This window comes from Papaver somniferum, chromosome 2 (genome assembly GCF_003573695.1).
Source record: "Papaver somniferum cultivar HN1 chromosome 2, ASM357369v1, whole genome shotgun sequence".
NCBI lineage: Eukaryota > Viridiplantae > Streptophyta > Magnoliopsida > Ranunculales > Papaveraceae > Papaver > Papaver somniferum.
The window spans coordinates 84,582,593-84,654,681 of NC_039359.1; the positions used below are offsets into that span (position 1 = coordinate 84,582,593).

Here is a 72,089-nt window from a genome sequence, read left to right on the forward strand (position 1 = left end):
GTTAAAGCCCATAATTACTTTCTTTTGAAGCCCGAAATTACTATTGCCTCCGTTTCAGGAATATTTTTCCTGAAAGCAAAGGGATAGTAAACAAAAGGATTTTCGGACTGGAGTTCGTTTACTGGGTTTACCTCTTCTTTTTAGTTTTTTACACAAGCTTGAAGAGGGTCTTACAATTACTAGTATTATTTTTTTTTACTTTAGAGCTATTTTACAATTAAATAAAAGGTGTTGGTGAATGGCAGTGCAAGTTGTTATTGAGTAATAAAACTTGGACAATGCAAGTTGGCATGGCAGAACTTAGTGCGTTGTTACCTAGAAAATTTATCTATAATTACCAACTTCCCACTAAAAAATTTAAATGGAATGACGAACTTCCCATTAAGTTAAACTCCCTAATGTGGCAAGCAGTTCTAAGACTAACCCCTATGGTCTCCTAATCTAGCAGCTAGATTGGCAATCCACGTCAGCTAGGGCAACCTCCTAAGTCCTATGGGATGGCTAATTTAGCAGCTAGATTAGCAGTCCACGTCATCATGTACCATTGTCTAGCGTTGTTTGGTTCAACGCTTTAAATTTCAGCCGTCAGATCGACTTTTGTAATCCGTGTGATTTTCGTGAGCGCTGAACCGTTCAGCGCTAAGGTCACTTTTTGAGCGCTGAACCATTCAACGTTTTAAATTTCAGCCGTCAGATCAACTTTTGTGATTTTTGTGATCCGTGTGATTTTTGTGAGTGCTCATCCATTCAGCGCTAAGGTCACTTTTTGAGCGCTGACCAATCTCGCTGCTAGTTGAACTGCGAGCAAATTCTAGGAGAGAACTAGCAAGTGCAAGTGTTAACTTTTAAATCACACTTTTTGTTTGATTTGCAACACTTTTTTGGCCAATCTAGCAGCTCAATCTAGTCCATAGAGTTTAGCCTAAATAGAATTGCTGCCGAAGATACCTAGTGAAGCGGAGATACAGGCGAGTGACTTTTGTGGCCTCTGCTTAATGGGGAAGGAAAGTGCGGGATATGGTTTAGTCTAGACTGTTGATACCGTAGAATAATTGGCCCTACATTTTCGATTCAAGGGTCTAGTTTTCCTACGGGATATCCCTTGGAAATTTCCACCTTTAATGTAGAATTATTGTTCTTTTCGTTGAAAAATCAGTAAAAGATAATCAAAAATGTGAAACAACCAACATGAATAGTATCTGTTAAAATCTGGCCAAATATTCATGTCAGCACTTTTGTCTACAGGCTGGACCAGTGATGGTACAACAACCAGCATTAGTGCTCAGAGATTATGCACGGCAATCCACTTATGGTACAAAGAGGCAGCATTAGTGCTCAAAGATTACAAACCATGGACAAGTAATGGTTCAAACAGACAACATCAGTGCCTAAAGACTATGCACCGCCCATTACTGACCAAAGATTATGCACTGCGGACATGCCGTGGTACAAACAACTACCATTAGTGCTCAAAAATAAAGTACCGCGCGCAACTGTCACATTTCTGTCCCACTCGGAAGGAAACTGAAGGATATACACTTGAAGAAAAATATTATTCTCTGATTGTGATATCCACCACTCACATTACTTGCTTATCTTAGGTCACCCCATTATAATTTAGGACGTCATGGAGTAAATTTTTTTTTTCTTTTTGGACACATTTTTAGTTTTTTCCAAGAAAGGGAAGTTATGAAAAGTATTTGGAATCAACCAATAGTGAACAAGTACATTTATGACATTACCACAGATATACAGCATGTCAGCATTAATTGGCAATTCAATGGTGAATATATATGGAGGTGAAAATATGCTTTCATCCACTACATTGAATATATAAGGAGACGAAAGAAGGAAGAGGAAGCAAACCGATTACAAATGGAGAAAGTTTATTCAAGCCAGGAAGGACTGGATGAACCCATGACAAGATCATCGCAGCAGCATGGCGGTCTTAAAACCATGCCCTTCATTATTGGTATGTGCTATGTGATGTTTTTGATTATGATTGTGTATTTTGCCGGTGTTTCCTTCGAGCTAATTCTCGAGCGTCTAATGGTTTTTTTTTTTTTCAATAGCGAATGAAGCATTTGAAAAGGTTGCAACTTATGGGTCGACGGCGAATATGATTTTATACTTGACCGGAGCTTTTAACATGGAAGTTGTGATGGGTGCTCAAGCTTTGTTCTTATGGACTGCCATATCATATTTTTTGCCGATTGTTGGAGCTTTGGTTTCTGATTCATACTTGGGTAAATTTAGGGTCATCGTTCTCGCATCACTATTTAGCCTCACTGTAAGTTAAAAATTTATCACCTGTTTCACAAATTTAATTTCGACTAGATTCTCCAAGTCCAATTGAAAACCATATATGAAAAGTTTTACAGATCGATTATCCATGGATTAGGGGCACATCCAGGTATTGACAAATGGGGGCAAATGCCCCCATTTGCCAATTGGCTCTCAAAACGTAATTATGCATTATGGTACTATAGCATAATCTCGTACATTCTTCCCACTTACAGGGGATGGTTTTACTTTGGTTAACAACAATGATTCCATCAGCATCACCTAAGGAAGGCGAAAAAGCCACACCAGCCCAACTTGCTTTACTGTTTTCATCATTTGCGTTCATGGCAATTGGGGCTGGTGGTATTAGACCATGTTCAATAGCATTTGGAGCTGATCAATTTAACAAACCAGAAAGCCCTGGAAATGAAGGAGTTCTGCAAACTTTCTTCAACTGGTATTATGCATCTGTTGGAGTTTCAATCATGGTTGCCGTCACTATTATCGTTTATATACAAGATCATAAAGGATGGAGATTTGGTTTCGGTATTGTTGTTCTGCTAATGCTGTTATCCACTATCTTGTTCGTCTTGGGCAATCCGTATTATGTCAAGGTGAAACCAACTAAGAGTTTGTTTATCGGATTTGCAAAAGTTCTTGTGGCAGCTTGGAAGAACAAGGATCTTGTTCTTTCTCCAACGAATTCTATTCATGCATGCAGCTACGTATATCATCACCATAGAGGTTCAAAATTGGTCGCACCAACTAACAATCTAAGGTACATAAAAAAAACATTCTGAATTCCTGGTTTATTATCATTTTATACCAAGCTTGTGTAATTTGCCTTGGCCGGTAATATGTGTGTAGCTTTCTAAACAAAGCTTGTATAATCAGAAATCCTAGCGAAGAAAACTTGAAGCTAGACGGTTCAGCTAGAAAACCGTGGAGTTTATGCACAGTGGATCAGGTTGAAGATCTTAAATCATTAATGAGAGTAATTCCTATATGGTCAACCGGGATCATGGTTAGTGTAGTAGTCGGCCAGAATTCGTTTTTCGTACTTCAAGCAAAAAACATGAACAGACATATAACCTCTAGCTTCCAATTTCCAGCAGGCTCATTTGTGGTCTTCACAATCCTAACTTACACGATATGGTTAGTGGTATGCGATAAAATCATTGTTATGTTAGTATCAAAAGTTAAAAAACAAAAAGGTTCACTCACAGATAAACAACGGATGGGTATAGGAATACTACTTGTATGTGCATCAATGATAGTTTGGGCCTTGGTGGAAAATATTCGACGCAAAAGAGCGATTGAACATGGGATGTCGAAAATTGCTCATTCCGTGGTCGATATGTCAGCTTTTTGGTTAGTGCCGCAACATTGCTTGATCGGAGTATCCGAGGCTTTTAATTTTATAGCACAAATCAAGTTTTATTATACTCAATTTCCTAAAAATATGGCTAGTATTGCCGTTGCTCTTTTCTCAGTTGGAGTGGCTGTTGGGAACTTGGTTGGAACTTTGATAGTAAAGGTTGTGGATAAAGCAAGTAAAGGAAGCGGAAATCAAAGTTGGCTTTCGAGTAACTTAAATCAGGGGCATTATGATTATTATTACTGGGTTCTTGCTGTTCTGAGTTTTGTTAATTTCTTGTACTTTCTTGTTTGTAGTTGGGCTTATGGTAGTGAAAACAATGAAGAAGGAATTAGAGTTTTAGGTGATGATGGGGAAGAGGTGAAGGAGAAAAACATGCATGTCTAGCTATGTTTCTTTTTGGGTTGTTTAGTTTGTGTGAAGCATTGAAGCACCCTCTCTGGTCCTCTCTTCTAGAGTTGTTGCAGTAGATTCACGTTCATATCCAAATTTATAAGATCTGACGAGTGAAGACTATTTGTTTTCTGGAGTATGTGCAAACTCATTCTTTATGCGAATTCATAATTCTTTACTGAAGCATGAAACAATGAGAAAAAAATCTATGCCTGTAAGATAAACTTTAATCTGTCATAGGTTGCAAAACTGAAATTCACTACGGAAACGATAGAATCATAGCAAAAACTACAAAGAGAGATCCAATCCGCCTCCAAAACCCCATTTACAAAACTGCATTTGTTTGCCGAGTTCAGTATTTTGAGGCCACATGAGTGTTGATTTTCTAATTTCTGTCTTCAGTTTCCTGTTACCCCTTAGAATCTTCATTTCCATGGCGGTAGTGATGGAAAATAGAATGAATCCTTGTCTATTCCGCAGTATTGGTCGATCTCCGATCCACATTTTTGTGCATATACTGTGTTGTTCTATAAGTTTTCTTATGTTTGAGCATGACCAATTGAATTGATCATTCTCTTGTGGTCAGTTTAGTTGTTGCTCCGTAAGTTCTCTTATGACGAGCATGACCAATTGAATTGATCACTTTTGTGGTTGATTTAGTTGTGTAATTCCAATTGAATTAATCATGGGTTTTCTTGTGGTTAATTTAGTTGTGCATTTCGATTGGATTAATCATGAATTTTTTTGTGGATAATTCAATTGAATACTTTGGATTCAAATTCATGTTTTCATGTGATTTGGTTATGTCCAAAGAAATCCTTCTTTTCTTGTGAAAGTAAGGTCGCCTTTGTTATTCTTTCGGGAATGACATTTTATGGAGGAGAGTTCTTTTTGAACTTGTGCTTAATTGCCAAATCTTTGTGGGGAGTGCGGCTGTGGAATATTATAGGGGTTATCTTGTATCTTTATAAACTCCTTGAATTTTAATTGATTAAATGTCGGAGATTACATGCTTAGCATCCTCTTGTAACTGAGATAAAATGTGATCAGAGATGGACATAATCCATACACTACTTAAGCAAGAAACTCTAGCTAATTTAGCTAATATGTCTGCAACCTTGTTTTTCTCTTTTGGCACATAACTACAATGCCAAGAGACCTTCTTTTCAAAAAACTTCTTAATATATAAGATCAAAAAACGAATTCTCCAGTCTGAATTGAAGTGCTCTTTGTTTACTGCATCAGCTACTAGTTGAGAGTCCATTTCAAAAACCACCTTATCCAGCCTCATATCCTCGTCCCATTGAATAGCTTCTCGTAATCCTTTGCACTCCACTTGTTCCGGATTCAGCGCTGATTCTAAGAAGATGCATTTGGAGCCCTTGTGGGTATCTGCAAAATCACGCAATATTAGACCAATTCCACCTGTTTTTGTAGAGTAATTAAAAGATCCATCCATATTAATTTTATAAGTTCCTACAGGAGGGGGACTCCAATGCAAGTTAGTTCTATTTTGCTTAGGAACTTTGGGTATAATGGTATTCTGTTTTGTTTGCAAGAGCTCAATTTCTTTTTTGCTTCGATGAATGATTGCATATGGAGTGATATTCCACCCTTTGAAGACATTATCACCTCTTGCAGACCATAACGACAAGTTGTAATGGCTATTTTGCATAGTTGCTCCTCCTGAATCTGATGCGAAAACAACACATCAAACCAATTACATAACCGCTCTACTAAATGTGCATCAGCATGAATATGGATACCCAGAACTGCAAACCAAACTTCCTTAGCAAGATTGCAGTGTAGGATAGAGTGTGAAGAAGTCTCCAGAGTTTGAGCACAGAGTATGGATACCCAGAACTGCAAACCAATCCTCCTTCTTCTTTTGGTATGCTTACATTTTTCCAAGAGATATGTGGCTTACCCTTATTTGTCTTCTTTTTCCTCCAGAATTTTTGATGTAAAGAATTCATCATATTTATAGTAACATATGGTAGCTTGAAACTGAAACTAATCATGTGATGAATTGGTATAGCATTTGTGACCATGACAGATCTGCCAGCTTCATACATGTTAGTAGAACAACATCTAGACATTCTATTTTCCATTTTTCCAATTAGATTAGCGAAAGGAACATTTTTATTTCTTCCCACAAAGAAAGGCAGACCCAGATATTTTTCCTCAGTAATACTTAGCTCTCTAAGTTGAAGGGTGCCACTGATGAGTTGACAACATGAAGGACTTGTATTTTACTGAAGTAAACTGCAGACTTATGAAAATTTATGAGCTGACCAGAACATGCACTGAAAACTTCAATAACTTGTAACAATTTATTTGTTCGAGTTTGATTTGCCTTACAAAATAAAAGACAATCATCTGCCAACAATAAACGGTTAAGTTTAGGTGCAGAGCTAGAAATTTTCATACTTGTGATTTGTCTTTTACTTTCATGGAGAAATAATTGTCTAGAGAAAACTTCCATAGCAATAGTAAATAGAAAAGGAGAGAGAGGATCTCCCTGTCTGATTCCCCTAGATGGCTTGAAAGAAGAAGAAGGAGAACCATTGATCATTATCTCCACTGTAGTAGTACTGATGCATTGTGAGATAAGATGACAGAATTTCTCAGAAAAACCAAATTTCCTCATGACTTCAATCATAAAAACCCATTCAAGCCTATAAAAGGCCTTAGACATATCCATATTCAAAGTTAAATGTCATGTTCTCCCTCTTTTTTTCTTCACGACCTTCACCAATTCTTGAACCAAACAAATGTTTTCAGAAATCAGTCTTACAGGCACATAAGCAGACTGCATAGGAGATATGATATTAACCATGTGTTTTATGAGTCTATGAGTAATAATCTTAAAGATTATTTTATATGTTGTATTACAAAGGTCAATAGGTTTGTAATCTTCTGGTTTATGAGCTCCATTAGTTTTTGGAAACAAGGAAATTCTTGTGTTATTAATCTTCTTGAGTAGATAACCAGAGTTGAAGAATGCTTTGACCAAATTGCATACATCAGTTCCTACAAGGTTCCATTGATTTTGATAAAATCCAGGAGGGAATCCATCAGGCCCTGGAGAAGTCCAAGGCTGCATAGACATCAAAGCTCTGTAAATTTCTTCATTATCTGGAATGAACTGAAGGAATTGGGAAGGATCAGTTGGATGAGAAGTGGTTCCAATATTTTTGAGTGAGAAACCAAAAGAGACCCAATAGAATACCTAGCTTGACACAAAGAACCATCTGGAGCTTGAAGGGAGTATATTCTGTTCCTCATCCTTCTGTAATTAGCTCTAATATGAAAATACTTGGAATTTCTGTCCATATCATTGTAGAAGTGATCTCTGGACTTTTGCATATTGAAACTGGCTTGAATATCATTCAACGAATCAATTTATTTTTCCAACTGTATTACTGCATCTGTGTTATTACCCTGTGTATCTCGAGCTTGTAATTGAGTGAGGTTATCTTGGAGCTGATTTAATCTTGATTGAATATGTCCAAAAATAGACTTAATCCACTTAGAAAGAATGTGTCTGGTATTTGAGAGCACATCAGATAGAAGATAAGCTGCTGATCCTGAAAGATTAGTTTTCCATGCATTCATAATTTCAATTTTACAAGTATCATTGTTCAACCAATGTTGGAAAAACTTCCAATTTTTACCTGAGTTACTAGGAATGTTATACATGGTAAGAAAAATGGGAGCATCATCTGAACCTTTTTGTGGTAAATGGATGAGTTTTGAATCATGGAAGCTAAGTAACCATTCACTATTTACTAGAGCTCTATCAAGTCTAGACTTGGTTTTTCCAGTGCCATGACTATTGCTTGTCCAAGTAAATGGATTTCCACTATAACCCAAATCATTTAAGTCAGAATCTCTGTTATGTTCTAGAACTTCAGAGGTTGTTGGTTCAGTATGAGTATTTCTTTCAGAAGCATACATAGTAATGTTCAAATCTCCAATGAGAACCCAAGGAATATGAACTGAGTAACTTAAATTTTTGATACAGTTCCATTGACTAGGTTGGTCATTTTTATAGGGGGTACCGTAAACACAAGAAAGGAACCATTCTCCTTTACTAGGGTCATTGGTGACTAAAGCATGAATCATGTTGCTGGAAGTATTTAGAATGTCTAAAGAAAATCCATCTTTCCATAGTAAAATAATATCTCCAGCTTGACCAAGAGAAGGAACAAAGCATTTGTTAGGTATTTTAAGACAACTAGTGAGTTTTATAATCTTATCATCATTTATCTTGGTTTCACAAAGAAATATAATATCAGGAGAATAGATATTATTTAAATGTAACAAATGATCCCTAGTATCTTTACCTAGAAAACCATGACAGTTCCAACTTATAATTTTCATGGTGTAGAAGGAATAACAGAACTTTAGCTTGATACTCAAGTAAAATTTATGACTGTGAACAAAACTGAAACGTGCAGAATGCGATGAGATAGAGAAAACTGAATTATAGGTAGAACTGTCTCTTAAGAATAAAAATAAGCAACAATTTAAAGGTTTAAGGTTAAAAAGAATTACCAGATTACTTGGAGCCTCATTCATCTCATGGGAGTTCTCTCCTACTCCTGCATCTCCATCTTCTATGAGATCATGCTCCATTTCATCATTTCCATTTGAAGATTGATGTTTTCCAGTATTAATTTCCACAATATCTTCAGAGTTCTCTGTTCTAGATCTTTTTTTGTTCCTTGTTTCCTCTTCCTCGGGCTGCTCTTCATCTTTAGCTTCTTCTTCCATTTTCTTACGGCTAGCTTCACATATTTTCTCTATCAGAAGATCTAAATCATCACAAATCTCAACTTCATAAGCAGCAACGAGTTCATGAAAATAGTTGATGTATTGTTCATTGGTGAACCTTCTTAACATCATGTCATGGGCAATATTAGAACACTCTTCTTCCTTATGATCGATTATATAGCATTTTGGACAGAGATTATGAGGTTGTCTTTCCCAATGAAATCTAATCCAGGTAACTCCACCAGCAGTTGTGTTCCACCATCCACCTCTATGAAAGGGCTTTGAGATATCAATTTTGATTCTAGCATTGATTTGAGTTCCATAAGTTGGTTTGCGGTCTTCAGGATCTATAGATATTTTTTCACCTAATTCCTCTATGGCTTCACTTACAATTTCAAGAGAGTGATGCTCTAGCAAAAGATTCTTGAACTGAATATCCCATTCTTGATATTTTAAAACCCAGTCTTTAACCGGATCGCATCATATTTTTGTAAGTCCAAATGACTTTTGTTTGCATTCCGTGGACCTTTGTTTAGGATATGGTTCATGGTATCTTCAGTGAAAACCTTGAATAGAAATAAGTTCCTATCTAAAGGACGTACATCCTTAACTCTGAATCTGTTCCAAATAATGATGACTCCGTTCCTTACTGTATCTGTCTCCACAGGATCTTTGGAAAATAGTTTTCCAATTAAAGTAGTGTTTCATTCATCTTTAGATTTAGTGATAGCTAATTTTGAACCTACTACTTTCCTTAAGTTTCTAGCACCGATATCACGAATTTGAGTGTTTTGTATTTTCCCAGTGATTGCAGTGATTTGTTTATTGGATGAAGATGCCATTTTCTTTTGGATTTGGAAGATGATAGTTAGATGGGATCTAAAAAGAGTTTTGTTATCAGAATAAATATTGTTGTTATAACCAAAAACAGTTATTATCGGATAATTTTCCTTTCTAAATAGACTGAGAGAATTATATTTTTGAGAAGATATATTTGGTTGAATAGACCAGAATTGAATTTGATTGGAGTGAGTTTCGTCTTGAGACAAGTAACCCATCTGTTTCACGACATCGAAGGGGGAAAGTTTGGAAATTTGAATTATGAAAAACCTGGATCATCAACTAGGTTTTGAATCGGTAGTTGAATCAGAATGTCCTTGAAGTTATCGTGTAAATCATAAACATGATACATAAGGTAATACTGGTACATACTGTAATAATCCATCCTTGTTGAGATGTTTGGCAACACTGTGTCATACCTTTATAAACTCCTTGATGAATGCATTTAGTTTCGGATTTATGATGACATCTAAATAAGTTGATATGATATTATCTTTTGGTCATGAAGTATCTCTATGAAAATTTAATGAGGATCCCACTAGTTTTCGTATCTTTGCCAATTTATATTAACAAAAAAGGGAGAATTAATGTATAGTGTGATACTACAAATACATATTGTTTACGGATCATTATGTAAGAGGGAGTGGTTTTCATGTCGAGATGAAGTATTGACTACGGGAGAGTGATACATATCACCATAGTATTGTTGTCAAAGTTGTGATACAATTGAACTTTGATGTTGTGTAATAATACTATGACACTGTATAACAATGATTGAGAGCACTTTGTTTTCTCATTTTTATTGTTACAGATCTTCAACAACTATGATGCTGAACTTACAACCTTTAGGATCATGGAGTACTTGGAAGTGACGAAGATTTCGAGTCGCGTTGAAGATGCCAAGGAGATCAAGCATTTGGATGAGAAGGTACAATTTTTATTTATTTTGTATCCATATGTATTGATAGTTTTGTCACTAAAATTGACAAAGGGGGAGATTGTTAGAGCACTGCTCGGTCAAACTCGCATGCGTTGCTATCTCAAGCATGTTTGTCAATGTTAGTGATCAAAACTATAAGTCTTGATTTCTAGCCTATTTATAGATGTCTCGGACTAGGACATAGTTTGTGTAGTTGAGCTTAGACTTCACGGCGCTTATCACTTGAAGACGAAGAACTACTAAGGAGAGCTTGTGGAACTTCATCGACAAAACGTATGTGGAGACTTAAACTCATATATCACTTGGAAAGTCTATTTCTACTCTATCTCCTATATTGAGACATAAGTCGTCTTACGATATAGTTTTCTCTATACACATTTGAGATTTCGAGCTGAGTATATCTCGCTTACATATTTCTCGAGATATGTGTTGGTAAGCTTTCGCTTCGACCAAATTCATCTTATATCATGAGAAAATTGTCGAGTAACATCTTACATGGTTTATGTGATACAATCATTTGGTGTAAGACTTGGAATGTTTCAATAATGATTATTTCAATATCTTGAAAATTGCTTTGATGCTAATAGTGTGTGAAAACGGATATTATCATTATTGAAGAATGTTTCAATGATTGAAATGAAGAGTTGAGATTATGTAACCATCTTTGGATATAAGCATATATAGTGTGTTCACACATTAGTGTATAAATCCATAAACCGAGAACCAAGAGTATGCATATGTGTGTATACGAAATTGGTGAAGGAGACAGGTTAAGTATGCGTACCCGTACGCATACTGGCGGAAGTTTTCCAACCGAAAAATTCTGCTGAGTTTGGGAATTAACAAGCTCTTAACTATTCACCTTAAGTATGCATACCCGTATGCATACTGGCGGAAGTTTTCGAACCAAAAATTTCTGCTGAGTTTGGAAACTAAACCAACTCAAATCTGGTTGCTTAAGTACGCATATGCGTACGCATACTTAAGATGGTTACTTTATCAAATCGGTCAGTTCATGAACTTAAACATTTAAATTATAAGGAATGCAACATTTGCAAACCGTGGCTATAATGTTCATGATTGATTCAAGTGAATCAAACCGATTTTCCTTCAATTGTGTTCTCGTATAAATCCATGAGAATATTGCAATTGAATAACTCTTTAACTAGTTACATTTGAGTCATTTGAACTAGTTATGGTTAAGATGAATAAGGTTGATATGAGAGTAATCATATGGCTAACCTCGGTTAACTATTTGTGAATCAACATGGTGTACGCGTATAGGTACGGTTACATAAACCTAAATGAGGGTACATTTCATTTGTGTGTGACAAGCTAAGTTCGATCTAACGGTTGAAATATATTAGCTTGGTTGAATCAGGTTTTTCATCTAACGGTGATTATTGAATGCTTTGTTACCAAGGTAACTTGGATTGCAAAACCTGATTTGAAAACTATATAAAGGATAACTCTAGCAACTGGGAAACCTAATTCCCACACCTCCTGTGTGTTACTAGTTGCATAACTAGAGTCGATTCTCCTTTAACATTAGGTTTCTTCTCGAGACCCTGTAGGTTAACGACTTGAAGACTTCATTGGGATTGTGAAGCCAGGCCTAACTATTCTCTTTGTAGTTGTGTGATCTGATCTTGCTGTTTCTATTGTGATTGATTGCAATTGTAAAATTGGCTTGAGATTTATATATCCGATATGCAAGATAGAAAAGTAATCACAAACACCTTCGTCTCATCGTTTGTGATTCCACAGTAACTTGTTTCGCTAGTCGATTAAATTAATTGTGAGGTAACTGATAATACTAGGATGTTGTCCAGGAATATAAGTCCGGTTTATCAATTGGTTCATGTTCACCTTGATTTATCAAAATAAGGAACAAAAACTCTTGGGTATTTCTGTGGGAGACATATTTATTCAATCCTATCGAATTTTCTGTGTGAGACAGATTTGTTTATCAAGTCTTCGACTTTGGGTCGTAGCAACTCTTGGTTGTGGGTGAAATCACCTAAGGTAATCAAGTGCGTAGTATCCTGCGGGGATCAGAGAAGTAAGGAGCGCAACTGTACCTTGAATCAGTGTGAGATTGATTAGGGTTCAACTACAGTCCAATCCGAAGTTAATTGGTAGTAGGTTAGAGTCTGTAGCGGCTTAATACAGTGTGGTGTTCAATCTGGACTAGGTCCCGGGGGTTTTCTGCATTTGCGGTTTCCTTGTTAACAAAATTCTGTTGTCTGTGTTATTTCTTTTACGCATTATAATTTGTTATATAATTGAAATATCACAGGTTATGTATTAAGATCAATCAGTTAGAATATCCAACCTTTGGTTGTTACATTGATAGACACTTGAACATTGGTCTTTGGTACCGTTCAAGTAATTCCTCTTATATTCAATCGGGCTCGTAGATTTCTTTTTGTTGATTGAGTATTGAACTAAGAGTTGGAAATATTAAACTCTTTGATATACTTTATTCTAGATTGAGTCTAACTGTCTAGTTGATTCTCTAGAAAGTGTATTGGAGTAAGTCCTCTCAGATGTCAAACGAATTGTTGGGTGTGGTTGTTAGTCCCCCGCATTTTCACATGGTATTAGAGCAGGAAAGCACATTAAAGACCTTACAAGTCCGTGTTTGTAGCGACCTGATATGAACAGAGGTGTTATCTCTATAAACGTACCACCTGTCTTCGATGGCTCAAATTACTTGTGGTGGAAAATTGCTATGTGTGCCTTTCTTCAAGCACGATCGTGGGTTTATGTAGTTAATGGCTATGATGCTTCCGTTTTGGCAGTAGGGAATTCGACCGTTACTAAGGATATTGGTACATATGACGCTGCTGAGATACTTGTTTCAAAGAAAAACTCCGACAGTTTGAATGCCATCATACATGCCATTACCCCAGATCTTCAGCACCATGTGACTATGTGTACTCGGTCTAAAGATGCTTGGGATATCTTAGAAACCGTATTCGAAGGAAATACCAGTGAAAAGGAAGCTAGGCTTCAAAATCTTAATTCTGATTGGGAAAAGCTTCGTATGACAGATGAAGATTCATTTGATGAGTTTAATCACAAAGTGCCTAAAATTGTTAATGCATCTTTTGCATTGGGTAAGACTATTCCTGAAAAGGACATTGTAATAAAAATTCTCAGATCGCTGCCATCTAGATACGATTCTAAGAAACATGCCATAGTTGAAGGAAATAACCTTGATGCTCTCTCCAGAAATACGTTGGTTGGGAAGCCAAAGATATTTGATCATGAGCATACATCCAGACTGGAAAGGATGTATCCTTCAAAGCACAAAGGAACACTAAATTATTTGACAAAAGTAAAAGTGCTTATGTCTCTGAGGATGATCTTTCTAAGACTGATTCATCAGATGAAGATCTTGACAAATCAGTCTCTATGATCACATGACAGTTTAGGGATCTTCTATTGAAGAGAAGTAAACGGTTTTCCAGAGACAAACCTAGGTCATCAGTTAAACCTCACAATCGTATGCCTCCTAAAAACATGGATGATGATTAGGCAGTTGACGAGGATATGACACAGTGCTTTAAGTGTAAAGGTTTTGGTCATTTTTCAAATGAGTGTCTGAACCGTAGAAAATACACTGGAAATAAAGGTCTTGCTGCAACCCTTGATGAAATGTCCGATCACTATGATTCCAATGAAGAACAAAAAATCAAGTGTTGCACTTCTTTGTGAAGATATTGATTTTGATAATTGTAGCAATACATACATAAATCTTGATATCCTTGCAGAAGAAGACTCAACCAATCTGGAAGAAGAAATTAACCTTTATGTTGGAAACTCTATTTCTGATTTTTCAGGTTCCGCTCTGTGCCTAGCAACTTGCACATCTCAGGCGTCTGAATCATCTTATCCAGTGACATGTTCTTATTGTTCACTCAAGGGTCGTGAACTTTCAAAGTGTTTCAAGTACAAACACAATATGAGACATGTCAAGAGACTTCAAAGAAGATAAAATCGCCTAACAAACAAGCTCAAACTTGTTCAAAAAACCGTTGAGGTATGTAAGATTTTATCCTCTTCAAAGAAGTTGGTTTCCAAAGATAGGTCAAGACCACTAGAGAAAAGAGTATGGTCTAAAAAATTTGATAGACAGGGTTCTATGAATTCCTTTCAAAATGGTTATAGTGGACAAATTGTTGTTCACCGCAGCACAACTTGATCGTGTTGTTTTTGTGTATCTTGTCTCATGTGCCTGATCAAAAGAGACAAGATTGTGCACACCTCAGACTTTAAGAAAAGAAAAGTAGTTTTTCTTTTTAGTTTTTTTTGATTTGGTTTGCAAATTTTGGAATTCTTTCATATCTAATTGATATTGGAAGGGACTTCTCTGTCTTATGAAAGAGGGTTATTCTCGACAATTCTACTCTCTCCAGGGTTGTGAATTGTGCGTGAACCTCTGTTGTTTAAGGTTCCATGACCCTACATTCCTTTTTCCTTCTCTGAAACTCTTTTCATCTTAAGACTGCCTGTTGATTTTAAATTGTGATTTCCTCTCACAAACTCATACACGTATGGGGACTCCAAGCATCATGTGTTCTGATGGAAATGATGTTAATATGATTATTAAGCCATCAATCATGAAGGAAAAAGAGAAATTTACGTTACCTCCAACTTTGAAGAGAAATAGAAGGAATGTGAGGAAGCCAAGAGTTGTTCCTTCAAATTCTCAGAAGTTTTCTGATGTTCTTGAAGAGTTTAAGGAAGCAAAGAAGGAGATTCAACAAATAAAGGCTATTGTTATGAGAACTCTCGAAATTCAGAAGGCCCTGATTCGACATCATCAGCCTAGAAGGTTTGTTGGAATTGACTCCTTTCTCCATGAACCTTATGTTCCCATGGTTGTTGACGACAAGGAGTTCGGGGACGATAAAGAATTCTTCAAAGGTCTCAATGTCTAGTAAATCTTTTCTTTATGTTTTTGGAAGAATAACTAGGGTTTGGAATAGCCATTATTGTGAGTACACATAGCTATGTCCAACAATTTTCATCTTCAATGTTTTTAGATTTATTTATTTATTCTAAGTTTTTGGAAGATGATTTTTGCAATTTTAATCTTTATGATTTTATATATTGCAAATTGTTATGGGATATGTTTACGTACGTGAACTTGTGACTGTCCCATACTTGTTCAACAATTATCTCTATTATGTCGATATGAAAGTATTGATAGAAGATAGAATGAACTTTTGACATTACAAAAGTTAAAGCCTTTTATGTCATTGTTTTGATGAAAGAAAGGATAAAACTTTTGTTTACAAGGATTAAGTCTATTGTATGTGATTGTGAAAATAGTGATGGAAAATAGAATGAATCCGATCCACATTTTTGTGCATATACTGTGCTGCTCCATAAGTTTTCTTATGTTTGAGCATGACCAATTGAATTGATCATTCTCTTGTGGTAAGTTTAGTTGTTGCTCCGTAAGTTCTCTTATGACGAGCATGACCAATTGAATTGATATCTTTTGTGGTTTATTTAGTCGTGTAATTCCAATTGAATTAATCATGGATTTTCTTGTGGTTAATTTAGTTGTGCATTTTAATTGGATTAATCATGAATTCTTTAGTGGATAATTCAATTGAATAATTTGGATTCAAATTCATGTTTTCATGTGATTTGATTATGTCCAAAGAAATCCTTCTTTTCTTGTGAAAGTAAGGTCTCCTTTGTTGTTCTTTCGGGAATGACATTTTATGGGGGAGAGTTCTTTTTGAACTTGTGCTTAATTTCCAAATCTTTGTGGGGAGTGCGGATGTGGAATATTATAGGGGTTAGTATATTTATAAACTCCTTGATGAATGCATTTATCTTCGGCTTTATGATGGCATCTAAATAAGTTGATATGATATTCTATTTTGGTCATGAAGTATCTCTATGAAAATTTCATGAGGATCCCACTAGTTTTCGTACCTTTGCCAATGTATATATTGACAAAAAGGGGGAGAATTAATGTGTAATGTGATACTACAAATACATATGGTTTACAGATCATTGTGTAAGGGGGAGTGGTTTTCATGTCGAGATGATGAAGTATTGACTGGAGTGATACATATCACCATAGTATTGTTGTCAAAGTTGTGATACAAGTTTTGATTCTGTGTAATAATATTATGACATTGTATAACAACGATTGAGGGAACTTTCTTTTCTCATTGTTATCGCTACGGATCTTCAACAACTATGATGTTGAACTTACAACCTTAAGGATCATGGAGTACTTGGAAGTGACGAAGATCTCGAGTCGCGTTGAAGATGCCAAGGAGATCAAGCATTTGGATGAGAAGCTACAATTTTTATTTATTTTGTAATCCATATGTATTGGTAGTTTTGTCACTAAAATTGACAAAGGGGGAGATTGTTAGAGCACTGCTCGGTCGAACTCGCATGCGTTGTTATCTCAAGCATGTTTGTCAATGTTAGTGATCAAAACTATAAGTCTTGATTCCTGGCCTATTTATAGATGTCTCGGATTAGGACATAGTTTGTATAGTTGAGCTTAGACTTCACGGCGCTTATCAGTTGAAGACGAAGAACTACTAAGGAGACCTTGTGGAACTTCATCGACAAAAGGTATGTGGAGACTTAAACTCATCTATCAATTGGAAAGTATATTTCTACTCTATCTCCTATATTGAGACATAAGTCGTGTTACAATATAGTTTTCTATATACACATTTGAGATTTCGAGCTGAATATATCTCGCTTACATATTTCTCGAAATATGTGTTGGTAAGCTTTCGCTTCGACCAAGCTCATCTTATATCATGAGAAAATTTCCGAGTAACATCTTGCATGGTTTGTGTGATACAATCATTTGGTGTAAGAATTGGAATATTTCGATAATGATTATTTCAATATCTTGAAAATTGCTTTGATGCTAATAGTGTGTGAAAACGGCTATTATCGTTATGGAAGAATGTTTCAATGATTGAAATGAAGAGTTGAGATTATGTAACCATCTTTAGATATAAGCATATATAGTGTGCTCACACATTAGTGTATAAATCCATAAACCGGGAACCAAGAGTATGTATTTTGTGTGTATACGAAATTGGTGAAGGAGACAGGTTAAGTATGCGTACCCGTACGCATACTGGCGGAAGTTTTCGAACCGAAAATTTCTGCTGAGTTTGGAAACTAAACCAACTCAAATCCGGTTTCTTAATTACGCATACCCGTACGCATACTTAAGCTGGTTACTTCATCAAATCGGTCAGTTCATGAACTTAAACATTTAAATAATAAGGAATGCAATCTTTGCAAACCGTGGCTATAATATTCATGATTGATTCAAGTGAATCAAACCGATTTTGCTTCAATTGTGTTCTTGTATAAATCCATGAGAATATAACAACTGAACAACTCTTTAATTAGATTCATTTGAGTCATTTGAACTAGTTATGGTTAAGATGAATAAGGTTGATATGAGAGTAATCATATGGCTAACCTCGGTTAACTATTTGTGAACCAACATGGTGTACACGTTTAGGTACGGTTACATAAACCTAAATGAGGGTACATTTCAGTTGTGTGTGACAAGCTAAGTTCGATCTAATAGTTGAAAGATATTAGCTTGGTTGAATTAGGTTTTTCATCTAACAGTGATTATTGAATTCTTTGTTACCAAGGTAACTTGTATTGCAAACACTGATTTGAAAACTATATAAAGGAGAACTCTAGCAATTGGGAAACCTAATCCCAACATCTCTTGTGTTTTACTAGTTATATAACTAGAGTCTATTCTCCTTTAACTTTAGGTTTCTTCTCAAGACCCTGTAGGTTAACGACTTGAAGACTTCATTTGGATTGTGAAGCCAGACCCAACTATTCTCTTTGTAGTTGCGTGATCTGATCTTGCTGTTTCTATCGTGATTGAGTGCAATTGTAAAATTTTCTTGAGATTTATATGTCCGATAGGCAAGATAGAAAAGTAATCACAAACACCTTCGTCTCATCGTTTGTGATTCCACAATAACTTTTTTCGCTAGTCGATTAAGTTTATTGTGGGATCATTGATAATACTAGGCTGTTCTTCGGGAATATAAGTCTGGTCTATCAATTGGTTCCTGTTCACCTTGATTTATCAAAAGACGGAACAAAAACTCTTGGGTATTTCTGTGGGAGACAGATTTATTCAATCCTATATACTTTTCTGTGTGAGACATATTTTTTATCAGGTCTTCGACTTTGGGTCGTAGAAACTCTTGGTTGTTGGTGAGATTAGCTAAGGGAATCAAGTGCGTAGTATCCTGCTGGGATCAGAGACGTAAGGATCGCAACTATACCTTGAATCAGGTGCGATTGATTAGGGTTCAACTACAGTCCAGTCCGAAGTTAATTGGTAGTAGGTTAGAGTCTGTAGCGGCTTAATACAGTGTGTGTTCAATCTGGACTAGGTCCCGGGGTTTTTCTGTATTTGCGGTTTCCTCGTTAACAAAATTATGGTGTCTATGTTATTTCTTTTCTGCATTATATTTTGTTATATAATTGAAATATCATAGGTTGTGCGTTAAGATCAATCAATTAGAATATCCAAAATTTGGTTGTTGATTTACATTGACTGACACTTGAACATTGGTTTTTGGTACCGTTCATGTAATTCCTCTTATATTCAATCGGGCTCGCAGATTTCTATTTGCTGATTGCGGATTGAATTAATAGTTGGAGATATTAAACTCTTTGATATACTTTATTTTAGATTGATTCTAACTGTCTAGTTGATTCTTTAGAAAGTGTATTGGAGTAAGTCCTCTCAGATTTCCAAACGAATTGTTGGGTATGGTTGTTAGACCCTCGCATTTTCAACTATATCTCTAGTCAATAAAATCAATAATTGAAAACTAAAGCAACAATACGATTTAGTTTCCCACCGACGGTAATACTAAAATCTTCTTGATCCCAAAGAATAATTCAAACAAAGGCAACGCAAGAGATTTAACCTAATTAGATTATTTTCGACGAGTTGATGGTTGGGCAGTGTGTCAAAGGATTATTTTGTATGAATACAAGCTCCATTATCTTTAATGTTATGTCCAATGCTTGTTTGGAAGACAAGGAATTATCAAATATGAAGATCCTTAAGATATACAATAAATGTATATCGGTTCTGAAAAATTCCAATTGTATTTCAAAAAATATACCGAAATCCCTCTTAGTTGACAAAATAATATTATCTAGCATATAATACATATACATTATTCATATAACAACTAGAAATATGCAAACCTCTGGGATCTGGTAAACATATATTTTCAAATATATATCTAAAAGATATTTGAATATCGATTTTAGGATCTAGCCTTGAGTATCAAGGAAAATCCTTGCACATTATTTTATAAGAGTTTGGCAAATGTTTTTAGATCACTCTGTCGGCATCATGAAAACATTCCAAGTTCAATATGTGTACATCTCGATGTTTTTACAAACTCGAAGATTTCCAAACATATCGAAAATGTAAACTAGGATCAAATTCCAAAAGAGATCGACCAGGGACCAGTCCTGTTCTTGAGATTGGTTCTAGGATCGGTCCTTTCCACAAGAGATCAAGCCTTATCAAGGATCGGTCCTAAGATTAGTCATTGGATCGGTTCTTAATTCTATTTTGATTATGAAATAGAATTTCGCAAGTCTATTTCCTTAGATTATGTTTATGATATTCCTTCATATATAATTCCAAGGGCTGAATTCATTCCGGAAGTTTAACACACTAAATAATAATAAGTTACCAATTACTGTTATGTCGATCCACGAAGTCCATAGATAAACTATACTTCGTAACTCCATATACTCAAATTATAATAAAAAACTATTTTTTTTCTTTGATACTTCGTATATTATGTTTTCAATAGATTCTGACTTGAAAGAACAAAAATATAAAATATTAGTCAATTGTTTTTACTAACATCGAATTGAAGGATGATGTGTTTGTTGATGCCGATATACCTTCAGGTTCTTCATGAGTAACAAGAGTGAGGTTTAATATTTTTATTTTCTTAGTCCAACCTAATAAAGTTAACTCTAGTAATCAAATCAAGTAGGTTCGAGTTTGGAACTAAAATATGACAACAAACAGATCTCTTGGATGATCTCAAAAATCAGTATCCAAGAACAACCTAGTATGTACCGGAACAGTACACGAACCGAATTCCAACAAGAACAAGTCTTGTAATCTGTATTTCAAGAGACGAGTAACATGTTTTGTAAGTTCTATACAGTTTTAGTTAAAAACTTTCTAGGTTGAGTATCGAATCACTTGCTTTTACTTTAATTATATTAATATAAGTATAATGCATAAGTAAAAATAAAGCAAGATACAGAAAAGAAAAAATTAACGAGAAAACCGCAATAACAGAAAAACCCCGAGACCTCGTCTAGATTTGTACACAAGTTGTTACACCAAACTCCTAGCAGAACATCAATTCTCTTTATAAGATACTCTCGAAATTATTCTAGCAGAACACCAATTCTCTTGAAAAGATATTCTCGAAAAACTTCTAGCAAAACATCAATTCTCTTTCGAAGATACTCTTGAAAATCCTCTAGCAGAACGTTATTTCTCTTTAGAAGATGCAAAAGATACCGTTAAAACTTTTTGATATTTTTCTTTCAAAGAACACCGGTTTGTTTCCCTTTAAATGTGAATCAGGATTTTTGAAATCTTGTGTTTGTTTTGAACAATTACTAGGTAAAAGTAATATCAAAACAAACTTGTAGATTATGGTTTATTATGCTCTTTAAAACTGGAAGAGAAACCTAATTATTCTACAACAAGATTTAACAATTAGAATAAATCTAGAGATATCTTGTTAAAACTTCTTAAGGAATTATGAGACACCTTAATTGAAGTTTTCTTTCTAATCCAGATTTCGACCAACTAATGTTGGTATATAATATTGAATTAAAATCTATCAAATCTAGGGTTTATGATCAACAATCCTTGGATGTCCCTATATCAAAAGAGAAGGACCTTAAAATGGACTAGAATTATTGATAGTGAACGGTTTCTTGAAATATAAGAAAGTTCGTGAGCTTTTTCATTTTACAAATACTCTCCTTATTTTGAGAGTCTTTCCTAAGTTAAAACTCTTGCATAAATAATTATTTTAGCATAATTTGTATTTTTGTAAAATAAATTACAATATATCTTAAGAAGGGGTTTAAAATATCATACACACTTTAATATGGTAATCAATTGTGTGCGGAAGAATAGCCATCTTGCCTAGATAAGGAAATATAAAAAACTTGACCAAAAAAAATACATCTAATCATGTTTTCACGCTCAAATCCGTGAACAGTTACAAATAGTTCGTGGATTGTTTCCTATTCACGAACTGCAATACTTAATAAGTGTTGCTTTAATAAATCACTCATAACTTCTTCGTTATAACTTGGAATTGAGTGATTCTTGGATCGTTGTAATTGTATGGTCAAGCACTACAACATGAGGACCTTTCCAAAGACAAAGGTCATTATCACTAAAGTTACATCTCAAATATCCTCAAGTTCATACATAAATGTATTTTTACCGTCATAGGAATTGTTCTATAGAGTGAACACTTGTTTCGATGATTAGAAAGGTAGAATTGAACAAGAGTCCAAATGAAATCAGTCACAAAATACCTTTGTTGATGAAGTACTCGTTGATGTCTTCGTATGATCTTCACTCTTCAGTCTTCAAGGGTTATTCAATGATGATTTGATACTCAACTACACACTTCTAATCCTAATCCGAGACTTGACTTTAGTAGACTAGAAATCAAGAAATAATTGTGTTCATCTAACATTGACAACAAGCTTGAGATAAAAATATTTTTCGGTTCAACTGAGCATTGCTCTAACAATATCCAAATAGATATTGGATGCAAATTTGAATATATCTAGGCTTGCATCTTTCAAGTTTTTTTTTTTTTTTTTAATCTTTTGATTGGCAGATTTCAAAGGTTATGCAAGTTGAGTCAAAAGTTACAATTCTATGAACACAAGCTTATAAATCTCATATATTACTCATAGTCATTCTTTTCTCACTCAAGACTATCATTTATACACAACTTACATTATCCATCTTGGATAATATAGAAAGTCTCAGAACATTCCCACTTACACACGTGATGATGTTCAAATCACGTTGACATCTTGATTATATCTTAATTATGTCAAGTATGTAAGTTAGTAAAGTTAGTGACAACATATGAAATTTATGGTTGTCATCAAGCTATATTATTTGAGATTGATTTTCATTGTTATACTTAACATCGATGTATATTTTTTCTCTCAGGGAATTCCAACTATCTTATGTCCATATCTAGTGAAATATAAGCTTTGTATATAAATCTACGGTAGCAAATATAGTTTGATATCTCAAGTATTAATGTGAATATATTTTTCCTAAATGTAAATTATTTATTTGTGTTAATGGAATCCAAGAATATCAAGAATAAATCCAATTTTGAAATAACATTTATGCACAACTTATACTTTCGAAAATGATTATTGGTTCTTGTTGCCATAAGAAGTCTTAGTCTAAACACTATAAGAAAAAAGTTCAACTAAAAGTTGATATATAAAAAAGTCAAAGCCCATTTCTTTCCTCTGTGACAAGACAACATATTGGTTCTTCAAACTCTTTTTTACACGGAAATCGAAACTTTTTGTTCCCTTCGACCAAAAACATTATCAAATTATTTTTTACACAGCAGCAGAGAAACTCTTTTTTCCCTTCAACCATAAAGCAACTCAAGGTTATTTTTCTCTTTAACATGAAAGGTAAGTACATGCAGTCTTACTTAAGTATATTACATGAATCTCTATTTGTTTAGTATTATGATTTCATATTCCCTATATGTTTAATATTACGATTTCATATGAACAATTTGTTTAATCGAATGATGATTATGATTCTACTTGCATGAATATCTTCTTATTCTTATTCATATTTCATTAGCTCTAAAGTATGTGTGATATGTTTGTTTCGTTGTATTTGTTTAAGAAGCTTTTGGACTTATTTATCTATTCATTAACTCTAAAATATGTGTGAGATGTTTTTTTTTTCTTTGATTTGTTGTATTTGTTTAAGAAGCTTTTGGCAGTCTTTTTTTTTTAGATTCTTTTGGCTCATCGACGAATCGATCTATAAACTAATGTCTTGTTTTCTTCCAAAAAAAAAGAGAAGTGGATCTATTTATAAACTTGAAACCAGATGGATCGATCTATAAACTAAGACCTAAAATCCTTAATGAGAGTAATTCCTATATGGTCAACAGGGATCATGGTTAGTATAGTAGTCGGCCAGAATTCGTTTTTCGTACTTCAAGAAAAAAACATGAATAGACATATAACCTCAAGTTTCCAATTCCCAGCAGGCTTATTTATGGTATTCACAATCCTAACTTACACAATATGGTTAGTGGTATGCGATAAAATCATTGTTCTGTTAGTATCAAAAGTTAGAAAACAAAAAGGTTCACTTACGGATAGAAAACGAATGGGTATAAGGATACTACTTGTATGTGCAGCAATGATAGTTTCGTCCTTGGTGGAAAGTATACGACGCAAAAGAGCAATCGAACATGGGCTGTCGAATATTGTCCATGCCGTGGTTGATATGTCAGCTTTTTGGTTAGTACCGCAACATTGCTTGATTGGAGTAGCTGAGGCTTTTAATTTTAAAGCGCAAATCAAGTTTTATTATACTCAGTTTCCTAAAAGTGTGGCTAGTATTATCGTGTCTCTTTTCTCAGTTGGGATGGTTGTTGGGAACTTGGTTGGAACTTTGATAGTTAATGTTGTGGATAAAGCAAGCAAAGGAAGCGGAAATAAAAGTTGGCTTTCAAGTAACTTAAATCAGGGGCATTATGATTATTACTATTGGGTTCTTGCTGTTTTGAGTTTTGTTAATTTCTTGTACTTTTTGGTCTGCAGTTAGGCTTATGGTAGTGACAACAACGAAGAAGGAATTGGAGTTTTGGGTGATGAAAGGGTAGAGGTGAAAGAGAGAAAAAATTCACTTCTAACTATTTTTTCTTTTGGAGTTTGTATGAAATACCCTCACATCCTCTCTTATAGAGTTGTTGCATTAGATAAATGTTCATATCCAAATTTAGAAGACCTGACGAGTGAAGACTATTTGATTTCTGGAGTATGTGCAAACTCATTCTTTATGAAAATTCATAATTCTTTACTAAAGCATGAAACGATGAGAAAAATATTAGGACTCGTTTGTTATAAACGTGTAATAATTATGTTAAGAATATGTAGGGTGAATCTCGTTTATTATTGGGATTCTCTTGGGTCTAACCCTGTAAATAGAGGCTCTAATGTTTGTTTATGATACACATGTTAATAGAAATCTCTCCCTCTTATTCTTTCCCTTCTCCATTTCATAATATGTTATCAGTATGCTTTACATTGAGCTTTTAAATCGCTTTCAAGAACGCGGCAAAAGAGAGTTGGCGTTGAAAAAAAAAGAAATTGGTGTTTTCTGCCCTTATTCTCCTTTAATTGTTATATATTAGCGTTTGATTCACAAATCATATAAATCATTATAACCATAGTTTTGATCATTGAACAGGATCCTAACTTTTGTATTTATATGTGTATGTATTCATGGCTACCGGAAACAATTGAGACAATGGCGTTTTTGGATGGAAAATTAAGCATCCACGTGCTTACGGGAGAGCGACTACTACAATGGACGGCGGAGGCTCAAGGGTTCATCCCACCTTGAAACTTTAATATTTCTTTTTATATATAAATTATGTGAATGGTTATTATTTTTGTCTTTTGTCTTTTTTATTTTTTTAATGGAAAGGACTATTTCATTTAAGCCATACCATTACATAACTTCTTGGTAATTGCCTTTCATCCCTTATCATATTTTCATATTCTTCGGGGATGTTATATCAAAAATCAAAGGAGGCTTTGTTAGTTCTAGCTTTGTTACCTATTACATGGGCTATATTATTAACATCTTTTTACATGACTGACACCAAAATACGAAAAGGAAGATACGAAATGTCATATTTCATCCACATATCATTGGTTCATCCAGTGAACCACCGGACTGGCGTTTTTGATGAAATTAATTACATTCTGACAGTTTGATTCATAGATAACATTTTTTAATTGCATTTCTTTGGCCCATAGTATAGCATGTTTCATGTCCAAGCACTCCGCCTGCTCCAGGTCTAATCCTCCATTGAGGTGTCTGCTCCTAATACCCCTGGATGTACCTGCAGTATCTCTGTGAATTAGGCCAGTTCCTATACTCTTAGTAAAATGATCAAAAGAAGCATCAATGTTCATTGTTTAGGTAATTATCTGGAGGTGTAGTCCAAGACTGAGCATTATTTGCTGAGCTTCTATTATGCTGGCGCACTATAGGTCGTCCAACAGTTGATTGTTTTGTTTTTAAAAACTTTCATGCACCTATTTTTCCAAATGTACCAAGCTGTAAAGATTAAAGTTTCTATCCAAAAGGCCCGATCTTGATCTTTTTGGTGACCATGAGATAACCAGCTGGAAATCCAAGATGAAGTATCTATGTGTTGCATCTGAATTTTGGCAACATTGAAATTCATAGATAACCAGATAGAATTAGCATAACCACATTCAATAATTAGATGTTTCAAGGTTTCCTCATGTGTATTACAATGAGGTAATTTACTATCTATATTTTTTTTGTAATAGCTGAGCTTTTTCCTAGTAGGAACAATACCTCTCAAACATTTCCAAATAAAGAGTTTCACCTTGTGAGGAACTTTAGAAAGATTTTTCCACACTATTTTTGGAATGTTTTAAGTTTGTTTGATTCCTTAGGTGAGCCTCTTGAGTTAAATCCTTGTAGGCTGACTTAACTGTGAACTCACATGTTTTATTTGGATCCCAAATCATCCTATCCTGCTCATGTTGTACTAGATTCATATGCAGAATTAGATTTGCTATAAGACTTGGAAAAAGATCTCTGACTAATGTTGTGTTCCATCTTCTGGGATTTTGAAGCATCAGGTCGGATACATACACAATTCTAGCTGGTTCTCTATAGCTTTCATTGAGGAATAGTAGGAGTTTCCATACCCTTGACCCATTTGTCATACCAAACTAAGATTTTAGTTCCACTTCTTACACCCCATCTGTGATATTTCCTAACATCATCAAGACCTATTTCAATTCCTTTCCAAATGAATGAACAACATTGATGTTTTTGCTGCAAATGAAGGCACTCACATAATGGAGAATATTTCGCTTTCATGTTTTTAACCCGTGGTTTATCAGTTTCAGCACATAACCTCCATGCTAATTTAGTAATTAATGTCATGTTATACTGTTCTAAATTACGAAAAGCAAGTCCTCCATCTTATTTTGAAACACAAAGTGAATCCCAAGAAACAAAATTAGTGTCATTCTTTTCTCTATGACCCCACTAGAATTTTCTTTGAAGAGTATCTAACTGTTTTAAAGTATTCTTTGGTAATCTGAAGTTACTCATAAAATGGGAAGGAATTGAGTTTAAGACTGACTTCACCATAGTTGTTCTTGTAGCTTGATTAAGCGTATTTGCACTCCAGCCTTGAAACCTATTCTCAAAAGAATCTTTGATTGAACTTAAGGAATTAACTTTAGACTTCCCAAGAAGAATTGGCAAACCCAAATATTTATCAGTTGTACATAACTGTTTAACTCCTAGATGTTCAATTATGGATAATTTCTTTTTATGAGAAATGTCTCCACAGATGAAGGCTGCAGATTTAGCAAAGTTAATTACTTGTCCAGAAAAGCTCTAAAAGTGTTGGAGAATATTAGTAATCTGGGAAAGACCTGAAGAAGTTGCTTGGAAAAACAACAAACAATCATCTGCAAAAAGCAAATGATTTATTGGGATTGAATTCTGAGAAACTCAAATACCCTGTATTTTTTTATGTTTCTCAGCGTGTTCTAAAGATATTGAAAGATATTCCATTGACATGATGAACAGATAGGGAGACAATGGGTCTCCCTACCTTAAACCTCTTGTCAGGATGTAGGAGTTACAGATGCTACCATTCAATCTGATGGAAATCGACGTAGTCGAAATGCACTGATGAATGATAGTTCTCCACCCTTCAAAGAAACCCAGATGAAGAAGCATTTTGTCGATAAAAGCCCATTTTATCCTGTCAAGTGCTTTTGACATGTCTAATTTGAGAGCTACTAGTCCTGTTTTCTTCTTTGATTTCTTCATTGTATGAATCAACTCATGAGCCATTATGACATTGTCATTAATGAGTCTTTTTGGGACATAATCCACTTGAGAGGGAGAAATAATCTTTCCATCAACGGTTTCATCCTTAAAAAAATGAGCTTTGAAATGATTTTGTAAGAACAATTACATAGACCAATTAACATGTAATCATTTGGTGTAACTGGATGTGAAGATTTAGGAATTAAACATGCGATAGTTTGATTTATATGATCAGGAATTTTCTTTGTTTTGAAGAAACTCTGGACCATAGAAGTTATCTCATATCCTACTAGACCCCATTGCGACTGATAAAATACAACAGGGAAACTGTACGGTCCTGGAGCACTCCTGGACATAGTTTTTAGAATATTATAAATTTCCTCTTTTGTTGGAATCATCATTAACATCTCATTATTTGTTGGAGAAACTATTGGCTGAATAAGATGAAAAGAAGAATCCTGGACTTGTGGATTAGTTGTTGTATCTATAGAAGAAAAATGATTATTAAGAAATATAGCTAGGTCTTCTCTTTTATGGTACCATCTACCACATGAGTCTCTAAGAGTTGTATATTACTTCTTGACCTTCTTCTATTAGCCATGGAATGAAAATATGATGTGTTATTGTCTGCATCTCTAATCCAGTTATCTCCAGATTTTTTTTGCCAGAATTTTGTTTCAATTATTTACCAATGACTTAAAGTATCAACAGTATATTGGATTTGGGTGCTCATGTTGTAACTGTATGGAAGAGATTGAAGATGAGATAGAAGAGTTTTATAAAACTTAATGTGATCATTAATGTTTCCAACTACCCTCTATTCCATCTAGCTAATTCTTTCCTTGTTTTTCTCAGTCTATCAGCAAAGTTTTGATTATGTATAATAGAGTTCCAAGAATTATTGATTAGTTCAACTGAAAAAACGGGGGTCTACACCCAATATTTCGCGTAACAATCTGTATGGACAAGCTCCAATATACTTTTAATAGAATCAACTAGACAGTCAGACTCAATCTTAATGAAAGTATATCAAAGAGTTATATCTCACTTTCTCGATTCAGTACTTACTCTACCAAATGCCAATGTTCAAGGATCAATCAATTTCAATCAACAACCAAAGGTTGGATTTCCCAATTGATCGATTCAACACATAACCTATGATATTTCAATTATATAACCAAATATAATGCGGAAAAGAAATAACACAGACACCAGAAGTTTTGTTAACGAGGAAACCGCAAATGCAGAAAAACCCCGGTACCTAGTCCAGATTGAACACACATTGTATTAAGCCGCTACAGACACTAGCCTACTAAAAAATAACTTCGGTCTGGACCGTAGTTGAACCCAAATCAATATCACACTAATCCAAGGTACAGTTGCGCTCTTTACGTCTCTGATCCCAGAAGGATACTATGCACTTGATTCCCTTCGCTGATCTCACCCACAACTAAGAGTTGCTACGACCCAAAGTCGAAGACTTGAATAAATAAGTCTGTATCACATAGAAAAGTCTACGGTAATAGATAAATTTGTCTCCCACAGAAATACCTACAAGTTTTTGTTCCGTCTTTTGATAAATCAAGGTGAACAGGAACCAATTGATAACCCAGACTTATATTCCCGAAGAACAGCCTAGAATTATCAATCACCTCACAATAATCTTAATCGAGTAGCGAAAGAAGATATTGCGGAATCACAAATGATGAGACAAAGATATTTGTGACTTCTTTTATATCTTGCCTATCGGAGAAATCAATCTCAAGCAAATCTTACGACTGTACTTAATACGATAGAAACAACAAGATCAGATCACGCAACTACAGAGAAAATAGTTGAGTATGGCTTCACAATCCCAATGAAGTCTTCAAGTCGTTAACCTATAAGGTCTCGATAGAAACCTAAGGTTAAAGGAGAATCGACTCTAGCTAATACAACTAGTATCACACAGAAGGTGTGGGGATTAGGTTTCCCAGTTGCTAAAGTTCTCCTTTATATAGTCTTTCAAATCAGGGTTTGCAATCTAAGTTATCTTGGTAACAAAGCATTCAATATTCACTGTTAGATGAAAACTTGATTAGATTCAAGCTAATATCTTTCAACCGTTAGATCGAACTTAGCTTGTTACACACAAATGAAATGCAGGTTTATTTAGGTTTTTGTAACCGTACCTAAATATGTACACTTAGTTGGTTCAACAGTAGTTAACCAAATGGTTAGCCATATGAACACTTTCATATCAACCATATTCATCTTCACTATAACTAGTTCAAATGACTCAAGATAACTAGTTAGAGAGTTGTTCAATTGCTTAGATCTCATACAAGTATACAAGACACAATTGATGAAAAAACTATTTGATTCACTCGAATCAATTCATGAACTGTATAGCCACGGTTTGCAAGTATGCATTCCTTAGTTTATATAAGTTTAAGTTCACGAATAATCATTTTTAGAATCTAACCCACTTAAGTACGCATATTGGTACGCGGACTTAAGTACCTGGAATAAGTTTTTTTTTCAATTCACAAACTCCAACAGAAATTCACGGGATGTGAACTTCCGACAGTACGCATACTTCAGTTCCGGTTTTCCTGAGCAGCAAAGTGCGCATACTTTGGTTCAAGGAATAAGGATTTACACATGTATGAGTTATCACAAAATGTTTATACTCATTCAAGGTTATATTCTAAACTCTCATTTCAATCATTGAAACATTCTTAGAGGACGTTATATAGGTTTTGTTCACAAGCTATTTTTCGTCATAACGATTTTCAAGTAATTGAAACTAATATGACTTTTGTCACTAGTAAAGATGAACTTGGCCAAAGCGAAATCTTACCAACACATATTTCGAGAAATAGATAAGCGAGATAAACTCGGCTCCAAATAGCAAATGTGTATAATCATAGTCTATATAACAATACGACTTTTGTCTCAAGATAGGAGATAAAGTAGATAGACTTTTGAGTGATATATAAGTTCAAGTATCCACATACCTTTTAGTCGATGAAGTTCCACCAGTTCCTTGAGTAGTTCTTCGTCTTTGTATGATGATCGCCATGGAATCTATAGATCAACTACACTTTCTATCCTAGTCAGAGACTTAGATATGAGTAGACTAGAAATCAAGACTTATAGTTTTGGAAACTAAACTTGACAACAAGCTTGAGATATCAACTCTTGAGAGTTCGACCGAGCAGTGCTCTAAAATAAACACATGACGAATCTCTCAGCCAACATTTATAGAATTTCCATGATTTGGTAGGTCTGTAACATTGTGCTTCAGTGAATAATAGAAGTGGACAATGATCTGATACCCTAAATGGAAGGTGATATAACTTAGAATCAGGATATTTCATCTGCCATAAAGCATTATGAAGAGCAAAGTCAATTCTTCCTCTTTTATATCCCTTTCCATTTATCCTATTAGACCAAGTATAGTTTGAATCAATGTAACCCAAATCCATTAGTCCTACAGAATCTATTACATTTCTAACCCAATTGTCTATAGAGTTATTACTTGAGTTTTGGCCTTTATTTTTAAGATGAACATTGAGATCACCAAAAACCATCCAAGGTTGATAAACATTATCACTGAGATCTTTTAAAAAATACCATTGTAATTTTTTCATATCTACATAAGTGGACCCATAAACACAAGATAATAACCATTCCTGTTTTTAAGGATTAGATTGAATTAAGACATGAATCATATTATTTTTTCTACAGACTACTTCACAGGAAAAACCTTTCTTCCAAAGTAAAATTAATCCTACAGATGGACCCATAGAACTAACAAACCAATAATTAGGATAAGAAAATCGTTGACTAAGAAATTCTGCTCTATCAGCATTAATCTTAGTTTCTGACAGGAAAATTAAATCTGGATTGTGTTCTTTAATAATTTCACCAAAATAATCCCTAGTTTCCGTTGCTGCAAATCCCTGAACATTCCATACAAGTAATTTCATTGTGATGCAGACTTGACTCTTAATGAGATAGAATGGGTGATGAACAATAATAGAACTAATGTTACAGGAATTAAAGACAAATAAAATATGTGTATGATATATGTTGGTTGTATAACTAAAATAGAGGAGACAGAAGAATACCTGGTGAGCAACACTTGGATTTTTGCCTCGGAAAGCTCTTGAGTGGTTTTGTTCTGACACTGTTCCATGATAAGATTGGTAAGAGTTAGGAGTCTGAGAATGATCCTCCAATACAAATTGACTATTTTCTGATGAATCTTCATTAGGGATAGTAAAATAATAACTTGATTGATTCATCTCAAAATGACGAATTAGGGATTGAACTGGTTCTTTGAAAGCTCTTGTGTTATGATGACTGTCTGGTTCTATATTTTGAGCATTAAAATCATCCATTGAAACATCAAATTCTCTCATGTCTAAATATTATTTAAGAAGATTCATTTGACTGCCAGCTCCTTGATTCAAAGTATCATATATTGAAGGACCCTGATGATTTTCCGAATCATTAAACATAATACCATAATTATTATGAGGACCTGAATCATCTAAATTTTGGGAGTTTTGATATGGATTCAGAAAACGACTAGGCTCTCCCTCTTCCAATATAATTATCTTTCCTTATCTCTCAATTTTATCTTCTCTCTCTCTCTTCCTGTATTAACAATTACTTGCAACATACCTTGTGGATTGCATTCAACAGTAGTGACTGGGATAACATGAATCACCCAGTTGTACACCTGCTATGAACCTGATTCGGTTGAACTTGTCTTTGAGTACATGTCATCAACAATTCATAATACTGGGCAGCAGCTTCACCTTTGTCTGCATTTAACATATTTATGTCATTTAATGCATCTTCACCCACTGCATGTTGGTTATCCTCCTCTTCATGAACATTTTCACCCATTGCATGTTGATTATCCAACCCAACTTGAACTTGTGAATGATTTTTCGATACTTTTATGCCTCTTGTATCAGGGTTACTCAAAGAGGGTGGCTCGATGATTGAGTTATAAGAAAGATAACCTCTTTTTTGTTGAAGAAGAAAATTAGCAATCGTCTCACATTCATGATCTTTATGGTCTATTATATAACAAAAACCACGAAGATTAAAAGTTTGCTTCTCATAAAAAAGACGTAGACAAACATATTCATTTACTGCATTCTTCATCCAAAAACCGCTTTTCAATGGATCTCTTACGTCTATCAACACTAACACTTTTTGTACTTTACATTTATGCACAATACAGTCAGGGGGATCCAGCTCTTTTATCTCTCCCATAGCAGAAGTAATTCCTTTGACAATAGTAGGGTTTGCAAATTCTGGTTGCATGTTGTACAACTTTAGCCAAATAAGTTTCTTAGTAAGGTCCACTTTGCTTTTCGGAGTAGAAGGATTCCAAGGTTCAAGTATAAACAAATCTCCTTCAATGAACCATGGTCTGAACTTGAGTACAACTTCATATTCTTCTTGAGTGTAGAACTTAATCATGAAAGTTTCGTATTCTTCTTTTTTAATAAAGATATTCTTACTTTTAACCCATAATTTTTTCAGCTCTTTATCAAGTTCAGTAACAGTAAAACTTTTGACTATATAAGGTTTGCCCAGAAAGCAGAATTTCCATTGAGAAGCACCTTGTAGAAGAATCTCATATGAAATATCAGGAATCTTCAAATCTTTAAGTTTGGTAGAAAGGGATGAGCTTTCCATTGTTCTTTGGATTTGTTTCATATTTTGGTCCATAACCACAAAGTGATTAGACAAGCTTGAGCAAGTAATGTCGGAGAAGAAAGCAAGGTAGGGTATTAAAATATAGAGGAAGATACCTTTCATACGATGATTGAATGTTGAAAACTTGTAAGAAAAGTTGCCAAGTTTATGACCCCTAATCATAGGTATAGGGTTAATACTGCAAATTGTGTCGATTTAATGCCATAGAAGCGTGTGAGAGAGATAGACAGAAGGAAAGAAAAGGAGAATTAAAAAAGAGTGAAAAATCTTCAAAAAGTAGATCTTTGGATCTTCTCGTATCTAACAGAATCAGGGTATAATCTTATCTAAACAAAAGGCAGAATAATCAGGATAGTCAGGCAAAACCACTTCCTAAGCTTTCATCCAAGTGCAGCACCGACCTACAGAATCAAGATAGATAACATGGTTAGGGTTTTATTTCAAACGACATTAGTTTTACTCCATCATTTTATAAGATGTGAGAAAATAAATCGGCATATTCTCTAAATTTTTTGCCATTTTCAACCAATATTGGATGTTTTTCCCCCCAAAATCGATAACGACAATGATATCTTTTTTTTATAAAATAATCATATATGCCAATTGAAATTGGTTTGTCTATAGATCCTAGACGGATGAGATGTCGTTATCATGTTATTTACGATTGAAAACACCAATTGTTGCATTCCTAATGGATATTGAGCAAATTTTTCTTCTTCTTAATATTAATCTCCTAAATTAAGACCATTCAACTTGATGTTGAAATACGATATGACACAAAAGATCAATGGGTGTGCACCCGACTTGTTAGCCTAAATCATTAATTAGTTCTTATAGTGACTATATTTATCTTGATATTAATTTCTTTGAATGAACTAAAGTGTCAGCAATTTCATTCTTAGGTGAATGAATATTTCGTCGACGTCGGCCCTACAGGTCATTGGAGACTTATGTTTTTCTTGCTCTAACCAACGAATTCATGGTTGATTTTAAATTTGTGCGTCAAGTAGACTACAATTTTATTTATTTATTTGGAAATTTCTGTTAGAGCACTGCTCGGTCGAAATGGAAAGCGTTGCTATTCAAGCTTGTTTGTCAAGTTTAGTTGCCAAAACTATAAGTCTTGATTTGTAGTCTACTTATAGCTAAGTTTCGGATTAGGATAAAAAGTTTAGTTGCTACAGGTGTATCCGTACTCCTTTAGGGAACTTAGTTAACCTCAAGATAAGTTGAGGGAATAATCCTATTCTAGGAAGGAATCCTTGTTTAGGCAGAATTCCTAGTTAGGGAAGAGTTTTGTTTTAGGAAATACTCTTAGTTTAGGAAATAGATTCCTAATAAAACTCTTTGGTCGGCTGAGTACGATGAAGGCTATAAATAGAGGGCTTTGGCTAATATCTAAGGATAGATACTAGGCACAGAAAACCTAGAGAAATCTTGGGAAAATACTTGTGCAATATTAGCAAACAGTTTAAGGTTAATCCACTGTTTAGAGAAGATTGTGAGTGTAACAAAGAGAGAATTGTAATCACTTTCTTGTTCATAATATAGAGAAGATATTTTCTTCGAATTACTACTTGTGTTCTGTTTTCTAAGTAACTCGTCTATTATTATTTTGAATTCCGCCTTTACAGTAATAGCTACCAAGGTATAGAGATCAATACGTATCAAGTTGGCATCACGAGCAAAGTTAGTTTCTAGGGTAAATCCCAGTGGTTTATGGTTTTCACTAGATCTCTTTACATAAATCTTGGTGAGGTACTCGAGAAGCTAGAATACGTTAAGAAAACAAGGGGATCAAGGATGACGAAGTCAGATGACAAACATAAGGAAAGGGAACCACAAACTATGGAAGAAAAGGTAGCTACACTTCAAAAAAACATGAAGTCAATTTAAGTTACCCTTAAGGAAATGAGTGAATGTATTCGTTCTCATACACCCAAGTAGAAGACGAAGAAAAAGATTACACCTTCACCTGAAGCTTCGGAAAAAGATGATTCAGAAGAAGACGATTCGGAAGAAGAAGAAGAGGAATAAGAAGATGAGGATAAAGAAAAGAAGAAAAGTGAGTTTCTTAAAATTTCTACATCAACTAAACCTCATGGTAAGAATCTGAAAATTGATTTTCATGTTGATATTCCACTTTACGATGGGAGTGTCGACGTAGAAAAATTGGATGATTGGATTTAACATCTGGAGACGTATTTTTCTTTCTTTGAATATGGTTCAAAGGAAAATATTGCTTTCGCGGTATTGAAGCTACAAAAGCATGCTCTAACCTGGTGGAAAGCTTTTCAAAGACAAAACCTAGGTAAGAGAGTATTGCCATGGAAAAGATTCAAGGAAGTTGTAAGGAAATATTTTTATCCGGTTGGCTGCCTTGAGGATAGATGGTTCAAGTGGTACAAATTGAAGCATACATACAACCAAACCGTGCAAGAATATACTTCGTAAGTTCAGAATCAAACTATAATTTTGGATTTAGATTTGGGAGATTATGTTATCTATATGAAATATATTTATGGGTTCTATGAGTATATACGGAAGGATTTGAAGATGTTTTCGGTGGATACTATCTCCGAAGAAAGTATAAAAGCTAATGTCATTGAAAGCAGGCTTATGAAATCTGATTCAAAGGGAAATACTAAGGTGAAATCTGGAGGTACCACTGTGAAAAGAGGTGAAAGGAACAAAGAAGAAGGGAAGTCTGGTGACAATGAAGGTTTGAATTGCACCCATTGCAAGCAAACAGGTCACATTATCGAAAAATATTGGTTAAGAATCCTCATCTAAAGCCTAAAGGGCTGTAGAGGAAAGAAGCCAAGAAGGAAAAACTAGTCGTTCTAACTCTGAATGAAGTCCACGGACTAAAGGAACCCAATTCAAATCTCTCTCTTATGACAGGGTCAAATAAATACTTTCAAAAGACGGTCTTAGGGAGATACCCTTCACAGTGAAGATGCAAGTTAAAACATCACTTGTTAGAGCATAGCTCGGTTGAACCCACCAAGCGTTGGTATGTCAAGTTTGGTTGTCATATTTTAGTGAGACAAAACTCATTTAAGAGTCGCTTGATTATGTAATAGAGTCAACTCCGTATAGGTTAGCTTGAAAATATTAGGATATGAGACATTACAAGTATTGCGAAGACTTGAAGAAGTGAAGAAGTAAGAAGCTGCAACGACAACATCATTCTTCCACTTGAGGTTAGTGATATTTGACTTGAACTGTTTAATTCCCTAACGTATCTTTCAAGTCGTGCATATTGAAAACAAAATTGTGAATCATGAATGATTATACTCTAGTTAGACATAGTATTAAGGAATACAATACGAGGTGTATTGCTTAACCATTAAACTTTGTAGATAAGACATCGACATAATCGTTTGAATGATATTGTGATTATGTATGGGTATAAGGTGAAGATTTCATCCTAGAGACCAATTTTTTACATTTGTTTTAAGGAAATAAATTCATGAACTTGTTTTGTGAATCGAAAGATAAATCGCCAGGCATTATTGGTATTGTTATTCATTGTATATATTTTGAACTACCAATATGTGTCATTTGTATAACCGCTCATGAATTGTTTATGTTCTTGGTAAAACTATTCACAAATGTCTCACTTTTGTATTGGTATGACTTTTATTAGTGAAACTGAACTTAAGTAATCACCTGAGATGGTATGATCGATTTTGTGTTATTGGTATGACCGACTCTGAGTAAAGGGGAATCGATCCTAGTAAGAGGTGCAACCTATCACAAAGGGGAATCGATCCTTGTATGAGGTGTATCAAGTTTTTAGCAGAAAGGGGAACCGATCCTATGGATATGTGCAACACGTTTTTAGGCAAAGGGGAACCGATTCTATGGACATGTGCAGCAAGTACAAGTTAGATACCATATATATGTGGAGAACCGATCCAATATGGATTGTTTTTTTCTTCTCCATTTAAGCATTCCAAGATAAGATTGTAATCCCGGCACTAATTTTTCGACCCCAACAAGCTTGCTACATATTTTTCCAACTTCATTTTCCAGGATATATATGTGCAATTTGGAGACAACCACTATGTTGGGTCATCCCTTGGGTTTTTCCAATTTTTGTTAAGTAAGCACTCCAAAGCATTTTGGATTGACTAGGATTGACTAAATCCCCATATCCATATTCTGGATCTAATAGGAATGGATTAAGAATCGCAGTAGCAATATAATACTCTGATCGTACTAATTTATTTATTTTTGGAACATATTACAAAAAAGGAAATTGTACGACTCTTTCCCTCTATATATATATACGAGTATGTTTTGAACGAACTTTTTTTTTTTGAATAAGGAATGATATATTAAGCGAAAAAAGAATTTACAGGATATTTATAAAAGGGAAGTTAGAGACTTCAAACCAAAAGCTAAAACAAAAGATTTAATCTCACATCACGACATCTTCCCACTGAAAGAGAACTTGATTCATTGAATAGCCTCTAAATATCTCCATATTTGAGCTCCAAAGACGTATATTCAGCTTCATAGCAAACAATAGTTCATCTTTAGTTTTATGTCTTCTTCCATGAACTCTTCCATTTCTTTCTAACCACAATTCCCAGCAAATACCAAGAGGGATTAAATGACATATCAACTTAGCTTTCTTAGACAACACGTGAATACTCCAGCTCTGTAACAATAGTTTGAAGTTATTATGTGAAACCCACTTCACCTGCAACGAGTTGATGAAGTAATCCCAGAATAACTTAACCCATTCGCACTGTAAAAATAAATGATCCTGCGTCTCCACATGATTATTACACAATAAACAAAGATTCGAAACAATCTCCATTCCTCTATTCTGTAACATTTCTCTTGTTGGAATTGAGTCATGCATTGCAGCCCAAACTATAAACATAGTTTTTGGTGATGCAAACTTATTTGTAACTGTCTTATGATGCTCCCATTCTTCTCCATCCTCCGTAATATTTGAATATAAAGCTTTAGAAGTGCGAACCCCTTCTAGTGTATCTTCTTCACCTGGAAACAAGCGAATATCTCTTACCTCGAACTTGATTTCTAACAAATCAATGCGTTTTGCTGGATCAAGCTCTCTTGAGAATTCAAAGTTCCATGCATTTCCTTTCATCATATCCACCGTGTCATATTTTTGCTTACTAACTCTGTACATCCTTGGATATTTATCTTTGAGGGAAAAATTCCCCTTCCACCAGTCATGCCAAAACCTGACAGACCTTCCATTCTTTACTTAAATATTAACTGCATTATAGAAGTATGTGTTAGCTCTCAAAATGTCAAACCACATACTTCTTCCCACTGCATCTTTAGTTTGCAAATGAACTAAACAAGACTCATCCGCTTTAGATTTTTCACAAATAATTTTTCTCCACCACGCATTTTTCTCCTTACAGTACCTCCCATGCCACTTTGCTAAGAGTGATCTATTAATATGTCCTAGATTTATGATTCCTAGCCCTCCCTGCTTTCTAGACTTACAAATCTTCTTCCATGAAACCCATCTCAATTTTCGTTTCTCCTCATCCTCCCTCCATAAGAATTTCCTCATTATACTGTTTAGTTGTTTCTCCATAGACACATGTAGATAACACACAGACATAAAATAAGTTGCAATGCTCTCAAGAGAAGTTCTAATAAGTTACTCTACCTGCCTTGTTGAGGAATTTTCTCTTCCAAGGAGCTAATTTCTTCTTCATTCTTTCAATTATGACATCCCAGATTGCCACACTTATTTTAGTAGCACCAATTGGCATGCCCAAATAAGTAATTGGCAAGGAATCAACTTTACACCCCAATTTTATGGCTAGTTCTTGAATATAATCATCTTCCCCTATACTTTTCATTGGGCTCTTATCTAAATTCAGCTTCAAACCAGTCATCATCTCAAACAACATAAAAATGATCAATGATCCCCTTACCTCCACAGTTGAAGCATTAAGCATTATAATTGTATCATCAACAAATTGTAGGTGAGAAACCATAATACCTCCTTCAGCTACTTGAAATCCACCAATTCTATTGTCTGCTACAACTTCATCTAGTAACATAGACAGAACTTCAACAACAAAAAAGGTGACAAAGGATCACCTTGTCTAATACCTTTTGAAGGTTTTATGATATTTGTAGCCTCCCCATTCACCAAAATAGAAAACTGAGCTCCTTTAACACACCATTCTATCCACTTTATCCACTTCTCTCCAAATCCATTTTCCTTAAAATAGAAAATAGAGAGAGCCAATTGACATTGTCAAAAGCCTTTTCCATATCTATCTTACATAAGATTCCTGGTTTTTTCTATCTTAGTCTACTATCAATACACTCATTAGCAATAAGAATTCCATCTAGAATCTGCTTATGCTTAATAAATGAACCTTGAGCATTTGATATTAGACTTGGAATCACCACCTTAATTCTTTCAGCAAGAACTTTAGAGATGATTTTATAGAAGCTGCTAATGAGGCTCAAAGGCCTGAATACCTTTACTGTTTCAGAATCTTCTTTTTTAGGAATCAGTTTCGCGAAGATCATGTTCAACCTCCAGTCCAATTTCTCTTTAGAGTGAAACTCATTAATAGCAGCCATTACCTCCACCTTCAAGAAACTCCAGCAAGCTTTGTAGAACTCCAGATTATATCCATCTGGCCAGGAGATTTGTTTGCACCACAATTCTTGATAGCTGCAACTACTTCCTCCTCATCAAATGGTCTCTCAAGCCAATTTTGTTGAACTGCATCAATCCTTCCGAATCCCATATTATCAAAAGAAGGAGTTACTGCTGAATTTGTTGTGAAAAGAGAAGTATAATATTGTTGTATTTCTTGTTTAATCACATCCTGATTGAAAACATCAACACCTGCAACCTCCAGTTTGGTAATACAATTTCTTCTTCTTTTTGCATTTTCCATTTTGTGAAAGAACCTTGTGTTTTTGTCTCCTTCTCTGAAGCCCAACACTTTAGCCCTTTGATGAGCCATTCTTGCTCTTGTTTTCTTCACTGTATTAAGATCAACTAACATATTAGCTCTCTCTTCAATCTGTGCATTAGAAAGATTAGTTGTTTCCTCAGCTAAATTTAAAGTGTTAATCTTCATAGTTAAATCTTCCTCCTCCTTCCTGAACGAACTTGTTGATAGAAAAAAGAATCCTTCTCTCGATAGAGTTCATATACTCCCCTCTTCTCGTACTGACTCACCAAATCCTCTTTTTTTGTAGCTTCCATGGGAAAAAAGTTGTCCGGATGCCGAAGATCACTAATAGCCAAGAAAAGTGCATAATGTCGTCCACCAGTTCCGAAACCCGCACCTTGGTTCTTTTTTCAGTATGGAAATGGTACGAAATATCATGTTTTCTATAACCCATGTGAACCTAATAACAAAACATGCACAAAATTTATACGAGAACTAAGTGGAAATATTTAGTGGCAAAAGCCTTGTCATCTAGGATGGTTAGTTATTCTGGACGTTGATCAAGCTAATTGCTTTTTATGGAATCCTTGGAGTCAGTTAAACTACCTAATTTGTTGCAATGGGCTATGGACTGTTGTTTCATCGATTGTGTTCTAACTTCACCTATGAGCAACAATATTAGCGGATCCACAGTTTACTTCCTCCTCGAGCATCGGACTACTTCTGAGATCTTACTTCTATATAGTCAACCTGGAGCTAACCAATGGCGGAATAAGTGTTTGGATGAATATTATGAAGACCTTAATAATGTTCGATACCTCCATTACTTGAAAGGCAAGTTATACGTTTTTTGTCTTTCACTTTGGCAATTAGAGATTGAAGTAAAACAACAACAACAACTAGAATATGGTCACCATTATAATGACCAAATCCTATCTGTAAGACGATTCCAAGTAAAAAGTTGTCCAGTTCTTCAACATGCCGCAGGATCTACGCTTACACTAAAATCCTGTCAGGTGGAATCTTTTGATGATATCTACCAAGTTCAAATTTTCTACAGTCTAAGAAATTTGAATAAATCTAGTGCATACGCCTCAGTAGTACAAGTCCAGAGGTTGGATTTATCTTTAATGGCTTGGGTTTGAGGTGAAGAGCTTAGATGATAATATACTCTTCATTGGAGGAGAAATCAACGCATCTTGCTCAGCGGCAGATATGGCTCTTAAAAGGGGTTGCGTGTTTTACACAGCACCAGAGGATAAGTCCCAACTAGAAGATGATGGTATTACAGTAATCTTGCCGTTTTCAAAGCTACCAACCCCATGGTTCTCTGGGGATTGGATAAGGGAATTTTAATAAAGTGCCACACTTTCAATATCAAGAATTTTAATAAGCTATCAACCGCATATTTCACCTTTTCCATCCTGTGTTCTTTTTTTTTAAAAAAAATAACATTCATTAGTGTACAGGTGGCAGTAACTCAGCTTAGTAAAAAAAAATTTACGCCCTCGAATCATCTCACTATACTGAGTTAAATCACGTTATCATTGCGATTCTTTAACGAGCCAAATCGTGAGTCAGAGCTAAATCAAAATCAAGAATTGAAAGATAACCAACCAAAAGAAAAATGATAAAAATCACTTACAAAAATTAATCAAGATGAGAACACAATTATGCTTTTAATTAATCCTTCTTCTCTTGTTTGGGGCATTTTGTCGAACAGATAGCAAGCAGGCATAAGCTCACAATAAAAACATACATAACCAAATGATATTAATACTAATCCAATTCAAACCGAGAATCCCATACAAAATCACATTGATTGAATCAACTTCAGCCAACTCTTGGACCTAGCTTTTGCTGTTGCATTCACTGTAAAAACCATTCGCCAACACCTTGTCAATCTCACGAGAACAACCAACACCCATTTTGGTCCGTCTGCAACACCCACTTCTCCGGCTGTGGAGTCTAACCAACTATTACTCCTAGACCACAGCGTTTTCACTTCATTGTTGTAACTGCTCTTCTTTGCATCTCCACCAATTCTTACTGACTCCATTGATGCCGATGCTTCAAACTAGACTGTAGTATACCATCGACCAACACCAACATCTCGTTTGCTGCCAATTCACTCTCTATCTCTGTCTCGGTAACAATTTCCACCAGCAATTTGTAGCACAACCAAATTCCATGGCAGAGATCGGTAGCCATTATCTTCATCTATTTCCTCTCAAAACAGACCCAATTTCGATTCAACCAATTTTATCCCTAAATTCCACTATTCAACTCTTAATTAATCATCTACCTAGCTAAACTCTCTTTTTAAGAAGAAAAAGAGAAGAAGAAGAAGAAAAAAAATAGAAGAAGAGAGAAAGTTGGGTTGATTCTGTTGAAGACATAAACCTAATTTAGAATTTTGGCTCATCGTTAAAACCTAAGTGAATAGTGGTATCTAATGGACATGAATGAGATCTGATTATTTTTTTTATGTTTTTCTATGGATGCAAGTCATTAAGGATTATGAAGGGCAAATAGATAAAGATGAAAATTTTCTTGACTTGTTGAACGATTATAAACCTGTTTGGTGGGCCTTGACGAAACATATAAGGGTTATGCCATTTTATTAATGGGAAACTTAGGGTGACCCAAAATAAATAATATTCTCATTGTCAGACCCACAATTAATTTTGGGTACCGTGACACCCATAATTATCTGAAATTATTAAAACCGTCTGCATGACGGATTATGCACCGCATGACGGGTTATGCATCATGGGTATAATTGGCAATGGAACTAGGATATAACATATCCACATCTTAAAATTTTATAAATTTTATATCGTTGGAAATCTTTTTAAGAGAGCTATGCAATGAGTACAAATAAGAATATCAAATTTTTGTTTTTCACGAAAAAATCGGAGATGATCATCATTTTAGGCAAAATTTTCGAAAACTTGATACATAACCATTATGCAGCCACCAAAAAAGATGCATAACATATTCTGCATACGCATAACGAATTATGCAACCATTTTCTCCATTGCATAAAAAAGTTATGCATCTATAACAAGTTATGTAACCATTGTTTTGGTTGATTTTTGTGCGTACATAAAAAAATTGATGCATAATGCAGTATGCATCCATATTTACGGATGCATATCAAGTTATGCATCTATTTTCTCGATGCATCAAAGATTGTGCAACAATTTTCTCGATGCATAATGCATTATGCAGCAATACTTTGGATGCATATCAGGTTATGCATCCATTTTCTTGACTGCGTAACTATTTATGCATCTACGACAAGTTATGTAGCCACTGTTTTGGTTGATTTTAGTGGATACAGAAAAAATTGATGCATAATGCATTATGCAGCCATATTTTTGGATGCATATCAGGTTATGCAGCTATCAGGTTATGCAGCTATTTTCTTGATGCATGAAAGATTATGCAGACATTTTCTCGACTGCATGACATGCTATGCATAACTAGCCACCAACTTCACAGCTCCCCATTTATATCTCGGCAAAAATCAGACTCTTCAATCTCGGACAACAAGCACACCCTCATATCCATTGCTGCAGATGTAAAATCAACATCGAAATGCCAGAATTCCATGTTGCTGCTTCTCAGTTTCCTGAGCTTGCCTTAACCCATCTGATTCTCGACCGACGACCTATTCAATCACCACCACTGACTGCATAAATTCTGGTCACATCACAACTTATCCCTCTAAACATCAACCAATTCCAGACAACATCCCAAACACTAAACACCAATTATCTTTGTATCTCAAGACAATTCAGCTACAACCAATTTCATTTAACACCCATCTCAGACCTTTTTAGTTGTCAACTATATAAACTCAATCAACAAGAATAAATAACTTAATTAATCAATTGAGAAGAACATTTACCTCAAAATGATTCGACTCAAGAAACTAAAGTTAGACTCTTCTTCTTATTCTAACTTGATTCGGTAATTAAAACCAACCCTCCTTCACTTTGAATCAATTCAACTAATTATCTCAGCAAACCTCAACATCACCACCAGTAATTCAACTTGTTTTTTTGCTTCTTTAGAACATCTTTTCTTCCGAAAACTCATTTCTTGTTCATCGCCGGCAAATTACCACATCTGCAGTTCCAATTCCACCATTTGAGGTTCATAAGAAATCTCTAAACAAACCCCAAATTACTGATTTCTCTATTCCTCACCTGAAACCTAATTTCATCTAAAATTCTTCTTGAATTTGTCTTTCAGAAACCCTAACTAACTGACTATCCAAATCGCTGATTCTTCCTTCAGTTTCATAACCAATCCTCACAAACCCTTATATTCATCTCTAGTTACTTCAAATCAAACCTTCATCAACTCACAGAAACCCCACTTCTGGTTGATTCTTCGATTCATTTTCAGAAACAACTTCATAACACCAACACATCATCAACCCATTCGATCTTCGTCCATTACCAACTAGAAATCATCATTATCAGTTCCATGTGAATCTAACTTCAAATAGAAAAACCTAACTCTTAAATTCATCATCAGAACAACTTCAATACAACAGTTCATCCACAACCCTCGTTTCCTTCATCTATCCACGTCTCACTTAACCCATCAATTCACTTATAAACTCGCATTCATTCTCAAACTCTAATTCAAATCTCTGTTTTACCTTTCCTGTTGGGTTTAATTTCACCAGATCGACCAACACCACCCCCATCAGTTAACCTTCGATCTCGACAAGCTTTATATCAACTCAAAATGATGAACTAATTCTCGGAATCATGAACATAAGAAGAACACGAGAGGGACGGAAGAAGAAGAAAGAGAATAAAAGAGAATCAAACAGAAATCTGATAAAACCTAATTTCCTAAATTATGGGCTTCTGTGAAATTTTCACCCAACAATTGGATGCGCGCCTGAGATTTCATGAAGTTTTCACTTTAATTAATTGAGGGTGCGAAAAAACTGAAAAATGGGTGTGGTGGTGGTTTTCACTTTAATTAATTCTGGAAAATACAGTGACACTTTCTTAAATCGGAAATTGGAAGTGTGGCATTTTCTTAAAATTCTCATTGGATAATGATTCCCACACTTACCATGTACACCCGAAAATAGCCCATGCCCTTTTTACATATTCCTTTTTATTTTATTCAACACAGTAAGTATTTGTATTCTTATGATATATGCATGGTTTTATATCTGCAGGAGGACGGGTGGAAGAAGGGGAATAGAAAATGTGTTAGCTAGAGATGGCAAAGAAGAAGATTATGAAATTACAGAGCTAGCAGAGAAAGCAAACAAAACCTGCCTAGGTGACTCTTGCGGCGAGGCTGATCAGGATGAAATTCATGTTGGAGGGGAATTAGAAGAAGTAGAACGACCGCCTTGGACCATTCTTAGTAATGACATTGTGGAGTTGATAGCTAGTTACCTAAATCCAAAGGATTACGCACAATTTCGTTCCGTGTGTAGAAGAAATCGCTCAATATTTCCTGAAGTTTACCCGCCAAGGGCAATTTTGTTCCCTTTGTTGGTTTTCCACTCGTTTGAAGATAATACTGGCACCATCTACAATTTTGTTGATCCAATGCGTAATGAGAAATACTCCATGAAGAAGAATCTCTCGGAATTGCTAGCTGGTGCTACAATCCGTTATTCGAAGTATGGTTGGCTGTTACTAGTGTCGCAAGACATGAAAACTCCATTCTTCTACAATCCCTTTACAAAAGTGATGATCCGACTTCCTGATTTTCCTGATACCAAATGCAGGTTATACTTGAGTGGTATGTCATTCTCATCTAAACCTACTTCTCCAGACTGTGTGGTTTTTGCTATCGAGCAGCCTCATCTCGGTATTCCATTCTCAATCTACGCCCTTAAAAGAGGAAGTTGTGATCGGAGGTCTCATGTGTTTCATGGTTTTATTCTGCCATGTTTCAACAATCCAGTGTTCTTCCAGGGTGATTTCGTGTGCCTAGATTACACTGGAACTTTAGGACGTTGTGTTTTAAATGATGAAGACAACAACGATGGACTGGATTGGGGAGTTGACAGTAAACCCTCAAAACAGTTCAATGAAACATCCTCCAGTTACTTGGTAGAATGTAATGGAAATCTTTTATTAGTGAATGTTGGGCCCCTCGGGGAAACGGTTGGAGTGTATAGTTTGGATTTGGCGGCGAAGGTCTGGGTTGAAGTTAAAAATTTGGGGAAGCATATGTTGTTCATCAGCAATACCTCTAGCTTCTCAGCAGTTGCTCCTCCAAATAGTCGAATGGAGAATAAAGTCTACTTCCCTAGATTACACAAAGATGGAAGAGGTTTATTATTTTATTCTCTTGACACAGGTATGTATCATTACTCTTCTCGTGGGAGCCGTGCAGAAGAAAATCATATTGACGTTGTTACAGACTTCTATGATACTAAGGAGATGACCAGCAGCAGTTGGATTGAACCCGACTGGTCACAAAGCACTACAACTGCCGAACCAAATCACTTTTATCGGTCGGCTTAATTAGCTACAACATAAAGAAAACAATGTAACATTTTAGTGCATCATTGAAATCCAGTGTATATACTCACAAGAGACCAGTGTCACATTTCAAACTTGGTGGAAGTTATCCTGAAAAAACATAACAATATATAGAAGAAGTTGTCCTATAGGTGAACCGGTGTTAGAAACTCTTATCTCCACTAATCTGATTCATCCGACATCACCACATTAACCCGTCTTATTACTGGTACAGTCAGCTTTCCCTGGGTCGTGCACTTTTCTTTATTGTTTGTACCTGCATCAGATTCATAATCTGATTTTTCCAAAGTCATGCCAGAGGATTTACAAAGACTCCCCACCGAGCTGTCAGAGTATTGGGTGTCATCCTCCCCCGAGTTGAGGAAATTCCATCCCCCAAGGTCTATGAACTTCTTTGGGTCATCCACTATCGAATTCAATATGTTCCGCCAGTTTGAAATATCTTACTCGTTCTCGTAGAACTTGACCCATCCCGAATCGAGCCACTGTTTGATATGAAGGAGATGCTTTAAAGGAATTGAGTTAATATGAAAGACATCAATCCCGAAGTCCTTAAACACAAATGTCATACTGAACACCTCCGACTCAGATTGAGTTCGCACCAGATTTACAACCTCTACCTCTTCAAGTGTGATAACGTGGAAGGGTGTTTCATTAAGGTGAACCAGGCAATACAAAGTCATGACTAGGAAGGAAGTGTGTTTCTTCATGGGGAGCTTCGCATGGAATCCTCGACTCCTCTTTATCTTTTTAAATTCAAGGGAAAATTGGGAAACTGCCCCAATTTGGACTGCAATCTTGGAAAACTGCCCCAACGTTAAAAAAAGTTGGAAAACTGCCCCACTGTTAGAAATCTCAGTTAACTCCGTGTGTGCGAGTTCTCACGTGCCAAAAAAGACAAAAATACCCCGAACCGCTAAGACAAAAAAAGTTGGAAAACTGACTGGCACTACAATTTCATCTCGATTGAACTCGAAATTCGGGGTATTTTTGTCTTTTTTGGCACGTGAGAACTCGCACACGCGGAGTTAACTGAGATTTCTAACAGTGGGGCAGTTTTCCAACTTTTTTTAACGTTGGGGCAGTTTTCCAAGATTGCAGTCCAAATTGGGGCAGTTTCCCAATTTAATCGACTTTCCCGACAATCGTCTCCACAAAGAATCGACTTTCCCGACAAACTTTTGCGGCTCTTTGTCAAGCATGTCTGAATTAAGAGAAGGAGGTCCCTTCCTAACTGGATATCCTTTGTCGTTTCAGTCCCCAGCATGACGGGGTTGTGCAAGTGCAAGAACGGGGCCATCTTCTCATCACCATCTTGAAAGAACGCATGTTTTACGTTAATATACATCACATCCATCTGAAAAGGGATACTGTAATTTGAGAATCGGAAACCGTTTGCATGGGCTTGAAGGGTACCAGTCTCTGACTTTCTATGGTGTCCTTCTACTGTGTAGGGATGGATGGACACACGTAACTGCATGTTGTTTCTTGAAACCTGTAGCTGTTGCTTCGTGTTAGCAGTAACAGAGGTGGTTGCAGGTCTTAACAGGTACCACAACGACATAGGAAGGTTATCTTCTACATGGTTAGTCACGCCCAACCTCTCGGCAGTTGCATGGTGTAACCTCCGGGCAATTTTCGCTTGGTTCTGCCTCCGTAACTCCTCACGATACCTATCCTTGTCCTTAGACATGCAAATCTGGTTCCACAAAGCGGCTGGAGCATGACGATTCTGATATTTCAATCGTGCGCTGAAGCTGGCAAACTTAGGTTGAGGATCATAAGGACGTACCTTCCCGAAAAGTCTGATTTCCCTTTCATCCTCCTCTTTAGTAGGTGATCGTCTATAAGCAGTGGATTCCCGAGCAATTCTCTCATAATCCACTTGAAAAACCATTGAATATTTATTGTGTCTGAAGAAAAAACAATGCCGGAATCTTAAACAAAGTAAATTTTCAGATTATCTATTGGGGTGGAAGATCTAAGGAAACTGCTGAAGAGTGTGGGGGATAGAGAAGAGCAAGAATACTGGCAACTGATTATTATTGATCGACTCGAGCCATAGGAGATCATTACTTATAACCAAAAAACCTACGCCACCTCTAAAATTCCTCAAATAATCATAACTGAATTTGGAAACACTATTGATCGACCGATTATTATTGATCGACTTGAGTCAGAGAGAAGAGCATGACAGCCCCAAAAGCGTATGTTCCCTCTTTATTATAGTTTGGTGGTTTACACTGACGATTTACTTTTTCTTTCAGGTCTTTATTTCGAGAAATTGCGACTGTTGGACCGGGCCGAGAAATTGCAACTGTTGGACCGGGCCTGTGAATGGCGGCGGTATTATTTTGCCTATAATGCGATTACTAGTTGTCACTTGTTTTGCAGATTTCATGTTGCAAATAATGCAGTAGTAAGTTTGACCACAACCGAAATGGTGAATTCACTGTTGCTTCGGCCATGAACTGCATAAGAAGAAGAAACAACTGAAAAGATAGAGGACTTAGGCCACTAAGTAAGGTCAAATCAGCCGAATCCGTCTCGTTCGATTCAAATCGGTGAGTCAATCCAGACAATTCGTATATTCAAATTATAAACATGCACATTGCTCAATCTAATAGCTTCCCAACTGACTCAGTTACATTTGAGTCAGACACAATCATCTAACACATACATAACTCAGACATGCAAAATTTCTTATAACAAACTATAATCATTCTGGACCAAACAGAGTCAGACACCATACACCCAAACCAAAAACAAACAAATTCAAAAATTTGTTCTATTTCCTAATACAGAAAGTTAAGATGTTGCATTTATTAACATCTTAACAATAAAATTTGTCTAAAGTTGTGCAACATTTACAAACCAGCTACTATTTACAAGTCTGAAACAGCGGAAGGCTTTCAGTCTCTCCCCCGAGAGCTTCAAAACATCCAAAGCATGGCTAGCTGACAACACTGAGCTCAGGAGTTTTTACTGAGATATCTCTCGCCGTCAGTTTGAGCACCAACTTGATCACTTATTGTAATTTCACTGTCATCATAGAATACAGACTCCTCAAAGAATGACTGGCCAAGCAAATTCAAACCTATTCAGGCCGTCTTCATGTGCATGCTAAGCAAAATTTCTCAAAACATTTTGAAACTTGTTTTCAACATGAAAGCTGAAAATAAGCTTGTTTCCGCCTGGACATATTGAAGACAGTGGTTTTCAAAATCAGGAAGGATGCTAATAGGACCATGGGGGGATGGTAATGCATATCCCTGAAGAACACACTTACAAAAGTGTTTGTATTAAAGGCGTTTGAAACCCTGCCAGAAGTAAAACCACCAAGGCACCAACTTCACAAGCAAAATAAAATCCAATGAAGGGTTAAAAAGTCAAACCGATACCATATACCTTGTATAATTGTGTATGCCATGTATACCATTTTTATCTGCGTGTATGTTAATTTGCTCACAAGATCAACTAAGCTAGTAATGTTGGAAGAAATACCAAAATGCAACTACTTGGGGTCTAACTGAATCGAGAATTCATAAATTGTGGAAGTAGGCATGAATTGTGTGAAGTACCTTTCCTAATAGCCAACAAACAAAATCATTGTTTCAAATCCTAGTAGTATTCTCCAAGGTAGCTTTACTCATCATAGAGAACTCTGCCTAGTTGACTCTATTTTTCTAGCAAATTTTTTATTGATGACTGATGACAAACTTTAGTGCGGCTACTATTGGTTAAGTCAAGTCACTGAATGCAGAGTTAACAATGTTATTGTTGGAACATGTAATTTGTAATAGTCCAGAACGTTCCAAACATGTGTAGAAAAGTGTTGAAAACGAGCACTCTAAAATGTGCTACAGTTGGCTAGATTAGTGAAGTCATTTGATTAAGTACTACTAGAATGTTCTAGAGAATGTGAGGTCATTCAAAGTCCTCAATATAAAAGAATTGTTAGTAGCTAGAGTATTCTAGAAAAAGTTTTGGACTAGAATGCTAGAGAGAGTTCTAGAGAGTCTGTAGTCCGTTTGTACTGCCTACAAATAGGCAGGTCCTACACCAATTGTAAAGCAAGCAACAGATTATTAATACAAGAAAAACATCAAGTTACAAAGTCTTGCTTCCACCTTCACTAATAGAGTTCTAGGAGCTCTATACGAGCAAGCCACTATGCTCGTATATCTCCACAAATATTACTCAAGTGTTTCCAAATTCATCAATACATTTCAACTTCTAACATGGTATCAAAGCATCAAAATATTTCAATTTCTAACATGGTATCAGAGCTGGTTCGATCCAAATGGACGTTAAAGTTTCCGCTACGAGCTGAAGGTGATAATTCCGCACAAACGAAGTTTAAAGAAGATGAGAAGACGCAAGGTACGTCTCAACTATCCAAGTTTCCTACTTGTTTTACAACCCCCAATAGAATCTAATTATCACCCAATTCTAAGTTTAGAAAATTATGCAAAAAGAGAAAAAAAAAATTAAAACGTCAAAATGAAAATGTCTCCATAATTATAAGAAGATATGTAAGAAAACCAAGTGAGTATAAGATCAAGTCAAGTGACTGCCTTCACCAAAATTTGTTATATGTTCAAGTGATATCTGCTCCTTCCGTAAAAAAAAAAAAAAAGAAAAAAAAATCCCATCCTCCCAAGGAGATGCACCAAAGAGTGCATTTTCTAAAAAAAAATTAAAATTGAGGGAAAAGAGCATCAAGAATGCCTCCTCAAATGACAACGATGACAAAGAACCATCTTGTACAAAATTTCTACTCACAAAGTTGAGTCGGCGGAACTTCTGAACCTACGATGGTCAAGTTTCGTGAAGGACAAGGAATATCAACAGAAGGCAAAGCCTCTGTATATAAGACGGACAAGTTCGGTCTTAAACCGTGAAGGAGAAGAAGAGTACCGGCACAAGGCAGAGCCCCTGAATCTACAACGATTGGGCTGCGAAGATGCCAAGGCGTTAAGGAAGATCCAAGGCATGGGATACGGAGACAATATTAGAAGACAAGAGCTGTCAGATGCGAAAATCGCCAACACGAGCACAAACGAGCTAAGGGCGAGACAATATTGGGTGAAGGTTGAAATTAAAGACCATTACAAATTAAGAGGAGGTGTTGGAACATGTAATTTGTAATAGTCCAGAACGTTCCAAACATGTGTAGAAAAGTGTTGAAAACGAGCACTCTAAAATGTGCTACAGTTGGCTAGATTAGTGAAGTCATTTGATTAAGTACTACTAGAATGTTCTAGAGAATGTGAGGTCATTCAAAGTCCTCAATATAAAAGAATTGTTAGTAGCTAGAGTATTCTAGAAAAAGTTTTGGACTAGAATGCTAGAGAGAGTTCTAGAGAGTCTGTAGTCCGTTTGTACTGCCTACAAATAGGCAGGTCCTACACCAATTGTAAAGCAAGCAACAGATTATTAATACAAGAAAAACATCAAGTTACAAAGTCTTGCTTCCACCTTCACTAATAGAGTTCTAGGAGCTCTATACGAGCAAGCCACTATGCTCGTATATCTCCACAAATATTACTCAAGTGTTTCCAAATTCATCAATACATTTCAACTTCTAACATGGTATCAAAGCATCAAAATATTTCAATTTCTAACAGTTATATAGCTTAACACTCCCATAAAGTTGGATTGATGGTATAAAGACAGAAGAACAGTGGTGCTCACTAAGACAGTTTCAATAGCATTTCGGTTCACATAAATGTTAATTATTATCTAATTTCAAAATGAAAGCCAATGAAGATTACCTGACCAGTTTATAAGTAGGTATCCAGCCAGGGTCTCATCCTCCTACAGCTGGTTGAAAGGCGGATCATGGCTTTGTGCCTCCTCAATTTCAACTGACTCCATTTTTTTCATATCTTCTTCCACACTTCCCCTAATTCTTTCAGCGAAACCAAGGTGTTCTTGTGAGGGAATACTCCATGCTTACATTCCTGAAATTCAACAAGCCTTTTCGAGGTTGAAGCTTTGTTGTCGTAAATGTTGATATAATAACCAGCGTAAGTTAAAACACCATCAGTCTTTGTATCGGCGAATAATTTGCTTTCGTCAATCCTAAACTCCACACTCCAAACCATTGATCAATGTTCCTCTTGATGCTCTTTCAAGTCATGATTGTCATTCTTCTTTAGCCATCTGTCATAATACTTGGCTCCTTCGACAACTAGATCAGTAGCATACAACAAAAACCCACTTAAAACCCCTATTCTATTCTTAATGCAATCACCGCCTCAGAAAGGAAGTGGTATAAGTTGTTCACATAACATTTCCGCAGCCAACTTGAAGGACGTGATCATTCTTAATTTAAAGTCCATCCAATAAAGAGATTAATTAGCAAAGAGACCTGGATCACCAAATCTTCGATGGATCCCCAACTGAACTTTCCATGTTTCACCATCTCGCTGCCACTGCCTAGAGTGTGTATGTGGACATCATAAAACTCGGTCTTCAACATCCTTCATACAACTTTGTACATCTAGGCACCACTTGTTCTGAGTACTTACAACTATTTTCTCGGCTGCTTCACATACTATTTCACATATTTTTATCGACTTTAGCTTGTGATAATCCTTTTAAACCAGTCAAATTCTATAAAGAAAAGGAGAATATCAACAAAAATTTTGATAATACCAAGACATTCTCAAGAACTGAGGAACTAAAATCAGAAAGTGAGCATCTTGAAGCTTGTTTATGTCTCCAGATGCAGGAATACACTTGCAATGAACGAATGAATGCTAAGAAGGGGTGTGTGGCTGGCTAATTGCAATAAGGTATCCAACTGACGTACTACCATTCTCATCTCCACAGCTCCCATCATATACGTCCCACGAATAATTGTGGTAACAGCTTCACCCTCTGGAATAGTGCCAAAAGAAATATTAGCAGTGACAGCACTTGGTTCCAACTCCAGCTTTTTATACTGTTCCATGTAAAGAGTATGTGAAAATCCGAGAAGGAAGTTTCTCAGAAAAGCGGACATTCTCCCACTCTCATCACTAACACTAAGTGAACCTGAATCAATCATAATTACCTCCAACTGAGTATCTAATATGAGGACCTTCCCATTACATTCAGCTTCTTCCTTCCCTAGTCTCGATGTGTAACTCTCATCAGATTTGCATTGCATGTTGTTGTACAAGAAAAAAGGGTGATATGTTGCCAACCCAGAAGTAATCCAACTCTCATTCAATTTTTCATGTACAGTAACACCACCAACTCCATTGGCTTCTATGGAAATGCATATTTGAATCACTATGAGATAACGCTTCAGGACTACCTCTTTTTGCTGAGTACAGACATTTACCAACTTTCTTACTTGTTTCTTCCAACAGTTCTCCTGATATGCTCTCACCACTCTTGAACACAACCAGCGTCTCCATGATTCCCACCACTCTTACAAGGGATTTCCTCCAGCCTAAACACCATATATTGCTATCACAACCAATACAGAAAGGTGCACCAAGTTGTAACACAGTGACAATCAATACATAATCATTGTAATTTCCATACTCCATAACCGAAATGAGAACAAGTTGGATTCTAACGCAAATAAGAAAACCAAAAGGTTAGATTTCCTTTGCCTTGTCCCTTTAATAATCAATTTAGTCCAGAGACCAATAACTAGCTGCAACATTTCTTCAAGGAACTTGCAAACTGTTAGAAATTGAAATATTTTGATGTTTTGATACCATGTTAGAAATTCTTATAATTTTGACGTTGAACTATATTTTCGGAGATATACGAGCATAGTGGTGTTGCTCGTATAGAGCTCCAGGAGCTCTAGTGGTGAAGGTGGAAGCAAGGACTTTGTAAATTTGAACTTTATCTTCTATTGAATTGAATCTTGCTTACTTACAAATGAGGATGCACATGCCTATTTATAGTCTTACATAAACCTTCATTACAAGCTCTACATTTCTCTAGAATATTCACTAGGTAATATCCTATTACAACCGACAGACTTTTCTAGCTTTATCTAGACTTCAAACAGTAGCAAACTTTGTTTGCACTAACCGACTCTCTAGAGTCTTCTCTACCGGCCGTACATCCTTAGGCATTTTAGTTTCTAGATGTTTTTTGTATTACAAATTACCATTGACTAGCTCTTGGTAGTTGACACTACAAGACTTTGCTAGACTTATCTGCAGAATTCTAGAATCTTCTCAGCATTACAAATTACATGTTCCAACACCCCCTCTTAATTTGTAATGGTCTTTGATTTTGATCTCACCCAATCTTGGCTCGCTCTTAGCTGCTTATTCTCGTCGCTGCCTACCCATGCTCGTAGTGTATTCATTTCGGACTTGTCGTCACATTGAAACCAGCTCGCCTTCGTAGTATCTTCATATCCTGTTTTAGATCTTCTTTGTTGACCTGGCATTTTCGCAGCCTGTTCCTTGTAGATTCAGAGCCTCTGTCTTGTGCCAATCATCTCCTTCTCCTTCACGGTTTAGACCGAACTTGACAGTCTTAAATTCAGAGGCTTTGCCTTCTGTTGATATTCCTCGCCTTTCACGAAACTTGACCATCGTAGGTTCAGAGGTTCCGCCCACTCAACTTTATGAGTAGAATATTTTTACAGGATGACTCTCATTTTTGCCATCTCTGTTATTTGAGGAGGCATTTCTTTGATGCTCTTCCCTCAAAATTTTTTTAGAAATGCACTCTTTGGTGCATCTACTGCGAGGTTGGAAACTTCTCTTCTTATTTTTGTTATTTATTTTTCTTTAATGGAAGGAGGTGAAACTTATACATTTCTTACTTGTATTTTATGTTATATGGAGACTTATCATTTCTAGGAACTACTTCAACTTCACGAGCTGCTATGTTCTTTTCATATTTTTCTAAACTTAGAATTGGGTGATAACTAGATTCTATTGGGGGTTGTAAAATAAGTAGTGAACTTGGATAGTTGAGACGTACCTTGCGTCTTCTAGTGTGCGGAATTATCACCTTCAGCTTGTAGCGGAAACTTTAGCGCCCATTTGGATTGAACCCGCTCTGATACCATGTTAGAAATTGAAATATTCTGATGCTCTGATACCATGTTAGAAATTTTTATAATTTTGACGTTGAACTATATTTTCGGAGATATACGAGCATAGTGGTGTTGCTCGTATAGAGCTCCAGGAGCTCTAGTGGTGAAGGTGAAAGCAAGGACTTTGTAAATTTGAACTTTATCTTCTATTGAATTGAATCTTGCTTACTTACAAATGAGGATGACCATGCCTATTTATAGTCTTACATAAACCTTCATTACAAGCTCTACATTTCTCTAGAATATTCACTAGGTAATATCCTATTACAACCGACAGACTTTTCTAGCTTTATCTAGACTTCAAACAGTAGCAAACTTTGTTTGCACTAACCGACTCTCTAGAGTCTTCTCTACCGGCCGTACATCCTTAGGCATTTTAGTTTCTAGATGTTTTTTGTATTACAAATTACCATTGACTAGCTCTTGGTAGTTGACACTACAAGACTTTGCTAGACTTATCTGCAGAATTCTAGAATCTTCTCAGCATTACAAATTACATGTTCCAACACCCCCTCTTAATTTGTAATGGTCTTTGATTTTGATCTCACCCAATCTTAGATCGCTCTTAGCTGCTTATTCTCGTCGCTGCCTGCCCATGCTCGTAGTGTATTCATTTCGGACTTGTCGTCACATTGAAACCAGCTCGCCTTCGTAGTATCTTCATATCCTGTTTTAGATCTTCTTTGTTGACCTGGCATTTTCGCAGCCTGTTCCTTGTAGATTCAGAGCCTCTGTCTTGTGCCAATCATCTCCTTCTCCTTCACGTTTTAGACCGAACTTGACAGTCTTAAATTCGGAGGCTTTGACTTCTGTTGATATTCCTCGCCTTTCACGAAACTTGACCATCGTAGGTTCAGAGGTTCCGCCGACTCAACTTTATGAGTAGAATATTTTTACAGGATGACTCTCATTTTTGCCATCTCTGTTATTTGAGGAGGCATTTCTTTGATGCTCTTCCCTCAAATTTTCTTTAGAAATGCACTCTTTGGTGCATCTACTGCGAGGTTGGAAACTTCTCTTCTTATTTTTGTTATTTATTTTTCTTTAACGGAAGGAGGTGAAACTTATACATTTCTTACTTGTATTTTATGTTATATGGAGACTTATCATTTCTAGGAACTACTTCAACTTCACGAGCTGCTATGTTCTTTTCATATTTTTCTAAACTTAGAATTGGGTGATAACTAGATTCTATTGGGGGTTGTAAAATAAGTAGTGAACTTGGATAGTTGAGACGTACCTTGTGTCTTCTAGTGTGCAGAATTATCACCTTCAGCTTGTAGCGGAAACTTTAGCACCCATTTGGATTGAACCCGCTCTGATACCATGTTAGAAATTGAAATATTTTGATGCTCTGATACCATGTTAGAAATTTTTATAATTTTGACGTTGAACTATATTTTCGGAGATATACGAGCATAGTGGTGTTGCTCGTATAGAGCTCCAGGAGCTCTAGAGGTGAAGGTGAAAGCAAGGACTTTGTAAATTTGAACTTTATTTTCTATTGAATTGAATCTTGCTTACTTACAAATGAGGATGACCATGCCTATTTATAGTCTTATATAAACCTTCATTACAAGCTCTACATTTCTCTAGAATATTCACTAGGTAATATCCTATTACAACCGACAGACTTTTCTAACTTTATCTAGACTTCAAACAGTAGCGAACTTTGTTTGCACTAACCGACTCTCTAGAGTCTTCTCTACCGGCCGTACATCCTTAGGCATTTTAGTTTCTAGATGTTTTTTGTATTACAAATTACCATTGACTAGCTCTTGGTAGTTGACACTACAAGACTTTGCTAGACTTATCTGCAGAATTCTAGAATCCTCTCAGCATTACAAATTACATGTTCCAACACAACCTGACTGTCACCATTTTTCAGAAATACAAAACATTTGAATACTCCCATAACAATTCTGAACAGAACCGATGTGCTAGAATTAGCTGATAAACAACTACCTCACTATACTCACTTATCCAAGTTGACCCCATAAGAAGAAACATACCAGGAGTAGCAATATTCAAGAAGAATTCAGAACAACTCCTAATCGACTCTAGCAACCTTTCTCGATCAACATACTCGGTCCCCATTACCATTTGAAGCACGAACTTGGTCCAAAGGAGGCTACCTTCCTGAAACATTTTGTCACCTAATTTGCTAGTAACACAACTATCTTAACAAACCAAAATACCTCTGAATACTCCATAAACAATTCCAAGCAGTACCCAAGTTCCAGAATTAGCTCAGATACCGAATTCCCGCTTCAAAATATGTTTACCACGATCAAACAACCTTCGACCATAACTAACTGGTGACACCACCTCTCTGTAACCTTTTCACAGACAGTTTCTTACCATAACAACTCTCACCATCTATAACGATTAAAAACACATTCGTATTCACCAGCAAAAATCCTAACCCGTACTCATGAACAGAACTCAACTCATTCGCAAATTCATCAGTGTATTGATTCATTAAATAGACCAATGAAATACTCTTCCTCTATCAAATAATAACTGAGCACTGGACAAAACATTACCCATAGAAATAATCTGAGTTAGGAGATAAATGATTAAGGTTATCTTCATCAATGAACTTCTGATCCTCAAATGACGAAATTCATCATTAAAAACCATATTTAACGTATTGAATCCATTCACCTCGTGAGCTGCAGTTCGAAAATTCTCCTCCTGGATCTGGCCGTTGCTTCAACTGACTCAAAATACTTTATCTGGAATGAAATGTCGGTCCCTTCTTTTGGTACTTATACAGGTGGGATAGCATTTGTCTATTTCTACAGCCTTATTTATACATGCTTATGCTCATAATTGTACTACCATCGTTTAGTGCGTTTGTAGGTGGTGCCCGGCAAAGCCATTTGCTTATATTTGTCATCTCACTACTCTGTTACTTAAGAACAACGAAGGTAAGCATTCATCTTTTTCCTACCCAACCTCTACTAATCATATTCGTCCAACATCACCACATTTACCCGTCTTATAACTGTCGTAGTTACCTTTACCCGGGTAGTGCACTTCAGAATCTGAATCGCTAGATGAGTAATTAGCAAGACTTTCCAACGAACTGTCAGAGTATGGAGTTGCATTCTCCCCCGAGTTGAGGAATTCCCATCCCCAACCCTCTATGAAAGTCCTTGGGTCATCTGTTATCATCTTCAAGTTGTTCCGCCAGTTTGAAATATCTTGCTCGTTCTCGTAGTTACTTGACCCATCCAGCGTCGAGCCACTCCTTGATTTGAAGGAGATGCTCTGAAGGAATTGAGTTAATATGAATGACATCGCCTCCGAAGTCTTTAAACACCTGCGACCCAGATTGAGTTCGCACTAGATTTACAACCTCTGTCTCTTCTAGCGCGACAACGAGGAAGGGCGTTTCACTAAGGTGAACCAGGCGATATAAAATCATGACGAGGAAGGAGGACAAGCAAAGTGTATTTCTTCATGGAGATCTTTGCATGGAATCCTCGACTCCTCTTTATCTTTTTGAATTCAACGAAGTCAATGGTCTCTGTTAGGAATGTAAGTCTTCCTTTTACTTTTTACCGCTTTACTTGCCCTGTAATGGTATCATTACCACTATCCTTTTGATCTTATCTCTATAGGATATCCTGTGGATTATCCTTTTAGGGTTTAGTCTCTTAGTTGTACTTTATATATGTACGCCTGTGTGGTCTCTTTCAGACAACTCTTAATATTATGATAACTCTTTTACAACTTCATTAAATATCTCTGTTCAATCATCGATACCTCTAATAACCATTAGCTCACATCGATATCACTTCCTTACATCATCATTTCTCAGTTTTATTATGGTATCATAAGGGAAACATTAATTTCTCCCTGGGATCTGTGTTTTACCTTTACTTCTGCTGTCACCATCATCTCTTTCTTATCAATACTTCATCATGGCTACGCCAGCAGAAGACCTCAATAATGATACCTCTCACAAAGATCTCAATAATGATAACTCTCAAAAAGACTTTGATTTTACTTTTCAACCTCTACCTCTGAGTAACATAGTGAACTATATCTCTGTAAAGTTGGGGTGTGAGACGAACTACTTAGTATCGAAAGATCAAATGGAGTTCATTCTCATAAGTGCAGATCTGTTTGGCTTCATAGACGGATCTATCCCACCACCTTCACCATCTATTCTTGTTGGAGACAAAGAAGTTCTTAATCCTGTGTATGTCAAATAGAGAAAATGGGATCAGTATGTGATGAGTTGTTTAAATGCTACCTTTAGTCCTTCTGTTTCTTCTACAGTACTTGGTCTTGGTACTTCCAAGCAGGTATGGCTCTCTCTAGCAAGATAATTTTCAGATCAGTTTGTTGCTAGGAAAACTATGCTTAGAAACTAACATCAAAACATTCGTAGAGATTCTGCTCCTATGTCTGTGTACTTACAACGTATTAATGAACTTATTGATTCCTTAGCTGCCATAAATGAACATGTTCCTGAATCAGATCTCATCATGTATACTTTGAATGGAGTTGGTAGGGAATATGATAATTTTGTTATCACTGCTCAGAACAAAGATGTACCATTTTCCTTTGGAGCTCTCAGATCTAGACTTATTCAACATGAACAGTGGTTAGCCTCACATGATTCTGACCTTACCAAGAGTCTTGACTCAGTCATGAACTCTGCCTTTTTCACTAAAAATACTTTTCATAAAGATAAAGCTTCCACCTCTTCAACTGATACCTCTTTCAATACCTCTTCTAAAGATAAACCTCGGAAAAATACCCCTACACCTTACAAGATAACTGATTTCAGTAATATTACCTGTCAGATCTGCAAGAAGAATGGACACACTGCAAGCAAGTGTTATTACAAATACACTCAACCTAAGAACAATGGTTCATCTAGTTCTCAGGAAAATATGTGCATTCAGGTTAATACTGGATTTATCTCTGAAGAGCCAACTTTTCATATAGATGTTGATTGGTTACCAGACTCTGGTGCAACTGCACACATGACAAATGATCTCTCTGTGCTTCATGATACTTCTCCATACACAGGATCTGACTCAGTATTAGTTGGTAATGGAAATCACTTAGATATCTCTATGGTGGGTACCTCAGCACTCCAGACTGACACTGGAACCTTCACACTTCCAAATGTGTTGTATGTTCCAACTTTACATAGAAATCTGATCTCAGTTGGGAAGTTTACTGCTGAGCACTCTTGCTTCATTGAATTTCTTCCATGGGGTTATAAGATTAATGATTTAGCCACAAAGCAGCTTCTTGCTGAGGGAAAGATAGACAAGCACTTATACCCTATCATACCAAAGTCAGCTCCCTGTGCTCAAGCACATGTATTTATTCAAGCATCACCAACTACTTGGAATTGCAGACTTGGCCGTACTTCAAACTCCATTCTTCAGAAGATATGCTTCACTTCTCAAATACAGCTCACCTTTGCTGCTTCTGATTCTTTATGTGCACCCTGCCAACTGGGAAAGAGCAAAAGGCTTCCCTTTCAGCCCTCCACAAGGTCATCCACTGCTCCCCTTGAGCTGATCCACTGTGATATATGGGGACCATCTCCAGTTGTTTCATCCTTGGGTTATAAATACTACATCTTATTTATTGATGATTTTACTAAATTCCATTGGATTTATCCAATTTCCACAAGAGATGAAAGTCTAATGTGTTTTCAACACTTCAAGAACTTAAATGAGAAGCTTTTGAGTCACTCCATCAAGTTTTTTCAAACAGATGGTGCTTTGGAATTGGTCAAGGGAAGATTCAAGGACTTCTTGGACCAATTTGGTATTATTATTTATGTCTCATTCCCACATACCCCTCAGCAGAATGGTGTTGCTGAGAGGAAGCATCGTCACATCACTGAGATGGGGAACACAATGTCCTTTCAAGCTTGTTTGCCCAAGAACTTTTGATATGATTCCTTCCAGTCTGCAACCTTCGTTATCAACAGGACCCCTTCTAAGCTGCTTGGATACAAGACACCATATGAGGTACTTTTTCATAAGACTCCTGATCTGTCAATTCTAAAGGTCTTTGGATGCACCTGCTATCCTTTTCTTGGTCCATATAGGAAGGATAAGTTGAGCCCCAAGTCTGCCAAATGCACCTTCATTGGATACAGTCCAATGCATAAAGGTTACAAATGTTTTGAGAACTCTACTAAGAAAACCTTTATCTCAAGACATGTGTTGTTTGATGAAACAAGCTTTCCTTTCTTCACTTGCATTCCTGAGTCCACTTCATCACCTGGTCAGTCTGAGATTACTTCTTTACCTGCACCTACTATTACTGAACCAGCGACATCACCTGACTTAGACTCGGATTTAGTTGAACATACAAACACTGAACCACCTTAACATTTACACCATGCAGATTCAGACCATGAAACCTCTTTTCAGTCTCTACCTCCAATTACCCAGCCATCTTCATCTGCTATAGTACCTCTTGGACATTCAATGACTACCAGATCAAGACTTGGTATTCATAAACCCAAGTATACCTTCCTGATTTTGTCACACACTATTCTGTCACCCATCCCCAGCTTACTGCCTTCACTCATGAGATTACTCAACCTCATGAACCTAAATCTTTCAAAGAAGCATCTCAAGACCCAAAGTGGATGCATTCAATGGTTGAAGAAAATGGGGCACTTTTAGAGAATGATACCTGGACTCTTATTAAACCAGACTCAATCATGAACATTTTGGGCTGTAAATGGGTATACAAGATCAAGTATAAATCATATGGCACTATTGAGAGGTTTAAGTCAAGACTTGTGGCCAAGGGATATCACCAAGTATATGGGCTTGACTATAATGAAACTTTCAGTCCTGTGGTGAAAGCTAGTACCATAAGAACTCTTCTTACTGTTGATGTGAAAAATAATTGGAGTATGAGACAATTGGATGTCTCAAATGCGTTTCTGCATGGGGACTTACATGAAGTGGTCTACATGAAACAGCCCCAAGGTTTTGAGGACCCTGATAAGCCTGATTATGTGTGCAAGCTCAACAAGTATCTTTATGGGCTCAAACAAGCATCTGGGGCTTGGTTTGAGAAGTTCAGTGGATTTCTGATTAAGTTTGGCTTTGTCATGAGTGATTCTGATCACTCTATTTTTATGTACTTCTCTGCTGATGTTGTCTTACTTATTCTGCTCTATGTGGATGATATTCTCCTCATTGGAAGTTCTCCCTCAACTCTTTCTAAGTTTGTGAACACATTGAGTACTTCCTTTGCTATGAAAGACCTTGGTGATCTACACTACTTCTTGGGTATTAAGGTAACTAAGTCTCCAACTACTAGCTCTCTACTTCTTACTCAATCTAAGTACACTCTTGATCTACTTATAAGAACTGATATGGCTGATTGCAAACCTTGTCACACACCTGTGGCAAGTGGGACTAGAATCTCTCTACATGATGGTGAGCCACTTTCTCAACCATCTGATTACAGAAGCATTGTTGGGGCACTTCAGTACTTAACCTTCACCAGGACGGATATCACTTTTGCTGTGAATTACGCTTCCCAATTCATGCATGCGCCTACTTTTGAACATATGCAACTGGTAAAGAGAATTCTAAGGTATCTGAAATCTTCAGTGGGTTCTGGTATTACGATTTCTGCTAGAGATATTACTCAACTATTAGGATACTCAGACTCCGATTGGGCTGGATGTCCTGATACTCGAAGGTCCACGTCTGGTTTCTATGTCTTTTTGGGCTCCACCTTGGTCTCCTGGCAATCTAAGAAGCAGCCTACGGTCTCTAAGTCCTCTACTGAAGCTGAATACGAGGCCATATCTTGCATATCATCTGAAGTCATGCGGTTAACTACTTTACTTGATGAGCTGCATATTCCTGTGTCAACACCTCATCAGCTGTTTTGTGATAACTTGGGAGCTAAAGCTCTTGCCTTGAATCCGTCCTTCCATTCCCGTACGAAGCATATCGATCTCACTTACCACTATATCAGAGACCTCATTCAAGTCGGCACCGCAGATGTTGAGTTTATCCCATCTGCTCTAAAGATTGTTGATGTATTGACCAAAGGATTACCACTACCTCTGTTGGCTAGCTTACGGGACAAACTGATGCATTTCACCTCCCCTCTTGCTTCAGTTTGAGGAGGAGTGTTAGGAATATAATTCCTCCTTTTACCTTTTACCGCTTTACTTGTCCTGTACTGGTATTATTACCACTATCCTTTTGATCTTATCTCTATAGGATATCATGTGGATTATCCTTTTAGGGTTTAGTCTCTTAGTTGTACTTTATATATGTACGCCTGTGTGATCTCTTTCAGACAACTCTTAATATTATGATAACTCTTTTACAACTTCATTAAACATCTCTGTTCAATCAACGATACCTCTGATAATCATTATCTCACATTGATATCACTGCATTACATCATCAATATCTCAGTTCTATCAGTCTCCACAAAGAATTAACTTTCCAGACAAACTTTTGTGTAAGTTGATTATCCATGGTCTTTTGCTGATCTTTGTCTAGCTTGTCTGAATCAAGAGAAAGATGTATGTTCCTTCTCCTCTCCTCAAAAAAAGGTCCCCACCATGCGGAACCGGATATCCTTTTTCGTTTCATTCCCCATCATGATGGGGTTGTGCAAGTGAAAGAAAAGGGTCATTTATTCGTCAACTACACCTCGTGCCTGCCAGCAATTGCTCCAAAAAGTCATATGGAGTTATGTTTGGATGGATGGAGAAGGGATTTTTCTACTCGTTTGATAGTTGATACAGGTAAATGAGGGAATGGGTTTCAAATTGCACTTGGATTAAACCAAATTGGTCCAAGACTCCAAGTCTTGACCTCGACTGGTGCAATTCTCGTTACTCATTCGTACCATCACCTCTTATTTTGATAGGTAAAAATCTATTTCTTGAAATACAAGAAAAACTAGCAAAAGACAAGAACATTACATAATTCAAAAAAACTATATTGTTAAAAAGTTGTAAAGTTACCCTAGGGATTCGTGTTGAAGAAGATCGAAGGGTTGAAGAAAAACGCAAAACCCACTTTCCTTTGTGACATAAAACAGAGTTTATATATTATTTATTTAAAAACCGTTCACAATTACATTTTTATATTGGCAAAGGCTGTAAAAGGTGAAATATAAAAATGCAAACTAAAACCCATATCTCTCCTGTGGGACAAGTCATTGGTTCATCAATATTTTCTTTACACACCACAAAGAAAATCTTTTTTCTTTTTCTCAAGGTTCTTTTTCTGAAACATGAATCGCAGATAGACTAATCTTACGGGTCCAAGGGCATATCTTAATGGTATCCCATCAAATCCAGTAAGGAGGAAATCAGGGGTTCAATTCCCACCATAAAGATTTGTATTTAATTTAGTTGTATAGAAGGGGTTTGGCGGGGTTGGGTCTGACAGCGAGTCCAGTCCAACTGGCCGGATTTGGGTAGGGGTTTGGGTTTGGGTCCGGCTTTAGCCTAATAAAAAATAAATAGACTAATCTTACTTTAAGTATGTTGATTCGTTTAATATTATGATGATTATGCTTGGATGAAGCTGTTCATATTTTTTATTCCTATGATGATTATGTTGATTTGTTTAATCTTACTCCAAATCATGTGTGAGGCTGAGATGTTTGTTACGTTGGGTGTATTTGTTTAAGTTGTTTAAGAAGCTTTTAACTTGTTTTTATTATTAAGCATGTTTATCTATTATTAATTCTAAGGTTGTGTGAAAAGTTTGTTGTATCTGTTTAAGAAATTTTTGGTTATTTCTTTGTTGTTGTTTTTATTTTATTTTTCTGAAGTACAGTCGAGCAAAGCTTTTTCTATTTTGTTTTTGGCTGATTTTTTCTTTTAATGTGTCTTTTTGGCTGATGGACTGATTGATCTAGAAAATAACTTTTTTTTCTTCCAAACAAATAAAAGAAATCCGCTGATTCTCTTTCAAAGATCTTTTGTATTCATATTATTTAAGTTGTTTTACTGTTGCTAGACAAATGGCATGGTTTACTCATCATTAAAATATCTGTTATTGTTGTTGTTGTTGTTTGGGTTTTCCTAAACATCTTGGGTTTGCTTGATGTGATGTTTCATAGATGTGATGTTTCATAGTCTCCACAAATTGATGTTTGATTTGTTTTTATTCGGTTTCAACCCCTTTTGGGGATTTATGCATATTAATACTTCTATTACTCAAATAGGACTCTCTTGGTTTTTTTTTCTTCTCCAAGAAAGGGTTTTGTTGTTCTTCTACTAATTTTAGTAATATGATTTTCTTTTTCTTTTCTTCTTCTTTTGATTGGTAAGTAATCAGTATTAAATTGGGGGTGATCTCTAAGATAGCTTGAATGTTTGATGATGTTGTTGTGCTTCCATTATTAAGACCTAGCTTGAATGAGATAATTAGGTAGATGTGTTCAGTGTTCTACTTACTCCAGTTCTTCTAGTTTTGATGTCTTCAAAGTTCTAATAAAAATTTTATTTATGTAAATTTGTAGAAATTAAGTGAAATCGATGTGACTGTTTATGTATTCCTTCGGATATGAAGGCCTATAAGGAAAGGGTTCACGGCATCGGGATTAACACGAGTTACCTACAGAATGTTGCCCAGCTGATGGCCAAGCTCAGGGTTATATATGAAGATCGCTGTGGTATATTTTCTTAAACATCCTTAACTCTATTATGTTTTAAAAGAATTACGCTTTGAGAAAAAATCAAATTAGAATTATAATCGAAATATTTACAATTTAAACTTTCATTTATTGTCGAGAAAGTTTGAACGTTTTATTATGTGCTTCCATTATTAAAACTTTCATGTATTTAAACTTTCAATTTAATCAAATTAGAATTAGCGTTGTTAATATTATGAGAGATAGTTTTGTCCAGGAAAGTTTGAACGTTTGTGCTTCCATTATTAAAACCTAGCTTGAATGAGATCTTATGGGACCCTTCAGAAGTCAAAATAGTTCTGAGAAGATAAAAATATAGATAAGTTAGTTCGGATACACTATAATATAAGAAGTCAAAATATCAATTTAATCACCATTATAAGCATGCAAATAATAATGATTATTACAAATATTTACATAGGCAAAGAATAAAAAACCAACAAAAAAATGATCAATTTTATATAAATCCGATTCACTCAATCTCGACGTTGTTGTTTCAGTTGATAAAGTTTGAAGACCTATTACAAGAAGACTTCAGAATCAAACGAAAAATTATTCTTCTGGATCAAATATTAAAAATCAAAGATATAAAATGTACAAACTAGAAACAACAAAATCAAGTTGAAAAAAGATCTCCAAGAAAGTTTCTCTCTGTAAAAAATCAAACCAGTGGAGAGAAATATCATCATCATCAAGGATGGAGAAAGAAACTTCAAGCCAAACACACAAATCAACTTCAAATTTCTTGCACATTATAAGAAAATTGAAGAAACCTCATACATATTTGTGAGATTACATTGAAAGAGTCAAGCTCAATAGATCCAAATTGATGTCAAATTCAATTCAACCGGAGCAAAGAATTCAATAAGAAAAATATATAATATATGGAAGAACACATACTCTGATTTATCATATACGCAATTGAATTCATATTTGATATTTGCAACTTGCAAATAAGATCTACGGTTAGAATAATACGATCAATACAATTAATTCAAAGACCTAATTAATTACCTGGCTTGTGGGACTTGGATTGATATACTCATTCTCTGATTGTAAATCCAGTTTACTGAAATAGAAAATAATGAGAACTTTTTCTTTTCTGGAATAACGACCTTATAAGAGGGATAATACAGTGGATTTACGTTATGATTTCATATCCCAAATATCAACTGAGTTCGAAAATCAATAAGAGTAAAAATATAAAACACGAATTAACGGAAGGAAATGGGAAGAAAATGTAAAACCAAGATGCAAAAAGAAAAAACGAAGAGATAAAACATATATTAGCGTGAAAATTGAGGAGAAGCAGCTTCTGGAAAAGCAAGAAGCTGAACTTTTTTGCTTCATTTTGAAGCAGCTTATCTGCTTCTAAAAGTTGATTTAAAATGAGGAACTCAAACTAACTTATTGCTTTTTGACTTATATAAGTCAAAAAGTAACTTCTCCGTGTGTTTCCAAACACCCTATTCTTATTATAACACATGAAAAAAACTTTGGCATTTGGAATGAATTTGTTCTCAAGATATATATATGCTTACATTTTTACTCTCACAATTTTTATGCCTCTTTGACTATTTGAAAAAGCGGGGGTCTAACAACACCACCCAATATTTCGCTTAGCAATCTGTATAGACAAACTCGAATATACTTTTAAGAGAATCAAAAAGACTTAATCAATTAGAAGTACATCAACGGGTTTATATCTCTCTCTTGATTTGATTTCCTTAAACAGAAACTGCGGGTACTAATCAAATACAAGGAATAACTTGGATGGTACCAAAGACTAATATCCAAGGATCAATCAATGACAATCAACAACCAAAGGTTGGATTACTCTAATTGATGATCTAACGCAAAAACTGTATTATTTCAATTATAAAGATAAAACAATATAATGCGGAAACTGAAATAACACAGACACCAGAAATCTTGTTAACGAGGAAACCGCAAATGCAGAAAAACCCCGGGACCTAGTCCAGATTGAACACACACTGTATTAAGCCGCTACAAACACTAGCCTACTCCAAGCTAACTTCAGACTAGACTGTAGTTGAACCCCAATCAGTCTCCCACTGATCCAAGGTATAGTTATACTCCCTATGCCTCTGATCCCAGCAGGATACTGCGCACTTGATTCCCTTAGATGATCTCACCCATAACTAAGAGTTGCTACGACCCAAAATCGCAGGCTTTGACAATAAAAAAATCTGTCTCACACAGACAAGTCTATCAAAGGATCAATCTTTCTCCCACAGAAAAACCCTAAAGTTTTTGTTCCGTCTTTTGATAATAATCAAGGTGAACAGGAACCAATTGATAATCCAGTCTTATATTTCCGAAGAACAGCCTAGATAAATCAATCACTTCAAAACAATCTTAATCATATGGTAGCGAAACAAGATGTTGCGGAATCACAAACAATGAGACGAAAATGTTTGTGACTACTTTTTATATCTTTCCTATCGGTTATATTAATCTCAAGCCAATCAATCTGATTGTACTCGTACGATAGAAGATGCAATATCAGATCACACAAATACGATAAAAGTAGTATCGGTCTGGCTTCACAATCCCAATGAAATCTTTAAGTCGTTAACCTGGTTTTAGAAGAAGAAAACCAAAGGTTAAAGGAGAAACGACTCTAGCACGCAAACTAGTATCACACGTAAGGTGTGGGGATTAGTTTTGCAGAGTTTCTAGATGTCCCCTTATATAGTCTTTCAAATCATGGTTTCGCCTTGGTCACAAAGCAAACAATATCCACCGTTATATGAAAACCTTATTTATATTCAAGCTAATATTTCTCAACCGTTGGATCGAAAACTTAGCTTGTTATACACAAATGAAATGCACCTTCTAGGTTTGTTAACGGTACCCAAACGTGTACATTGTTGGTTCAACAATAGTTAACCAAAAGGTTAGCCATATGATTATTTCATACCAACCATATTCTTCTTCACCATAACTTATTCAAATGACTCAAATGAACTAGTTAGAGAGTTGTTCAATTGCAAGGAAATCTTATGTACTACACAAGACACAATTGAAGCAAAGATGATTTTATTCACTCGAATCGGTTCATGAACTTTATAGCCACGGTTTGCAAATTTCATTCCTAGTCTTTATAAGTTTAAATTCAGAAATCATCTTCAGATATATAACCTTCTTAAGTTCGCACACTAGGTTCGCAGACTTAAGAAACCGGGCAGAGTTTACAAACTTCAGCAGAAAATCTCGGCAAAGACTTTTCGCCGGTTCGCGGACTGGGCTCGCGTACTGGTAGTCATGTAACAAGTTGTCAACTCCGGCAGAATTTATCGGGATGAGAAGTTCGGCAGTTCGCGGATTGAGTTCCCGGACTTGGAAACAAGTCATTCTTCCGGTTTCTCTTGATCAACAAAGTTCGCAAACTTTGGTTCAAGGGATAGGAATTATGCATATATGTGTTTCCACAACAATACTTATGTCCATCATTGGTTATGTAATCTAAACTCTCATTCCAACCATTGAAACATTCTTAGAGGACGTTATACAGTTGTTACACCATTTCTCGCTAAATATTTCGAGATATAGATAGGAGAGGTATACTCGTCTCGAAATACCAAATGTTTATAATCTAAGTCTATATATAGCATACGAATTTTTGTCTCAAGAAGTAGAAGATAGAGTAGATAGACTTTGGAATGACAGATAAGTTCAAGTCTTCACATACCTTTATGTAGAGAAGTTCCACCGGTTCCTTGAGTAGTTATTCTTCTTGTATGATGAATCGCCATGAAGTCTTTGAGCTCAACTACACTTTATATCCTAGTACGAGACTCAGGTATAGTAGACTAAAAATCAAGACTTATAGTTTTGATCACTAACATTGACAAACATGCTTTAGATAGCAACGCATGCGAGTTCGACCGAGCAATGCTCTAAAAGTCTCCCCCTTTGTCAATTTTAGTGACAAAAATATTAATACATATGGAATACAAAAAAGATAAAGAAACTTTAGTAGCTCCTATTGCACATGTCTAATCTTCAACATTCCTCGAAATCTTCGTCACTTCCAAGTGCTTCAATGATACCAAAGGTTGTAAGTTTAGCATCACCGTTGTTGAAGATCCGTAGCTATAACAATGAGAAAGCATCAGTCTCGATCATCGTTATACAGTGTCATAGTATTATTACACAGTGTCAAAGTCCAATAATATCACAACTTCAACAATAATACTATCGTGATATGTATCACTCCCCATTATTCAATACTCCATTTCACATGGAAACCACTCCCCCTTACACAATGATCCGAAAACCATATGTATTTGTAGTGTGAACTACATATTAATTCTCCCCCTTTTTGTCAATAAAATTGGCAAAGGTACAAGAATGGGATCATAATGAAATATCCGTAAGAGACATTTCATGACTAAAATAAAAAAAATACATACCAACTAATTTAGATGAAATCATAAAGCCGAAGCTAAATGCATTCATCGAGGAGTTTAAAGATACAAGATAACCCCTCTAAAATTCCACAGCCGCACACCCTCAAGATATGACCATTAAGCACAAGTTCAAAATAACTCTCCCCCATTTGATGTCATTCCCAAGGGAACAACAAGAGCGACCTTAATTTCAAAAGAAAAGAAGGATTTTGATTGGACACCAAAAACCATGAGAATGATTTTCTATATCCAAAAACTCAATCAAATTAATCACAAGTAAACCCATGATTAATTTAATCGGAATATGCAATCAAATTAAACACAAAAGTGATCAACTTAATTGATTATGCTCGGCATAAGAGAACTTACGGAGCATACGACTAACATAACCATTAGAAAATGAATAGGATAGTCGTTCATATACTCAACATAAGAGGAATCTTATGGAGTATGAAAATACTCAACTAGATTAATTACAAGAGAACCCATAATTAATCTAATTGGAATACACAACCAAACTAATTACAAAAGTAATCAATTTAATTGTCATTTGTTTTGCTCGACATAAAAATACTTATGGAGCAATAACTAAATAACCAAACAAGATGATTAATTTAGTTCAAGAATGCTCAACATAAAGTACCTTACGGAACAACCAACAAAGTTAATCAAAAATTAATCAACTTGGTTGTATTGTGCTCAACATAAGAAACATTACGGAGCCTCACAGTATTACATAATATATGGATCAATGAAGATCAATACTGTGGAATACACAAGGATTCATTCTATCTTCCATCACTGTTTGCATAACAATTTT

The 72,089-nt window shown here is 35.8% G+C and overlaps 4 protein-coding genes across 6 annotated transcripts; 2 read left to right on the forward strand and 2 right to left on the reverse strand.

The window, feature by feature from the left end:
* Nucleotides 1–1,774: 1,774 nt before the first annotated feature.
* LOC113348258 (protein NRT1/ PTR FAMILY 1.1-like) lies at nucleotides 1,775–4,144 on the forward strand. Of its 2 annotated transcripts, none has more exons than XM_026591965.1 (4): nucleotides 1,775–1,972; nucleotides 2,073–2,290; nucleotides 2,520–3,061; nucleotides 3,151–4,144. In XM_026591965.1, exons 1-4 carry the CDS (start codon nucleotides 1,876–1,878, stop codon nucleotides 4,046–4,048), a joined length of 1,755 nt encoding a protein of 584 aa, XP_026447750.1. In that variant the 5' UTR covers nucleotides 1,775–1,875; the 3' UTR covers nucleotides 4,049–4,144. The 2 variants fall into 2 exon arrangements, with proteins under 2 accessions (XP_026447750.1, XP_026447751.1); XM_026591966.1 differs by having other exon boundaries at nucleotides 1,776–1,972; nucleotides 3,178–4,144.
* Nucleotides 4,145–38,035: 33,891 nt separating this feature from the next.
* LOC113351529 lies at nucleotides 38,036–38,779 on the reverse strand. The gene has a single exon (XM_026595495.1). The coding sequence runs from the start codon at nucleotides 38,777–38,779 to the stop codon at nucleotides 38,036–38,038; it is 744 nt and encodes a 247-aa protein (XP_026451280.1).
* Nucleotides 38,780–39,257: 478 nt separating this feature from the next.
* Nucleotides 39,258–40,209, reverse strand: LOC113351530. The gene is made up of 2 exons (XM_026595496.1): nucleotides 39,945–40,209; nucleotides 39,258–39,664 (listed from the first exon to the last, which is right to left on the reverse strand). Exons 1-2 carry the CDS (start codon nucleotides 40,207–40,209, stop codon nucleotides 39,258–39,260), a joined length of 672 nt encoding a protein of 223 aa, XP_026451281.1.
* Nucleotides 40,210–43,735: 3,526 nt separating this feature from the next.
* On the forward strand, nucleotides 43,736–47,094 carry LOC113353650 (F-box/kelch-repeat protein At1g57790-like). Of its 2 annotated transcripts, none has more exons than XM_026597186.1 (2): nucleotides 43,736–45,641; nucleotides 45,748–47,094. In XM_026597186.1, exons 1-2 carry the CDS (start codon nucleotides 45,622–45,624, stop codon nucleotides 47,054–47,056), a joined length of 1,329 nt encoding a protein of 442 aa, XP_026452971.1. In that variant the 5' UTR covers nucleotides 43,736–45,621; the 3' UTR covers nucleotides 47,057–47,094. The 2 variants fall into 2 exon arrangements, with proteins under 2 accessions (XP_026452971.1, XP_026452970.1); XM_026597185.1 differs by having other exon boundaries at nucleotides 43,736–44,510.
* The last annotated feature ends 24,995 nt before the right edge of the window (nucleotides 47,095–72,089 follow it).

Coding starts and splice junctions, on each gene's coding strand:
- LOC113351530 (XM_026595496.1), bottom strand. CDS start 40,209: ATGGCTGCTATTAATGAGTTTCACTCTAAAGAGAAATTGGACTGGAGG. Junction 39,665..39,944: donor AATTCTTATTGCTAATGAGT/GTATTGATAGTA, acceptor CTATGTTACTAG/ATGAAGTTGTAGCAGACAAT.
- LOC113348258 (XM_026591965.1), top strand. CDS start 1,876: ATGGAGAAAGTTTATTCAAGCCAGGAAGGACTGGATGAACCCATGACA. Junction 1,973..2,072: donor AACCATGCCCTTCATTATTG/GTATGTGCTATG, acceptor TTTTTTCAATAG/CGAATGAAGCATTTGAAAAG. Junction 2,291..2,519: donor CATCACTATTTAGCCTCACT/GTAAGTTAAAAA, acceptor TCCCACTTACAG/GGGATGGTTTTACTTTGGTT.
- LOC113353650 (XM_026597185.1), top strand. CDS start 44,455: ATGATTCGACTCAAGAAACTAAAGTTAGACTCTTCTTCTTATTCTAAC. Junction 44,511..45,747: donor TCTTATTCTAACTTGATTCG/GTAATTAAAACC, acceptor TTATATCTGCAG/GAGGACGGGTGGAAGAAGGG.
- LOC113351529 (XM_026595495.1), bottom strand. CDS start 38,779: ATGTACAGAGTTAGTAAGCAAAAATATGACACGGTGGATATGATGAAA.